Source organism: Pezoporus occidentalis, unplaced genomic scaffold (assembly GCF_034315485.1).
Source record: "Pezoporus occidentalis ecotype Australia unplaced genomic scaffold, CSIRO_AGI_Poc_V1 ctg28, whole genome shotgun sequence".
NCBI classification, from domain to species: domain Eukaryota; kingdom Metazoa; phylum Chordata; class Aves; order Psittaciformes; family Psittacidae; genus Pezoporus; species Pezoporus occidentalis.
In genome coordinates this window covers 303,497-375,076 of record NW_026914718.1, presented here as the reverse complement: position 1 = coordinate 375,076, position 71,580 = coordinate 303,497, and the positions used below count along the sequence as shown (strand labels likewise).

The following is a 71,580-nucleotide window of genomic DNA, read 5'->3' as shown; positions in this document are numbered from 1 at the left end:
CAAAGCCACGCATCAGATAGAGATTTAACAGACATGTGATAAATAAAACGCAAAGCACATTCAAATGAGGTGTACTGAACATCTCCAGTGACATCTTTATGCTGTCCCAATGGAAAGTACCCAAGTGGGATCCACGGCCCAAAATGAAACAACCAAAAAAAGATCTCTATATAAGAACATCATGTGAGTGAGGAAACCCCCATCTATTTATCTAGTTTAGGCATGATGACACAGCAATAAAAAAACCCACAGAAGTTTCAGGGGAATCACAGTGGTAGAAACAAGAAGCTAAACTATAAAACCACCGTGAGGAACAGGGTGGAAGGAGAAGCATTTCCAAAGTAAAGCACAAAGATAGAAAGTGAGGCTGTGGGAACAAGGGAACTGAGTGTGGGAAAAAGACACTTTCATGGGTGACCATAAGTATAACTGAAATGCTACTCTTGGGCTTGTTAAACAAAGCTAACTTCATTTCTGCAGAAATACTCTGTAATGACTATGCAACCAGTGCAAGAGCTGATGCTACTGTCTTGTTACTATTAAACCTTGAAAAGTTCTTCAAATCAGTTTAACATCTAAGGCAGTTTCATCCTATCCATCTGAATACATAGGGCCAGAAGAGACTGCTACACAGGAGTCAAAGAGCTAGAAGTACATTCTTGTCATATGCAATGAGAGAGCTAAATTTAGGACACTCTGTGTTGTAGTTTCATCCTGCAGGTCCAAATTTCTGCCTATAGCTCAAGTCAAACAATAGAAGGAGAACTCAGTACAACTGGAATCTGACCTTTAACACTTGCATCTTCATACCTAAAGTAACACTCCAACATCCATTCAGGAATAATCACTGACAAAATACTATTAGAGCAAACTAGACTCTTCATCCTTCCTCCCTTAACCCCAGATGTGGTTCCCTCACTCCCAGTCTGAGCTCTATAGCTTCCATCCATCCCAGCCACCCAACGCTCCCTCTGGCACTGCTGCAGTTATTCTGCCTAGGGTGGTGCTGACCTCTGAGAGGCAGCACCTCCCTAAAGCACTCTATTAAATGCATCTATTTACTGGACAGTGGCACTTCTTCATGCCTTAGGATCCTTCTGCAGTAGATCTCCAATACACTGGGTCCCTGGCAGTCATCATGGGGTAGTGAAGACACTTAGAAGATTCACAGGGATGTGTAAATCCCATTTGGAATAGTAATGGGAGATGTACAGACACTATGTCACCTATAGACATACACCAAGCCAGTTGTATGTAACGCTAGCTGCAGTGCCTCTGACAAGAAACAAGGAATTAAAGACACACCTTTATAATGAAAATCAAAAAGCTGTTAGAACTGACAGAATTCCATCTCCTAAGGAAACGTTTACACAAACAGATTTCTGTGTACACTTGTATCTCTTCACATGTGACCCAACGTACTAATACCTACCATACTGCATCTTTGCACACTGTGTATATGAAACCTAGAAAGGATGATCCTGGCTGAACTCTACAGTGGAGTAGTCTGCTGAAGTCAGTGTGGGTTCCCCTTCATGAAGCAAGAAGGTGAGGCTGTGATTCAGCTGGATGGTGGGATCAAAGGGGGAGAGAGAGAGGCTCCCAAGCTGTACTTGAAACCTAGATCATTAATGTCCTGAAAGAAAAAAACACCTGATCGTACACCTGTATTTTTTGAAGCAATGCTTTTTCTAATCCCTTTTAATTAGAATCTCACTGTCCCCCAAAGGGAAGGGAAAATGTGAACTATGAAAGATAGACAGCATCTATAATCACTAGGGGAAAGCATCACCCTGCAGCTCAACCTGGCTATCTCAACAAAACGGCACCAGAATGCAGCACACAAATGCTGTTGTAGAGTGTTTTCTGAAATATAACTCTAATCTTGAGTGCAATACATAGATCAGATGCAGCCACATCATAGAATCATAAAATTGTTTGGGTTAGAAAGGACCTTAAGATCATCCAGTTCTAACCTCCTGCCACAGGCAGTGACACCTCCCACTAGAGCCGGTTGCTCCAAGCCCCGTCCAGCCTGGCCTTGAACACTGCCAGGGATGGGGCAACCACAGCTTCACTGGCCACCCTGTGCCAGCACCTCAGCACCCTCACAGGGAGGAACTTCTTCCTTAGATCTAACCTGAACTTCCCCTGTTTCAGTTCAAACCCATCACCCCTTGTCCTATCACTACAGTCCCTGATGAAGAGTCCCTCTCCAGCACCCTTGCAGCCCCACTCAGATACTGGAAGCTGCTCTGAGGTCTCCACGCAGCTTCTCTTCTCCAGGCTGAACAGCCCCAGCCTTCTCAGCCTGGCTTCATATGGGAGGTGCTCCAGCCCCTGTTCATCCCCGTGGCCTCCTCTGGACTTGCTCCAACAGCTCCATGTCCTTCTTATGTTGAGGAAATCAGAGCTGCACACAGTGCTGCAAGTGAGGTCTCACGAGAGCAGAGCAGAGGGGCAGGATCATCTCCCTTGACCTGCTGCTCTCCCTGCTTTTGATGCAGCCCAGCACACAGGGGGTTTCTGGGCTCAAGCGCACACTGAAGCCACTCATGTTCAACAACCAACAACCCCAAGTCCTTCTCCTCAGGCTGCTCTGAATCACTTCTCTGCCCAATCTGTAGCTGTGCCTGGGATTGCCTGACCCAAGTGTAGGACCTCACACTTCGCATTGTTGAACATCATGAGGTTGTCATTGGCCACCTCTCAAGCATGTCACAGTTTCTCTGGATGGCATCCCTTCCCTCCAGTGTATCAACCAAACCACACAATATCACCACCAGGCAGGCAGAATCACAGAAGTATGAGTCCTCCTACCTCCCCTGCCAGAGTAAATGTGACCTTTGGTCAAACTCTGAGGTTACCCTTTCAAAATGAATTGGAAGTTTGCTGTTAATTGCAGGAGCCAGACTTTCACTCTGACCTCAGCCCATGGGATTAAGTGAACATGGGCCTAGAGGCAGCCTCCACAGCCCAGCAAAGCATGGAATTATTCACATGCAGGCTGATTTCCTTCACTTAACTATACAACAGGAAAACAAACACCAACACCTACTCCAGTTCAGAATTTCTTGAGCTAATTTGTAACTCATCATCAGTAGCATTCACCCCACTTCCCCCTAAAACTGGGCTCTATAGCTGCAGTCAAAGCATACTTTTTATTGTAGGAAAGGAAAAAGGGACCAGCTCATTCAGCTTGGGTACCACCCTCTGAACAGTGAATGTCCAACAAACTCCTCACGGCAAATACTGCAGAGAAACCTGCAAACACAACAGTGCTACAGCTGCGGCCAGTGGTAGAGTTTGGTCTGGATCCCTCTGTTATAAACAGAAAGGGTGCTGGCAGCTGCATCTTCTCAGTCAAGACCCCAGAGTCTGGAATGCATTCCTTTCCCTTGGTTCAAAATAGCCTCAATTTGATGTACTTCCAGGCGTGCTGCAAAAGCTATTTGTTTGCTGAAGTGGGGGTCTGGAGGCAAGAAGCTCTTCTGGAATGTTTCTCTTTCTCATGCCAGCTGGCTGTGGGAAGCTCCTATGTCCATGTCCACTGGAGGCTCCTGGCTGGCAAAGTAATTCGTCTGTAGCAAATTCGTCTTCAGAACAAATCTCAGGACACACAGAGGTCTGGCACAGATCTCTTTTCAAGGCAAAGATGGAGAAATAAATCCATCCATTTTGCAAAAAAATTAAATATTATAACTAAAATTTTGCCAGCAATTGACTATTTTATTGTGTCAAAAAAAAAAGGTAAAGATAAGAACTGATGCTGTGGTGGTCTGAAAGAGAACTGAGAAGGGAGAAGGATGACAAGGACCTCCTCCAACCCATTGCAGTGCTTAGCAGGCCCATGGTTTGCTTTCCTGTGCCCTGGAATTTGATCTTTGAGGCCTGAAATCCCACATGTGCTACTGGGCAGGCGGATGTAGACAGAGCTCCACAGTCTTGAGACTGTACAAAGAAAGACCAGGCACTTACGCCAGGGGAAAAGTCAAGGTTTTGGGTAAGGAGAGACAATAACTTGGGCTAAATTGAACTAACTATGCTTCTCTGCTCCATCTCCTAGCATTTCACTAGCAGAGGGTTCTCTGTGTGGAAAAGCAGCTGATCAGTCATTCCATAGTTAGCTGTGCCAGCTAACGCTGTACAGTAAAATACATAAGCAAAAACAGTGAGCACAGTAGCACTTTGATCATTTTTGCTTTCCAGAACCAGAGGGGTGTGACCTTGGTTCTATTCCTGTTCAGAACATAAACACCCCTGTCATACAGAGAAGATGGCACAGAGACTAGAACAGAAACTGCTGTTAGTGTATAGAATGTTCGGCACTGGTCCCCAAAAGCTGGGGGTCTGTCCAGTTTCAGAGCACCCATTTTTCTAGTTTTCCTGGGGATTCTCAATTAATCTTGCTGTATCTTCCATGAAGAAGTGTACGCCATCCTGCTACTGTGCTTTAACTGAGCAAAAGGGGACATGAAATCCTCCTTTATTACCAAGACACAATAGAAGAAGGAAACTCTGAAACAGATGTAGCGTTAATCTGGTTTGGAAAATAGGAGTAGTCAATATGGGGAAATGGTATTACCTTAAGTGGTACCATCTTAAAGTTAACCAAAAACCAACCAAACAAAAATCCCAAAGGACACCCCCACAAAATATCAAAGCACTGGCTTCCCATCACTTTATACCAAAATAGTTGGATCTTTCTATTTGTTTTTTCCAAGTTCCTCAGGATTTTTCCTACAGCCCTACAGAACACAAACATACTTGTTTTTCAGAGTTAGCAAAAGGTTCACCTAAATCCTACCAAGAGTTTCAAAGAATCACTAGCAATCATGGTATTAACATGATGGGATCAAGCAAAATCACAGTCAAAAGAGCAGGGTCATGAAAAACAGTTCTGTGAGTAACTTCAACTCCGTGAATTAATGGAAATAGGACAGATTTTAGTAACAATGGGTGCAATGATAAGAAAGGATTACTATTTCTATTTACAACAAGATATTAACAGAGAACAGGTTTCTACCTGAAACATTATGTGGATGACAGTATCAGTTGTCTTACTGGTAACAGAATTGTCCTTTTTGAACATCTGGAAGTTCCCAATTATGGTTTTACTGTTCATATTATTTTTATTAACATGAAAGCTGTGGAAGCCATGCAAAGCCAGTTTGGTACTCAAGTTGCACGTAAGGCCTATCATAAAAACACTATTCTGAGGGACTTCTGCAAAGAGGGACCCAGTATTAAAATCTCTTTAGTTGCAGCTGGAAAACCTGCACTTTCAAAGACTTACTAATTTATGGCTTTATAAAATGGCTTGCTTGAAATAAGTCATGCCTCCCGCTGACCTCTTTTCATGGCTTTAATAAGGCATCACAGCAAGGTAAGAATTATCCCTATTAGCTTGCTTCAGAAGAAATTGTTCAATTTCAGATAATACGTCAACCTTAGCACAAAACCCAATGGGAAGCAGCCATGTAGGTACCTGCAATCTGAGTGCCACATCCAATATATGTATTTATAATAATATAGTACATGTAAGTACTTGCAATTATTACATGTAAGCTATGATTTTGTCCCCAAATTAAGTGGAAGCTGAGACAGTGGATGAATAAACCACCCAGGGGATAAGAGCTGCACCAAAGCAAAATGCTAGTTCCTGCAACAGAAGGGCACAAAGGCCTCAGGAGGCTACCTTAGAGCCCTGGTGCCCACTGCAATTTGAGGCTCCTTCTGAAAAGTACAGTTGAACTTCGAAAAGTAACTAAAAAGGCAGTGAGATTTCATGTCTGTGACTGGAATGGTGACATTATCCTGCATATGCACAGCTTGCAACTGAAGAACTGTTCTTCCCAGTGCCAAGCCTTGTAAATCCAGCCTGAAGTCAAGAGCCAAAGTTGTGTTCATTCATTCTCATGCATCACTAAGTAGAGAGAATTTTCTTTCGCAGACTATGTCCCATGAAAGTAAGACTGCATTTCAGTTGCTCTGGATTTACACGTGTTAACTAGCCACAGCAACTGCAGTGAGGAAAACAGTCCAGTGGAGGACACGAACCATATCATAGACCATAAAAAGCCCCACAGACCATAAGACTGCACCATGAAGTCTACTATAAGCAGTGACACAAATAGCTAGTGTGATCTGCATTTACCACTGCTTGGGGTTTGAACAGATGTCACAACTTCACAGAGGAACTCTTGCCTTGGGCTATTACATAGATGTGGCCACTTTAACGTCCAGTTCAGATTAAGAGGAGATGGAAACCTCATTTGTGAAAAACAAGCAATAGTTTGTGTACTTTTCATAAAGGCACTAGTAAGCTAAACATGTTTCCCCTTTAAATAAAGTGGCACCAGAGGTTTCTAATTCCATAGAGAAGTTTGCAGCTCAGTTACGTACATGCCATAGTATGTGTTGTCTGCCATTTACAAAAGGGCCACAGAGGTATGTAGACATTTACCAAGTTCATCTTAAAATGTACCGGTTACACCACGACACAGGAACTGGCTCCCAAGTATCCTTAATGATTAAACTCAGAGTCCTGTTCTGTGCTCTTGTGGTGCCTGAGCATATATATTTGATTGACTAGTGAAACACTGTGGATACATTCCCTAAATTATGGCCAGGCAGCCTGAAGGTGACATTTGTTGGGCTGACATCAAATGACTCCATTCAGAGCAGTGACAAACAAGGGGGGCAGTCTGAGGCTCCCCATGTAATCAGCATTATTCATGCTCTAGCTGATTACTGATATTAAACAGATTTGCTAACTACAATGTCCACCTAGAGAAAACATTAAGAGCTGAACTGGGAGCTTAGTCCCATGGGCATAGATTGGAGGAATCCTCATGTTTGGGAAGTTAGATACTGCATTTCAGAGTGCCAGCATTTGAACTCAGCATGTCTAAAGCACAACTGATGCCACTGGAGTTTGCTACATAGTTTATTTAGTTTAAATCCCAATAGGTACCTAAAAACCTTTATGAATGTGGCCACCTGGTGCAAAGGATGCTTATTTTCCTCTGATGTCTTTGTACTGAACACAGTACAGTCTGTTGCTCACTCAGGAAGTGTGGTAAAACAAATGTGAATACCATAGCATACCACCTAAGAAGGAACAGCCTGCCACAGTGCACACTCTGTCCCTGAAAAGAGCTTGCCTGACATGATTTACAAGGCACAGATACATAGATCAGCAGTTGTATGCAATTGTACTGCTTGCATTTTTTTATTTCAGACTCTAATTTGGATATCTGCTTAAAAATAAAAGTGCCTTCTCTTACAAAGAAGAGAGTGGGCAAAATACGTAAAAGCAGTCAGAGAAAACAAAGCTTGCATTTATAATTGGAGAAAAGCATGGCGTAGAATTAAAAAGAACTATTCTTTGCAAATTTGATCCTCCTAAATTCAATATAATGTGTATTTTTACGACTGTGCTTATTATTTCAAATTCCTGTTGTAGCAAAATACAAAACAAAGTGCTGAGGATGAGAAACTTGCTCGGCAAAGGAATGTTAAACATACTAGTGCTGCCAGAGGGTTTAGGGCACTCTGAGAGAACTCACACATTCTGGCTTCTTAGAAAAGCAAACAAGGATGTACTAGAGCATGTGAAAAAAAAATCTAACATCCCTAGAAAACTACAGAAAACTTTCAGTGGGGTTAAATTTAAGACCTTTTCCTGAAGGTATTCAGTGTGGCAAAGCTGCACTACCCCTAAAACTATGAGTATTGCATAACAGACTATAAATACATGGTTTTGACATTCTTTCTTGAGCTACATGAGTGACACTATTAAACTCTAAACACCTATGAAGACTAAAGTGCTGAAGAGGAAATGGGAATCCAGATTTCTCTGTATGAATGGCATTTAAAGAAGAGAGAAAATGCACAAAATAAATTGATACTACTTTCAGGGGTACTTCAGAAAGAAATTCCACTGCCTTTTCTGTTTTCTGGCAGAGAGTGAAGGATCAAGGTTTTTCTTTATTTCCTACTCTAATTTTAAGTGACTTGGATTTATGCAGGGAGAGAAACTTGGCCTCCCACTCTCTCCAGCAAGTTTTGAGGTAAGAGACCTTCAGTGCCTGAGTGTTCAGAGCCCACACACACAGGCTGCTGTCTCATGAGTCCAGTACTCATCCAGATGGTGGAGGGCTGGATGTGCAGGTCGTGACTGCACGGAGCTAGACTCCAGCAGGCTAGAGGTGGATGAAAGGCTCATTGGCGCATCCCTCAGCCTCCACCCTTCATGCTTTGATGTCATCAAGTACATGAAACAATTAAGTTCATGGTCAGGCATTCTGAATTCAGATTGCAAAAAACAATCATTCAAGATAAGTAGGCTTCCTGCCTTCTCCAAAGGATGCATTCATTGTAGATTTGGATTAGATATTAGGAAAAAATACTTCTCTGTGAGGGTGTTGAGGCGCTGGCACAGGGTGCCCAGAGAAGCTGTGGCTGCTCCATCCCTGGCAGTGTTCAAGGCCAGGTTGGACACAGGGGCTTGGAGCAACCTAGTCTAGTGGAAGGTGTCCCTGCCCGTGGCAGGAGGCTGGAACTGGAGGAGCTTTAAGGTCCCTTCCAACACAAACCAGTCTGGGTTCTATGACTCTGTGTATCCATGAACCAGAAAAAGCTGTATCTCGTGGGGTGTTTCTGCACAGCAGCTGAAACTCTAGCAGAAAAGACAGCACAAATAAACTGCACATGAAGAACTGCTCTGTAGAAATACATAACACAACGAGAGGTGGAATGTGGAGACCTCATAGCAGCCTTCCAGTATCTGAATGGGGCCTATAGGGATGCTGGAGAGGGACTCTTCATTAGGGACTGTAGTGACAGGACAAGGGGTAACGGGTTAAAACTTAAACAGGGGAAGTTTAGGTTGGATATAAGAAGGAAATTCTTTACTGTAAGGGTGGTGAGGCACTGGAATGGGTTGCCCAGGAAGCTTGTGAATGCTCCATCCCTGGCAGTGTTCAAGACCAGGTTGGACGAGGCCTTGGGTCATATGATTTAGCATAAGGTGTCCCTGCCCATGGCAGGGGGGTTGGAACTGGATGATCTAAAGGTCCTTTCCAACCCTAACGATTCTATGAAAGGCCAGCACTGTGCAAAGCCCCACTGAGAACTCACCTGTACCAGTAGGGACGCTTCTCATTACTCAGGCTCAAGAAAGGTAAATTTCATCCAGGACAAAGGCAATGACTGAGCAGTAGATTATGGGCATGAAGGGCCTATAGAAGAAGAGAACTAGAAGGAGCAAGACAAAGGTTGAGAGGGCTGCCATCACTTTCAAGAAAGATATCATCGGTAAAGGACAAAGAAGGAAAAGAGCTCCTGAAATACAAGGAAAAATATGGTCAAGAACACACAACAATTCAGTACTTCTTTCCAAGAAGAAGACTTCACTGTAAGCAGTGTAGTAACAAATGTCACCCTATGTCTCTGCAAAGTTCTTGCAGAGGGAATCAAACTCCTTTATTTCACCTTTGGCATCCTCCTAACTAAATGAATGTATATGCTATAAAGGCCCTTATTTACATAGTCTGAATGTATATATGAATTTTAGCATAAACATATAAAAATAACTAGAATAGTATCTTCCTTATTCTTTCGGTATTTAAAATCACAATTCCTAAAGGTAAAAGAGACTTAACCAGTTTTTTCTATAAGATCTAAACATCCTACCACAAAGTGAGCTAGGCAAATAACTCTCAGAAAGGTTCAAGTCCCATGAACTGTAAAAGACTGACCCTAGGGCTGATGTATCCCATATAAACACAGCCAATGGGTGAGTTTAACAGAGAAGTTGTGCAGCTTGGTTTCAGTGGGAAAAGGCAATGTGATGGTGTTGTGGTTTAAACCCAGCCAGCAACTAAGTGAGTGGAGGAGAACCAAAAGGATGTAAAACCTGTGGGTTAAGAACAGTTACCAGTTATTACCCTTGCACAGATACCCAGTCCACCACTAAATCATGTCCCTAAGCACCACATCTACATGTCTTTTAAATACCTCCAGGGATGGTGACTCAATCCCTTCCCTGGCAACCTGTTCCAGTGCTTGACAGCCCTTTCATGAATGCTAAGTTTAGGCTCCACATACAGCTATATGAAAAGTCGGTCCATATAAGTAGTCATTTCCAGCACCAGCAACAACTGTGTACACAGCTAACATGCATAGTTTAGCTCGTGCAAAAATACCCAAACCAGGAAAGATTCTCTGCAACAAACATACACTATCAGTTTTCTAACACCTTCAAGTATTAATTCTGAGGTCTTTTGCTTGTTTATTTATATAAAAGGCATTTTGCATGTACTGTACTCTATTACTTGTAATGCAGTAATTTCAGAGAGTCTTCTTGGGGCCCAGTAGTGAGACAGACATGTTAGAGAGCACTTGACACATCTGGCAGAGCTCAGCAGATGTGGATGTTGCACATGAGTCCAGGACTCCTGGGATTTAAGCTTGCAGTGAGACAGAAAATGTAGGTGCAAGGCACTTTTGAGTTTGAAATGCTGAAAGATTCTAGTCCCAACATCTACTTGGAAATTCCTTCACTGAGGCTATCAAACTGCCTCATTTCCCCATCATCACCAGGGTATACTGCCTGCCTGCTCCCCACAAGGTTGATTCTTTAGGACTAGTGCCCACACAGTTCTCACCTTCTGTTCAATGACTGATCTGCATGGTACTTAAAGTTGTATTTTGCGTATTTATTGAAAGGAGCTAAAGTAAGTATTGAAAAAGAGCTAAAGTAAGGAGAAGGTATTTAATCTGCACTGTCCATCTTTATTGAAGAGATGGAGACAGAGGGATTTCAAGCGACACCTCTGTCATTTTATAAATCAAGATGTATTAACAGACATAAGAAGCCAAACAAATGTAAACCAAGTAATTCCCACAGGTGTATTGGAAAGAACTAAGGAGCATGGAAGGACATATATACTTTGTATAGTATTATATGATACAACTCCCTATACTTGTCATATCAATAGCACTGATGGTATTTATATTCTTTTCTCATAGAATGGTTTGGGCCAGAAGCAACATTAAACATCATCCAGTTCCTTATATATCAACAACTACTCTTTGGTTCCATTTTTATTCTGCTCCCACTAAGGGAGCTGGAACTCCTGGCTTTCAGCATTGCACCTATCCAAATCTAGTTTCCTTTCTAACAGCTGATTTTCAAAGCTCCTTAGAGGTGAAAACACTGAAATCATTGGCCTTGGTGTGGGATCAGTAGGACTGGCACCCACCTTCCATGGCCCCCTCGAGCTTCATCTTTGCAATAGCATGCTCATGCCAGGTCTCAGCATGCAGAACATGACAGGGAGAGCTGAGGGATATTTAGGAGAGCTGGAGCTTTAGCATATCAGAGGATGCGTCTTTCAAATCCAAACAGGAGGAAGTTTTCAGGCAAAAGTAATTTAGTTAAAGGACTAACATGCCAAAGCCTTAATCTCGCTGTCATCCTATGTTCTAGTTTGCATGGGCCCTGAGTTTATTTTAAGATCATGCCATCATTAGTTAATTGCACAGATTATGTTTGTCCCTTCAGGTGAGTAAAGATGACTCAAAATTTAGAATGCAAAAGGAAATAAAGATTCTATGACTCGCAGTCATATACAACACATATCATTAACTTCATGCTACATGGCATTTTACTTCGCCTAACTTTCTGACATAGATGACATCACTAAGACTGTCTACACATATTTAGCCACATGCTGTTGACAGTTTGAAAGTATATATTAAGGATCAAATCTGATTTAGCCCTTTAAAGAGACAGGTTACGTAAATGTACACATACTTTGAAGCAGATCTTCCACCATTCCTTAGACAAAGGGGAAACAAGTCGGTGTGATGAAGCTGCATCTTTCTTAACAGGCAGCTGTGGCTGCAGGGAGTCAGAGCCCCACAATGCTTAAGGGACTTGGCTATTAAACCAGACTGCCACAAAGACTGAGACCTCAGAGTGCCACTGGCTCCACCTTTTGGACAAAGTATGAGTGTGTCGTTCTACCTCTAAACGTAGCATCAATTAACATACTTAATAGTATACTAATAATTAGTATACCAATTGATAATATATATTAAGACAATAATCAGCACACAGTAGTATTTATATAGCATAACTAAATCCAGTGCATAGAAACTAATACAGAAAGGAGTGCTATACTTTTTCTTCCCCTCCTGGAAAGTGGCCAGATTTTGTATTAGATCCTTCCAATCCCAGTTAAAGTACTGGGATTGGCTACACACAATGGATTGCCATGCTCACTGCATGTAAACACTTCAGAATATGCATAGCTGTACTGCTATGATGTTTGATCAAAATTCTTCCCTGTGGGGGCGCTGAGGCACTGGCACAGGGTGCCCAGAGAAGCTGTGGCTGCCCCATCCCTGGCAGTGTTCAAGGCCAGGCTGGACAAGGTTTGGAGCAACCTGCTCTAGTGGAAGGTGTCCCTGCCCATGCCAGGGGTTGGAACTGGATGAGCTTTAAGGTCCCTTCCCACCCAAACCATTCTGTGGTTCCATGATTCTATGATGGTAAAATTAATGCAGGCTTTGTGCATTAAAATATATCAATTGATTTAAATCTTGATATTGCATTGTATATCTCTAACACTACTTTTTCCATTGCCTGTTAAAAGTACTGGGCTAAATTTTAATTAAAAAACAACTGTAAGAGGTTCTCTGGTTCTATAGTTTAACCTTAATTATAGGTGAACAGAACAGCAGGCATTGTTCTTAGCTCTTTCCCATGCCTCCTGTCTCTGAAGGCAAGCCCAACAGCTATTCATTTAGGATGGCATGTGCACTGAGGCTTGCCCTCCCTGCTGCAGAGGAGACACAATGTTCTGGATGCTGTTGATGCTGCCAGGCTGGAGCATAAGCTCAACAAGAGTTCAGCAGTTTTACTGTTCCGAGCTACTGCTTTTGCTGTGGACAGGACACCTCTTTATCCAAATCATCTTTGCTCCTCTGTGCATCATCCATTAACCTGGGCTGTCAATAAGTACAATCCCAGCACACTGCTCTTGCCAGTGGAAGAAGCTATATGCTTCTAAGGAGCACACCCCTTGCTAGGGCTCTTCAAAGAAAGGCCCCGCAGGCTCTAGTGTGCAGTGCCATGGGCCCCCAACAGGAAAGCACTGTCCCTGGACACCTGAAGGAGCATGATAGCAAATGCTTAAACATCCCAAATTGCCCTAGGTATTTACTGGTGTTAACCACAGCCAGGAGCTGCATGAGGAGCCTGAGAAGGGCACAGGATACAGAAGGAGCCTAACTGCAAGCATAGAAACTCCAGCCCTTCAGTATCAGTGTTGCTTTAATACTGAAAAGGGGGATTTCCAGCCATCTTCTGGAAGCCAGGAGTCCCAGGAACACAAGACATTTACGACTGGGCAAAGTCACAGTAAGGCAATGAGTTCAAGGGTAAGCACAGCCTGTTGAGCAAGACTGCGTCTTGCTGAGCAGTAACCCGGTCAGTGCATTGGAAATGAGAGGGATTTGAACTATCCCATTTCAGACTCCTCTCATACATAAACAAAAAAGATGACTGGTCTGCGCTATGCAGCTGCTGATGGATTGCAGGGAACTTGGGAGACAGGAACACTGGCTGGTTAGAGAAAAACCATCAATCTCTTAAGATGAACCTTAGGTTTCTGGAAAGGCTGCCTGCAGAGGTCCTCACTAGGGGTGAAGGGATGGCCTCAATTATACTAGGGCCCCTGTCCACACATCTCTGCCTGGGCTCACCCATAAATAAATGGATAAATAAATGAGGCAGCTGCTAGAAAACTTACAGCTGCCATTTAAATAGATGGAGGATGCTTCTGACAGGCTGAAAACTTCCACGTAATGCCCCATCATTTAAACAGATTTCTGTAAAGCAAACAGTGGATTATAACCATGATATTTCATCTATAAGCATTATGATGAATGATTGTATTTAAACTATCTGCATTCTTGCCAGGAGAGAGTTTGGCAAGTTGAATTTTGCACTAATGTTTTAACTTCCAAAATTATAGTTAAAATAAGGAGTTATATGCAACTCTCTCCTGTGGTTCAGTATGAATACTGTAAACATATTTCATCTATGAAAAAGCACACTGTAAAAATGTTGCTACTGAGCCAGAATTTGTTTTGCTTTTAAACACAAAATATCTATCTTAGAACTGTACCAGTACTTGCTGTGATTTAAGAAGATATTTTATTGGTTGCATTCCTGGAGCCAAACACTCAAAGGTTGGTCTGTATCCACGTGTGATAAAAGCTTTCCTTGTTTTCACTGGCAAAGACAAATGGGCCCAGGTTGGCTTGGCCCAGATCTAGCACCCCAGCGCTGTCTGAGAGGATTCATTTGTGAATGAGACATGGTCCTTAACACAGTTTTCTCCTTATAAAGCAAAAATGGAGAGGAAATAAGAGAATCACTGTTACACACAGTTCATCTACCTGCATGAATTATGTTCTTGTAAGAGGCAGAGTGTAGTGGAAAGGTACTTTTCTTGCTCTCTCTTAGCAATGTACCAGCTTTATGGGCCACTGCTGTTCTGTAGCAGATCCAGTTCTACTACATAGTCCTAATACAACTTTATTTCATTGCTAGCATCTTTCTGTGAGACAAAATCCCTACTTTAGAATCCCCTGCTCTTTTGCTCTGTGACTACATGTAAAGGCAGCACTTTCAAATAAAGGGGGAAGGGTTGGGATACTCAATAATTAAAAATATCTGCGTAAGGAAATGCATGGTTGAAACTAGCCGAGTTCTCCTTCCATTCCCTTCCCTACTTCTCTCATCTTGGTTCCTGTGAACCCTACTTGCTCTATGAAATAATGATTGCATTTCCCTAGCATCATGCTTCGCATAGAATACTTAATTGACTGCTCATGAGATAGCCATGGAAAAGAGCAAGATAAGCATGCATTTCCCATCATGACTGGAATGCATGTCTGCAGTGCAGTCTGTCATAAGGAGAGTGCCTTGGGAACAGCTTTACATGTCCTGTTTTAGAGACCTGACCCACAGTCAGCCTGCTACAGACTACTTGTTTGGGCTTTCTAACCCTTGTTCTCCTTCCCTGTTTCCCTGCTAGCCCCATAACTTGGCTATCAGATCACTGATCTTTCTCACAGCCACCCAAATGTCCAGGAGTTCTCTCTACTGGCAGATCAGACAGGAGCAGAATACGAAGTGACTCCCTCCTTTAATGTGAAGTGAGACCTTTTTTTCACAAACATAGATTAGAAAGTAAAGAGAGGTTTTTAAGGGGAAGACAGGCATGTTGTCACACAGTGCTATTAAGTTTCCAAGCTGTTTCAAGAGCGGTCAGTGTTGTGAAACAGGGCACAGGATTGCTGCAGCAGGCACGAACAACAGGGTATCTATTACCATTGCATGCAGCAGAAAGTACATCTTTGGCAGTAAGGTAGTGTTATTTCAAAGGCAGATTTGGCTAGATACATTGCCATGTACGGATACTCTCCAGCTGCAAATCATGGAATGTAGATCAGACTTTGGGATGGTGGGAAGAATACACTAACACAGAGAAATACACCAGAAGTCTCATTACCCAATGTCCAGGTTCAAAACCTCCCTTTCCCTTCAGTCCCTGTGATGGAGAAGTAAAGGTCATTTTGACATGTGTCAGGAGGAAGTATTACACAAAATGCGATGCGATGTGCAGAGGGCATAACAGACATTTCTGCATTAAATTACCGAGACAGTGTGACCGGAAAGTAATCAAACAACCTGAGAAGCCAAGGAAAATTGTGGAGAGAAAATAGTAGATGAAAGTAGAAAAATATTCACCTCTAAAAAGAAATGCATGTATGCATATGATTCTTTATCAGTGAGCTATTTAGAACACAGAGTTAAACAGACATGCTTGTGGTACACCAACACCAGCACTGGTTTGTTCCATGCAACGCTCAAAAGCAGTTTGGCTTCGAAACTTGCATTCCCACACCATTTATCTGAATATACTGCTTTCCTGCAGTACATCAGCTGTGGGGCAGTGTTCCACCCAGTTAAACCACTTGAAACATTTCTTACCTTTAGAATGGAAAATATCATGGTGTAGTCTAATACCCCACCATGGTAACCTATTATTGGTTGTATTAATGTGGCTGTTTGGGACCTCCGCCAGAAAGCAGAACTCCTTTGTTTGCTTATTCTCAAAGGAGTGCAGTGCAGCTGTGCCCTGCGAGTTCCCTCTTCCCTTTCCCTAGTTCAAGTGCTCTGTCATACTGCAAAATAAAATTGATGCAAAAGACCACTGTGAAACGCACATGTGCTTGATTTTATGCTTGTAAATCTCATTGGTGCGTTACTGCATCTTCCCAGCACACTCTATTAACTGACAGCTATTTATAAATATAGAACAGGGCAACTACAGCACAAAAATAATAAATAATCCTTAAAGAGAACAGGTAAAGGGTTTGCAGGTAGAATCAGTATCATAGAATGGTTTGGGTTGGAAAGGACCTTAAGATCAGTCAGTACCAACCTGCTGCCATGGGCTGGGATGCCTCACACTAGACCATGCTGCCCAAAGCTCTGTCCATCGTGGCCTTGAACATTGCCAGGGACGGGGCATTTACCACTTCTCTGGGCACCCTGTGCCAGCGCCTCAGCACCCTCACAGGGAAGAACTTCTTCCTTAGATCTAACCTGAACTTTCTGTTTTAGTTTAAACCCATCACCCCTTGTCCTATCACTACAGTAAAAAAATCATTACTCCTGGCAGTGCTATAACCCAGACTGGTTTGCAGGAATAGCGCATTCACAGAATGAGATGCAGATTGCTGTGAGCAACTTTTGTTATTTTTTGAACATGTTGATTCAACTAAAGGAAAAAAAAAAAAAAAACACAACAACAAACCAAACCTTTTTTTTGTTAGCAGCAAAACAAAGCAGCCTTTGTAGCTGAGTCCAAGACTGGTTTTGCTCCCTTTTTCTTGGGGCAAGCTGCAGTACAGTGTCCTCACCTGGAAGCAAATACTCAGCAGTACATTAAATGTCAGCTTCATTACACCTCAGATACAACCCACAAGGCAGGTCTTTCATAGAACAAAATGTTATTCTCAGATGCACTATTAGCTGGAGGGAAACTGCAGCAGTTCCACATGTATTTCAGGAGGTCCAAGTGAACTGGATTCTTGCATCACTTTGACAATACAAATAAATATGTACATGCTAATATACATTCCCTTTGAATTCATACTAGTTTTATCTGCACGATAATAATAGCTGGTTAAATAACTCTTTTCATGTAGCTCATAAAAAGAGGAAAAGTAAAGTTTCAGAGTTTGGGCTTCAGAATCTCAACTTCTTTCCCTTTGGGTCATCTGCCTTCCACATCCCTTAAAACTTCTGAAAACACTAAACTAAGACCCTGTGTTGAAGCTGATATAACCGCCAGGCTCCCTGGGCTCCTTCAGTCCATCAAATGTGACAAGCTCAGCAAAGCATAGGGACCTTGAGATTAAAAGTGTCCCTCCCTATTTGCTGTGAAACGCAGCAGAAGCTGGGCCAATTCACTATCATTCTGCACTCAGGTAGTCATTTTGTATGCAAGCTTATTGAATTTCACCATACTTCCAGCAGAGACTAACCTACACAGCTTGTGCAAGTGGCTCATGGCAACAGTGAGGGAAGGAGCAGGGCCTGTCAGCAAGCACTTTAGTAATTAACAGACCCCAGGAGAGGAGCTTTTCTTTGCTCCTGCTGCTGATTGCTGTGAGCAGCCCTGACAGCTTCTCCAGTTACGCTGGCTCCAGCCAATTCTCTGCCCTGTGGTCGAGCTGGAGTTGGGGGGAAGACAGATCTTTTCTGCAGTGCCCCCAGTCCATCTCCATGGGAAACAAACATGTCAGGGGGGAAAAAACCCAAGATGAAGAAACAAACACCGGTGAAGCCAGCTGAACATTCAGGCACTTTTAAAGGCTCAGAACCTGGAGGGTCTAAGAGGCTAATCACAACCTTTGTAATTTTTTGCAGTGCAAGAAGACACACATTTAAGGGTATCATTACAATTCTCCCCCTCCTTCAGAGAGGGCTGACATTCATATTCTTAAAATTGAGCACTTAGACAATATTCGTATTTCTCAATAGCATAAGCTTTCTGGCATGCCCCATGATACTTCTTAGTTAATGCTGGAGAGGTGACTAATTTTGCTATTCTATAGGAGTCAGCATGTGACCCGGAATTTAAATTTGAGCGTTTTTTGCAGATTTTTGTCTTTAGTCTTCTCTACAGAGAGATAAATGGAAAACAGAAAATAGCTTCTATCTCTTTTCCCCAGAGTGATCTGCCAAATTACAAGATGTATCAATCTGCATATACTGAGAGCATCCAATCCTAAATTCCACATACTGTAAATTACATGGTTAATTCTAATCCTATGTACTTTAGACAAGGCACCACCTATTAGTGGAAACATTCAAGCAAACTAACAACACCTATTAGCTCAAGGCCCAGCACTTCCAAATATTATGCCTTACAGGTCCTATGTAATAATCAAAGACATGGAAAGCAAAGGGAGGTGGTTCAATGATTTACCATTTCCAACACTCAGGCATGGATTCCCCTGTCTACTATGGTATGTGTAGAAGATAAATGCACACAGTGACACTGATGAAAAAAGAGACTAGTGAATTTACATTCTGAATCTGTCAATAAAAATCAACACTTATGTTACACCTTACGATGCTGTGACATTCCAAAGGAGTAGGTGGAAAAAGCTTCATGTGCACACTTTATTGTTTCAAGGCAGTTTAAGGGACCAGCCTTGCTCCAACAACAGCTTGGCATTCCATACTCTTTTTTTCTCATGATTCCTTAGCACACAAACTCAACTCTTAAAAAAAAAAGACCTGTTTTAACCACTGCTCTTGTCTCCCTTTTGACTGAGGCTGTGCAATGCTTTTGGAATTAACGTTCTGCAGGATCAGCATTTCCCTTATTTATACTGGAGTTTCTCAATGGAATTGCTTAAATCTAAATGAAGAAAGGCTTTGACCTTGTGAATGAAATGCAAGAGCTGTATCTTGGTGCCACACAAGAAGCTCCAGCAAATTCTGCCATAACTGCTATGGCTCTGAAGGGTAAAAACACACACAACGTTTTTGCTGCTAACTGCAAATATGCCATGAGGCTGGCAGTGTAAGAAAACAGGATTACTCTGTAGAGCTGTTTCAAAGCAGAGCCGCCTTCTTTAAACCTGTGGGTCCAGAATCACACCTGGTTTTACTTACTGTCCTGAAGTTAATTCAGCCATGCCAGTAACATTAACTGCAATGAAGCTGCAACGCAGAAAAGCGCAAGATACAATACAAGAAAACAAAGCTACTGTATATTACAAAATATTTGATCCTAAAGAGAGGAAAAGGTTCCAAGTAGGAATTAACTTGTTCTTTGCACTTGCCTTTAGAGCCTCCTCAGAGCTCTGGAGAACCCTGCCATCTCACTGCTGCACCAGTCACCAGGGTGTCTGCCCTGTTCTGTCTGGCTCTTCTCCTGCCACTGCTGAGCCAGGACAGAGGATGATGACAACATGCAGACCTTTCCCTGGCACTCCCCCACCATGTCACCCCTGTTTTGGAAGTTGAATAGTGATGATGGACTGTGTACTCAGGGTACCTTTTCACAAAGAAAACATCCTGCTTTGTCCCTTCCACTCGACTCTGCAATTTGCAGTGGTTTGGGGTTGGGTTTTTAGAACAAACACTCAGTGAAAAGGGAAGGATGTTATTCCAGGGATAATCCACTGACAACCCAGCAGTGCTTGTATTAACCCCTGAAGCTTTTCAGGGAAAACTGTTCTCTTACATGCTCTGTATGCCTATTTCATTTTACCTCCATGGGTATTCCCATAAAAACACTTGCTCTGGTTCAGTTTAGCTGCCTCACTCCTTGATGCTGCCCTCCAGGCCTGCCACACCCCACAGCTCTGCCACTGCGCAGTGGTGACGACAGATTATGTCAAACAAGGCTCTGAAGCACAGTAATAGGAATCCTTGTACCTTAGTGAGCATCCCTGAAGACCCCCTGCTTTGGTTTCCTATCCAAACCACTCTGCAGACGTCAGATCTATCTGCTCCTAGGTAGGAAAGGCAACTCCTGGGAAAGCCTCAGTGTGCACTGAACCCAGCGATGAATCCAGCAGAGCAGTTTAAGCTCCATCCACGGTAAGAAAGGAAGCCCAGGATCAAGTGGTTTGGAAGCTGGGGAGAAGTACAGCTTCTCTACTGCTACCTCTGAATAAAGACAAGAATGTAAAATGAAACAGAGTTTCACTATTTCCTGAGAGCATATGGGTCTTGTGCTAGCTTTTCCTTGCTTTCTCTCTCTGGTATCATTTTCATCATTTCTTGTCCTGAAAAACTATATAATTGCTTCACCCCAGGGTATAAAGAACACTGAAACCAACGCATCTCTAAAACCAATATTATCAAATTTCCTTTCATGGTACTTTACCAGCTTTAGTACCTCCTTTCTGCATTGCAGGGAACTTGAAAATGCTCTTATACACAGCCTTTCACCTTTTGATTGTTCGCTCATGTTCTGCCCAGGATTTAAGTTGCAAAATATGACTAGTTTAGTTGTGTCATTTCAGATAACATCATGTACAAGGCGCAGACAGAAGCTGTTACCAACTAGAATTGATGCTGCCAAACAGAACTGCTGCATTACTGTGTGGTGGGTCTTTCTACCTGCTCCAGCATTAGAGAGATAACAGAGATAGGAGACATTCCACTTGACCTCCCCATCAGCTAGCTGGATCATTGTGTGCAGAAGATACCAGCCCAAACCTTTTCCTGACTAGTCTAGTCTTGGGCTCTGAAGCATGGGTTGCTTTGTGAGTTTTTCTCACCAAGCTCAACTGTTTCTCATCTTTCCCATGCTCATGGAACTGGGAGGGATCAGGTCTCCCAGAAGGGGACTCATTCTCTTTGCCAGTTCATCCCATCATTGTTGTCTACACACCAGGCCTGAGGGAAAAACTTGCTTTTAGTTCCCTGACAAGAGCTCCAAGCTCCACACTGCACACTCCACCGTGATCGTGGCTCTGCCACGGTATGTACCATGAGGCACTCGTTCAAGAGTAAGCATGCACGGATGCTATTTGGGATGTTACAATAAAGAACGATAAGGCATATAGTTTGGAAATATTATTCAGGAACCATTATTCCTGCAATAAAGAGCCAGTTTTCACTTGCTCCCTTCAATTCTGCTCTCTTTCCAGCAGGGACACTGGGTGAAAAACAATATATGAGCACAAATGAAAAAATAGTCTTATTAAAAAAAAATTAAAAATCACCCATACTGTTTGCCAAATCTCCCCCCTACTGGTTTAAAGCCATTCCCCCTTGTCCTATCCCTACATGTTCTTGCAAAAACTCCCTTTCTGACTTTCTTGTAGCCCCTTTAGGCACTGGAAGCTGCTCTAAGGTCTCCCTGGAGCCTTCTCCTGGCTGAACAACCCCAACTCACTCAGGCTTCATCGGGGACTTAAAAGAGAAAAAGAGAGCAAGTAGATGTAAAAGCAAAGAACCATCTCTGACTCCTACTGATTTCTGAACTCTGGCATTTCCCCCCTCCCACCCATCCCACCCCCCCACCCCCCATCCTCAAGTCTACAACTTTGCATTCTTTTGCTGAAGTGAATAGATTTGGGTCAAAGAAGAATACTAGATCCTACTATTACAATCAGTGCCTCAAAGTAACACAGTTCTTCAGACCTTGCTGGTTGAGGTAAGGGACTAAAAGCAGAAGCAAAGAGCCACATCTCAGCCCCTCCAAGGCAGCTCAGCAGCCAGTGGAAAGGTACAGTTTCTCCACCCTAGAGTAGTGGTCAATCAGGACTCAGGATGATCAACTCTCACCCAGGATTCCTGGCTACTTTGCAAAATGGTGTCATGCATGCTCTGCTCTGTCACAAAACCACTTCTCTGCGCACAAAACTGTAATGACCAACACCCGGGCTTCACAAAACAGGCAGCAACTTTCACAGGCTATATGGAAGCCAGATGCCTGTTTAAACCCTCCTCCCCCAGCCAGAAGCTGCAAAAAGAGCAAGGAAAGTATTTTTTCTCTGTCCTCTATGGATATGGTTACCAAACAAGCCCTGCAGAGAAAGTAATGCTTACTTTTACCACTCTCTTGTAAATATCTCATTGTAAGGCATCATCTCTAGAGAAAACGTAGACCAGCCATGCTTTCAAACTGTACTTGAAGTAGTCAAAGCTGTAAAGTTATTTGATGCTTTCACAGTCAAACACTCCATGAGAAAACTAGGTTTTGGTGCCCTTGCGATTTAACCTCTACAAATACATATGCTTTGAGACACATGCTCTCCAAGTAAGCCCTTTGGGCATTCCAGGCAGTGCACCAGCACCTCAGAAAGTCTGCTATACGCATGCAGACCACTAGAAACGGGTAACAGCCAGTGGGACTTACTAGACTGGGAAGCACCTCAGCAACATGTCGGATCCAAGCTCCTAGCAGGCAGCACGAAGCACACCTCCAGCCAACAGATGGGTTCCTCTGCACCTTTCAAAGCAAAGCCTCCTACTGCTATCACTCGCTACCTCTCCTTGGAAGCACTGCTCGCTCTCACTGGTCACCATCTTCTTTACTGGTGGGGCAATTGGCTGTTCTGTTGTGGCAGGTGTTGCCTCGTTAGCCCCCTGCAGAAGCGGTTCTGGGTGGGGTTGTCAGGCTTTGGAGGAAGCCCCTGGCATTTATTTGTTTTCTCCTCCTTTTGCTGTTTTGGGGGTCTTTTTTAGAGTTTTGAGAGGGACAAACGTCCTCTCTCCTTTCCGTGTGTTCCAGGGGCACATTTGTGTCCTCTGCACCGTGGCCTGCAGGTCCCCCACAGCCTGGGCTTGGAGCCAGCAGCCCCGCTCCCTCTCAGCCACCTTGACGTCCCTCAGGCCTTTGCTGGCCTCCCGCACCTCAGCCCTCAGCAGCAGTGGATCCTCCGCCGAGGCTCACCGCCGGTCCTCAGCTCGTCCCTCTCTCCTCACGGGCGATACGAGGATGTTTTGTACCCGCTGCGGCCGCCCCTCAGCCTGGCCCGCGGCCTCGCTCTGAGGTAAACCCTCCCGTTCCCGCCCGAACCGCCGCGCTCCGCCTTACCCTCCTGGCACCGCCCACCATGAGGGAGCTGCCGCGGGCTCCGGGCCGAGGCCCGGCGGGGTTCTGTGGGGTCTTCGTGGCTCTTGGCCTCCTGAGCGTGAGGTTAGGGCAGTGCCCAGCTCAGAGCGTCCTTCGGACTTGCCCCGCAGATGTGGCGGTCAGACCGCATGGAGGATTGCTGCTGAGAGCTTGAGATCCTGCTGTTAGCCTCAGTGCTGCATGCTGCTGAAGGACCAACAACAGGGTGCCCAGAGGAGTGGTAAATGCCCCATCCCTGGCAGTGTTCAAGGCCAGGTTGGACACAGGGGCTTGGAGCAACCTGCTCTAGTGGAAGGTGTCCCTGCCCATGGCAGGTGGTTGGAACTGCATCATCTTAAGGTCCTTTCCAACCCAAACCATCCTATGGTTCTATGATACAACACAAGAATTAAAGTTGTATCAGGCTTTTTCCCCTTTTCAGAATACTTCAATGCCTCTCTATATATAATTTATATACATAAGGGGGCCTGTGCTACGTTTTCACACCTTGAGTAGCTGCAAGCGTTCATCTTGTTTTCCTGCAGCACGTGAAGAGTGGTGACTGCAAAACCCAATCTGCCCCCCTTTACTGCCCACTCTTGGACTGGCTTCAGCAGGGTGCCAAAGACCAAATGCCACTTGTGACCAAAGCACACGTCGTCTTGCTTAGCTTCATCCCGAAGGAATCCAGTTGATGTGCTCCAAGGGCACTCCACCATGTGAACTGAAGTAGTGTAAAAGCAGCCTACCAGGAGGTTCACATCAAGAGCAGCTTCCTGATCCAAACAAGCTGACTTGGTTTTTCTGTGTAATCAATCACAGATGTTCAGAGCATCGCAGCACTCCCTTGGCGTTTTGTTAGGTCAGGAGCCATAACTGCAGCAGTAACACTTCTGGAAAGGGCTTTGCTTTAAGACAAAAAATTATTTCCCAGCATTAGTAGCAAAAAATGTAATAAGGCTCCTTCCTAAATATCACTGTGGTTTTAGAGGGATTTATTTTATAAACACTATGAGAGTATTTTTCTGTAACACCAAAATACACATGATGCATAGATTTACTTTTTGTTTGTCTGCTTCGTAAAACAGATAACCTATCATCTAATCCCATCTGGTTACGATGGAGCAGCGTATTGCTGACTGATGCTCTACAGCACAAACACGGAGTTTTATGACACTGATTTGTGTGCACATGTGCTAAGATTCAAAGCCTGTATTACTGCAGGCTGTAGGTAAAACACTGTAGGCTGGGTGCAAAGCCCCTGGTGGAGTGCTGGAAAACACAGAGGCCAAAAAGTCAAGTCTAAACTAGGTAATAGGCTCCCTCATTACCTCTTAAGATCAAAATGTGAGTTTTACTTCAGACTTAGCAGAGGATATCATTACCACCAGACCTGGTTATTGGTACCATTCAAGACTGACCAAAGGTCACATATTGAAAGCATCAGAATCAGCTCCTGCAGCACCTTCAATTTTTATTGGAATTCACCCAACCAGTCCTAGGGAAGGTTTAACATTGTTGGGATATGAGATCATTATAGCCCAAGCTGGTGTGACAAGAGACCGTAACAGTGATGTTTCTGAAAAGGTGGATAGGGAAGCGGAGATTTATATTCCAAATAAGTCAGTGATAAAGGAGCTTGTTCTTATTCTTCTTAATAAGAAGCACAGAATTTCCTGTACTAAACCAAATTAGTAAAGAGGCTTCCATCTGGGAAACGGTGCTGTGCTTTATCAACATTGTTCTAACAACAGTCAAATCAAGTATTTAAAGTCAGAAACTTGTTTGAAGACTATCCGCAAAGCAAATGACACTTTTTATGTGCAACAGGACATAGTGTCCCTCAGGGCACAGTGTGTTGCAATAGTACTTCTGCCTCTTGGAGCATTTTTGCTACTGTCATGTATAGACAAGTTGCTATTTTTCTTATGAGACAGAATAAAAACACGTGATGCTGCCAAAAGAAATTTAAGATACTTCTTCTTAATGTGCCTTTGCTGACACTGAGAGCCACAAAAACATTTCTGCATCTCTGGATAGCATTCCTCCTGTGTACCCTCATAATTTTAGTTCTCAGCTCTTCTTTGCCTGTAAATAGTTTTGAAAGAGGGCTTCTGACATACAGATCTATTACTACTCACTTCAGGAATACAGTGCAGCAAAACTTACCATCCCTGACAGTAGTAAACATCTTGTGGATTGTCCCTGTGGAAAGAGGCATATGCCATTTACTAGTTAGTCAGTCTGGATGGAGGTTAAGCTATAAGAAAGCTGGGACAGTGTGCCTCTACCATCACTTGTTCTGCAGGAGGAAACAGTGACTGCCTTCTCTGATGATTTCTAGGAAGCAGAATTTCAGCCTCCAAAATGAGCAATGTCAACCTCCTACCACAAGGACTAAATCAACACCAAGGAGCAGGCTGTATAAAGGAGTTAAGTGTTGCGGTCTTAAGTGATACCACAGCTGTAGATGGGTGCAGATGGGCACTGGCATACACCTTAAAGGAATCTCTCCTAAATAAGCTTTGTCATACAAAGAGCAAAGCTGTTAGCAATTGCAGTGTCTCTCAAAGTGTGGAGGGTATCATATAGCTCATCTCTTGTCCTAATGTTTACTACATCTGTAAAGGGGGATATTATTACACTGTTAAAAAAGAAATTGGGTATTCCTGAAAGACTCCTTAATAAAAGGGGGGGGGAAAAAGCTTTTAAATCAACTGGCAAAAGTAAACCTGGTGCTTACTCCCTTTCAGACCCTGAAAGTTTGCTGAAAGAGGGATGGGATTTCTGTTTCATAAATGTATTAATAGAATACTTCTGTATTCTCGCATGTCCATGGACTGGATGTGGCTTTCTCTGAATTTGGCCCCAAATTTAACAGAATCCATGCATTTGTGGAGTTTATTACCCAGCATGGAGAGTTTGTTCTCTGTCTTCAGGGGTTGTTAGGTTGACAATCCCTTTCGGGAAGAGCCAATAATCTTTTAATCTCTTTGTGTACTTCAGCCCCAAACACCAACTCCAGTGCACACCCAGCTTTGGAAGATGAAGTCACCATTGGCATCTGGAGGTCTCATTCTGCTGGCAAGAGCTGGTGTGCAGCAACAGCTTTGCCCTTTGTGTCAACAAAGTCTTGGGGTACCTTCGTCAACAGCATTTGTACTTCAGACAAAAAGCAGCTGTTCAAGATCATCATGGTGACAAGTAACATAAGCTGCTCCCCTTATTTCTTTGTTTTTTAAGAGTTCTGTGGCCTTCCTTAACTCAGGGCCCCCATTAATAATTTAACACAGTTGGGAAGTTGCAAGTGAAACAACAGACAAATGAGGAATATTTTCACAGAATCTGTGTCTGTGAGCAAATCTCAGCAAGGGCTGAGGAGCTGATACATGCAGTAAAGTCAGGGAGACACACACCGATTACAGCAGGCTTTGTATCAGCCCCTTAATGCTTACCAGTATTGAAACAGTTACTCAAGAATGGATTTAAGGTACACGACTAAGTGCTACACAGAACAATTTTAACAACATTCACACACATCTGGAAGGAAGTAACATGTGCTTTGTGTTGCTTCAGGCCTGAGATGCTGCAAGCAAAAGCAGTCTGTCTTAAATACAAAAAAAAACCCCAAACCCAAAAACCCACCCCAAGCTTTTTCTCTGCAGTCTGAGCAAATGGTGTCCGTCAGCTTCTCAGTAACAGAAACCAGATGCAGAATGGCCATCCAACCCTCTGAGTTTGCCCCCAGTTTAGGCTGCCGAAATTACATTAAAAGAAACGTGTGGAATTGTTCAGAAATGATGTAATAGGCATCCAAACACAGATTGTAACTCTCTGTTACTGTTCTACCTGCTAATGCAATCATTCTTGGGTGGCTGTGGGGATGCATCAGACATAATAAAACACAGTAGAAATAGCTGTTTGCCTGAAATACTTCAGCAGCTGTTACAAACTTAGTGTCTTGAACTAAACAGTTAGATCATGTAAATAACAGAAACTGACTTTCTTGGCCTTTCTAGGGCTTTACGTCTTTGAAGAGAGCCTGACCCACTCCAGCAACAGCATGTAGCAGATAGAGCATTTGCTTTGGGTAGGAATGGTAACCAAAATTGTTACAAATACTTTAAGCCTAATAGGCAACATTGAGGTTTTCCCTTAAAATATATATAATAAACTTCTATTAAAAACAAGGTTTAAACTTTTAATCTTGATAGACTGGACTTTTGGGGGACCTGCCCTTTGAGCAAATGTCTGACTGCCTCTACCAACTCCATTAGAATGAATGCTGCCTCATGATCAGGAAGCTACAGTCAGTTCTCATTAAACATGTGAGATACAACAGCTTAAACAGAGCATCAGAAGCCAGTGAGGACAGGAAAACACCACTGTCCCAGTGAAAGGCAGAGCAGAGCTCTTTTATTAACGGGTTGTGATTCCCCATGGCCAAGGACATGTGGCCTTTGTCTAAGAGACAAATGAAGACAGAGAGGATGCCAAAATCAGCCCCAAAATGATTTCTTAGTGGTGGGTAGGCAACTGCTGTGTGAAAGACTAAGCAAAAAAGGAAAAAAACATTACTTACTGCAGTTATACAGCTCACAAGCTACTATCATTTGGATACTTTTGAGCCATCCATCCCTTTGTTCTCTTGGAAGTAGAGGACATGTATGACACAAAGACCTTTGGCTTGTTTTCTGCACAGAGAAGGTGCTGTGATTTTAAGGCACTTACACACTGCTGTCTCTGCCTGGGAAGACCTTAGTGTAACTAAGAACCACTACCTGTTGATTCTGCAACAAAAAAACCCTGAAGCCTGAGATGAAAGAAGCGCACCTATAAAATCTTTTGATCATCCAGTCCCATTTCTTCAGGGATAAGTAATGACCCTAATCTCATCTTTCTTTCATTGAAGAGGACGCATGGGAACAGTGTAGAATGCTTATCACTTCATGCTTCTAATACATTTGTGTGCAATTAGGTTTTATATATAAATTGAATTTTACTACCATAAAGTATTCAGTATTAATCATCTTTTTGTTGATGGCATCAGAGTGGGTTTGTTAAAATGTGGAAACAATCAACACATTGAGATAATCATACAGTTTTTGAAGCAGGTGGTCATTCTGCTGCAGAACACTGTACATTTTAAGGAGAGGAGAATAAACTTACAGCAACTTGGATTCAGTCTTGGCTCTTTCCATTGGGCTGCACATCACTGCTTCTCTGTGGTAACTGTGTTTATGAAATCCCAGCCAGCTCCCACTAACCTCCCGCCATCCACCTCCACTGCTCATTTAGCATTTATACATATCATGCATTTCTGTAATGAAAATAAATGAATTAAGATAGATTGAATTACCCTCTAGAAACAGGATCTACTTAAAAAGTAAACAAAAGATTATCATCAATTTCATGTTTGTAGTATAAACGCTCCAATGCAGTTAGCCAGACATGAAAAAGACTCAGTCCTACCATCCATTCTAAAGCTCCTTAATCACTATACCATATAAAAAAGGTAATTTTCTCAGGTTTGGGATATATCTGGACATTTCCCATAGGCTTTAATAGAACTAGACCTACATGAACATGAACTAAATCCTGTCTCCCTTCTGTGTCTTTAGTGAATCTAGGTACTTTCTGCTTATTGTATGTTATTAGTATTTTATAAACATTGAGGTTTAATGCCTTCTAGCTTTCATTGCTCTAAATACTTAAGACTGATTCTTTCCAAGAGATCTGCATAGCTTGAACACAGTGTGGGCTGGCATGAAAAATCACTTGATGAGCCTCTAGAGCCTGTGTTTAACTGCAGGTCTGACTGGCCAACTGTTAACAGCCTCACAGGGCCTGGAAAAGCTGCAAATGTGGACAAAGTCTACAAAGGAATCTCACTGATAGCTGTTTTCTGGCTTTTCTGCAGCAAAACTTGAACTCCTTTTATCATTGTAGTTTAACTTCATATTACTCGATTCATGAAGGGTCACAGATGCTGCTCTAAGCAGGTGATTTTATAGTGTGGCAGGGGAAAGGATATAGATCTGACTTAATGGGAGGTGATGAAGATTAAAATGGGCTTCAAAGGGGGAGTAAATGGAACAACCAGTGATCACAACTACTGGGCAAAAATGAAAGGCAGGCAGCAGGAAGTTACAGGGACAGCCTTCACAGGCTGCAGAGGCTCCTGAAATACATGCACATTTGCAGTTTTGATCCCACATTTCCCCACAGTTGTCTGTTCAACCTCTACTAAGGTACTCAAGGCAACAAAGCACCTTGCGATCTTAACTGCTGAAGGCATTTACCTCCCAAAAGCTTCTGCCTGAGAGAAAATACTTAAATGTCAAATTGCCAACAAGCAGCACTAAAGAAAAGCACTGGAGGTAGAAGGAGCCTTTTTTTACTTTTTCAGGAATATTGTTTTTCCAGTTTGAAATTCTGAATTTTTCAGTTTGGAAAAGAAGTTGCTGTGAATACCTCCCCCCATAATACCCACTAAATAACCTGAGTCTGCTTCTCCCCTAGAATTTCTGAGTGTGCCCTTATTCAGTAATGAGGCTGAGCCTGTTTCCCTGCTTCTCAGAAGTACTGCAGAGCGCAATGTTCATCTGTTCATTACACATCTTGGAGAAGCTTACACTTCTGGACTGCTGGTTGCACCAGTAATAATGCCTTATTGTGGCGAGAGTTCACTGTAAATGTCTATTAAGCGAGACATCTATTTAAGAGGACCAGAGTGCACGTCTCATGCCAGGGTGGGAGTTAAAATATAAAAGCTATTTGGCTACATTAATCGGGTTACAAGATCTATCAAGTCCTGATTTTGTCTCCATTTTGAAGAACCTTCATGACATGGCAGGCAAACATACCAGGTAAATGTAATGTGGCATCTGGTCTTCTGTCAAGGCAGGCAGGAGTGAGGGTTTTAGGCTTTGACATGTTGACCAGGCATGAAGAAAATGAGAAACTCTCTTGCTGCCCTGATTGAGTAACTTTGCCCATTCCTCATTTCAATTTATCAATGCAGAGAGAAGAGAGAAGCAGAGACAGTTCTGCTGCAGCTTTCCTATTCTTCATTCCTCTCAGATGAGATCTTCCATGCTTGGTCCCTCACCTGCAGAAATACAGTAATTGCCATGTACCTCAGAAGACCTCTGCCCTAGTCCTCTAGACTTAAATAAGCTTCTTCCCCAGCAATGTCATTGCCTCCTGACCTACAACCTGGAAACTTACACCCCAATACCATCTGGTTATTGAGAACCCCTTTTGTCAACACAGTAACGAAGGCCTCAGTACTGCCTGCTCTGCAGACATCCCTGGTTTGCCATATGCCAGGTTCAGGGGCTGTGAGATGAAACAGGGTTCTTCAGCATCTTAAAATAAGCTTGGAAGATCTGGCAAGACAAAGAACCAAACAAAGTCAAGGTCTCATCTCAAGTTGTGTTCTCTCCAAGTAGTTTATCCCAAGGGAAAGATGACTTATAGAGCTGTCCTGGCACCATGTCCTGTGCTTAGTCTTCTAGTTATCAGTAGCTCATTTTCATTATGTTTATTTTTTCCATGAAGTCATTGTCTGTATCTAAATAAAGTGGGTTTAGATTATATAAGGAAATTCCAATGTCTTCACTTCTCTCACACAAAGCTCAACATAACAATCCCATGTCTATTCCTGTAAACCTTAACAGAAGATACTGAAACATAATACCACACGAGATAATTCCTACTAATAAACCATGTCTCTGTCTATGGGATTACCTCTCAAGGCTCCAGTTTCTAAGTGTAACTGACTGTATTTAAGAACTTTCTGCTGCAGCAGCAGATAGTTAAGGAAATTCCTCTGTTTCACTACTTTAAAACTTAAAATATCTGTATTTCAGTTTTACACACACAAGTATTTTTGAACTAATTGTTCAGTACAGAGAAGGCTGAAAATCCAGATTTAGGCAGGACAATACAAAAGGTCTGTAATACAAACAAGCACAGGTTCATCATCAACCAAACCAAAATCTGTAAGGTGCAGAGAATTCCACTTTAAGAACACAAACTGAGAAGTGTTCATTAGCTCTCATTCAGGTCAGTGGACTTCCTAAGGATATGCTTGAAGTGGGATGGAAAAGAGAACACATTGAAATCCTCGGGAAAAGCAACACCCTACAGACCCAAATGGCCCCCCTATATATTGTACAGATGTTTTGAGTTTGAGTACATAGCAGATCTCTAGGGAGGCAGATCCTCTAGTTCAAGCCTACAGTGGTGGTGATCCCATGGAGCACCCTGTCTGCACGTGATGAGATTTTCATGCCACCCATGCAAGCAGGCAAACAGAAGCTCATTTGTCAATTAGTCTAGTTTGTATAAAAGAAAACTCCAGAATCATAGGGTCTCTGCAGCCTCCACTCTGTGAATACATTCACCTCCTGCAACTCACAGGCTAACACAAAATGAAGGAAATAAGGTTTTGTGGTCCTATCATTAAAATATTGGCAACTGTAGCCACAGATAGCATACTTGAGGGAATTAATCACTCATTCCCCCCTCCAAGGGGCCTAGTCAAATAGCTACCATCAGTGTCATAGAAGCCAAGCCAAATCAAAACAAACCCCTGTGCCAGTGGCATGTCAGTGTTTGGATCCTCATCAGGAACGCCAGTGCCTTCTGGAAATACAAACGTCATGACTCGAATCTGTGATTTATTTTCAGCTTCCAGAAGAAATGTAATAACTGAGATCTATGCAGAAGGTTCCTGCGCTACCTCCCTGCTCCAAACCACTGAAAGCTTCACAAAGCCATATCTTTCAGCTGGCATCAACTGGTGTAGCTACCGATTTCAAATGCACTAAGCTGATTTATGCCAGCTGTGAGGTGGCCCCTATAAATTAACAGATACCTATGAGCTGATCAGAAGTCTAATACCTGTGTACAGATTATGCCATACTATTTCACAATATTAGAGGTAATTCCTTGAGTTGCTAGTTTGCTTCTAAGTTCTTTGAGGAGTGATTAATTCACCCAAGTGACCATGGTAAGTAAAGTTTTCTAGCAGATAGCAACACTGACAGTTCCTTTGAGTAAAACAAAGGCTAAAGTTGTTCCCAGTTTTTGCTGCAAATTACACAAGTGACAGCAAATGAGTGGACATCACTTAAAATGCTTGAAGATCTGAGAGTGATTTACCTTTTGCTTGTATTACATAACACATAAATGTCTGTTTTCACTTTTGGAAAAGACTTCTGACATTTGACTGAGTACATTTAGGACCCCACAGTTCCCACTGCTGGAGGTCTCTGATTCTTGAATACCAGAATACATTACTTTGAGCTCCAGCTTGGCATCTTCCATAGGTAGATGACATTACAGTAACCCTGTAAGCTCAGAGAATATGGCCTTTAAATCTGGTAAGTGGAAGAAAAATCAACTAATCTGTCAATGCCTTGGTACAAAGAGTGGGGAAGTCCAGCATTCCTTTGCTACAAGAAATTGTGCTTCAGATTGTCACCAACAGTACATCACAAAGTGAGATTAAGTAATTATGAACTGACTAGGACTTGAACACATGCCCTCTCACCTAAGGAAAGGATAACAAAACATTTATAGCACCAGCCCATGCACATGAATAAAGATATCCCTGAGTAAGTACCTATGAAGTGATTTAGCCTCTGTCAGAGAAGCCAAATGCCCAGGAAATCCTTCACGCATTTATTTGCCATATTGCACCCAGCTGTTAGTACAGGTTCTTGTATTACAAATGAAGCACAGAGAGGCTTAAGTCCAGATTCTGTAAGCTATTTAGTCACCTTATCTCAGTTCAGTTGCATCTCTCAGGGTCTGCCTACATGATTTCACTGGGTTATTCATCATGCTTGCTCTAGAAACAGTGTTTCTGTCATAGCTGACAAAATCTAAACAATTCCAGTCTTACATTTAGTCACTGGCCACCTGCCCATCTGAGAAATGGCATTTATAGAAGACTATAACAAAAATCACACCCTCTTACAAATGTTAACTGAGGGCCACTGCTTGCTCCTAACTTCACTTTGCTTTGGAAAGCAGAGGAAAGCATTTTCCTACAGCTCTACAGCACCCTCTATTGTTTTCTTTTTCTAATCAAAATTTGCATTGCTGTGGCACTAAAAAAAGAATACATGCAGTCTTTTCCTAAAGCAGCATAAAAATAAGGATCAGTAATATAGTACGGTGCAACCAGAAGGCAGGGAAAGCAAAAGGTTATAGGTAAGTTTCTATATCAGTTCACTGATCACACAAAAATGCTTCCTTGAAGGCAGAGAGATTTTAGCTACTCGCTTCAGCAAAGAGTTGAGCCTAACAATGCAGAAGCTTTGTCTAGTAAGACCTGAGTGGTGGCTACAGAATTTAACCTTATAAACGTAAACTGGAAACCATAATACACATTATACTAGGGCAACTATAAACAATGTGAAATAGGTCTGAAGGTTCATTAAGTGTTCTCAGATGATGAATTTGTAAGATGTGGTTTGGGTAGTTACACAAGGTGCCAAATGGATTCAGTCTGTCAGTTATTCAGCCACTACACGGCTACACATTATTATCACTTGTTATAAACTTCAAGTGGTGGTGGTGAACCAAAAAGCCTAACACACAAAACACACACTCAAAGCAAGATTTAACTTTGAGTTGGACAGAGTCCATTTGCATGTGAAGAAATACAATTGATCTGAAGATCTTCTAGGAATTCTTTGTTCCCTGAAACTACTTAAGAACAATTTCCATGACTGCCTCTTGAAATGCTTGTTTCAGCTGAACTCACAAACTTGTTCTCTGAATTAACTCTTCTTGCCTCCTAAGTGATGAATATAACCCAGTACTGAAGTGGCATGCGTAAATTTGCATAGGTCAAATGCAGAGCTTCGTAAAGTTTCATAGAAGATACAGAGAGTCAAAAATCAAATCCAAGAGTCATGGAGGGCCTGAACTCTTTAACAACTGCTGTGGCTCAATACAAAGATATAAAAATTGTTCAGAGCCAGGCAGAGTTAAATGTGGCGGTGAATTTAGAAACAAGTACATCTGAAAAACCAGGAGCAAGTCAAAAGCCATGTAACACATATCTAACTTCCTCCTGGGTTTTCTCAACAGGGCAGAAGACTTGCCAGGGACTTGCTTGTGTAAGGCTTATGCCAGAACAAGACAGATGGGATTGGATGTGAGGGATGGAGAGCATCTTCTGGTCCCTGGGACAGATGGTTGGTCAGGGCCAACATCTTGTCTATATCCCCTATCTTATAGTTAGAATTCACCCTTCGACATTTCAAGTTTCTTTTCTTGTTATCTAGACCTGACAGAATCTTGGGTGTTCCAAATCAGAGGAAATCTGATTAAATGGAAGTACCGCTAAATGTGAGACCGCAGCAGATACTGCAGCATTGGAACTTAAAAGTCAGTTACACCAGGAGTAAGATAACATGTGAAATGTCCAAAGAAATAACCTGCTGTGTTAACCCCGTGGTGCCAGAATGAAACAACCAGTAAAGAAAGTTATTATTTTTCATTACTAACTCAGCAGCTGGTGGTTGGTTCAGGGAATTCTATGCTCTCAGCCCCTTCCAAGCTCCTCTAAGACATACTTTAAAAACAGGATGAAAGGAATACAAGATAGCAGAGGTTGGTAGTATGTAAAAATGGGCAATTAACAATTACATGTAAAGATTCCTTGAAAACCAAAGCCCTAAGAAGGAAATCAATACGGTGTCTGACACAAAATGGATAGGATATCTTAGGCAATATGTAATGAGTAGTGAAGGATTTTCACTAGCTTTCAGAAGATCAACAGATCAATATTACAAGCTTCTGTAAAAACCTGGCTTTGTGCTCCATAAGTAACTTTGTTTGCACTGCACCCAGATTAACTATTTCAATGAATGTTTCTGGAAAATACTGTGATTTAAATATACATCAATGGCAATCACACTGCCCTGAAATCAATCCAAAGAATTAAAGTCAACCCAGCAAATCTACTGCAAAAAAAAGAAGCAAAACTATCACTTTCAGCAATATAAGCTGAATATAACTTCAGCATTTCTTCTATTTGCCTCCTGTTTGGAGTGTTAACTTCCTGTGTGATGCTTTACGGTGTCCAAGTGCTTTTTTATTTTACTTACAAGCCAGCACTTCCATGCAAAATGGATGAAGAGGACAGGAGAGCTAAAATGCTATAAAAGAACTGATTGATCAGAAGGACCAGAATTACATGCATGGATAACATGTGAACAGAACAACAGAAAAATGCAGCACTGTTCCCTTAGGAAGCGGAACCAAAATACACCAGTTCGATATAAGAAGTTGTCAGTTTAAAATGACTTACAAAGCAAAAGCTCTCAGCTGCATAGGTATTCATGTAACAGGTGTTGGATTAAAGTTAAGGCGCAAACTTCCAGTAAACATATAAAAAGTACACACACAACCTCGTGCGCTACATACTTATGTTCAGGAGCAACTAGTCCAAAAGTACGTATCAGCAAGAGGTCAGAAATATCACCTTCAGCAACAGAGTAAGTAGTCTTGTACTGTATCCTGCTCAGCAAAATTAAGGTAGCGCAGGCATACAAGTGGCTTCAATAAATAACAATCCAGGAACAAGGCTGTGCCCTGGCCCACCTACAACATAGTTTAAAAGAGTACAGGATACCACAACCCAAGCTGAAACAGCATCTGTGCGCCCATGGACAGGGTGGATAGGGGTCCCTGGTGAGGCTGCTTAGGGCCTCCAAGACCCCATACTGCTCTCAGGACTCTTCACAGTTGGATTCACAGATGCCAGCACATTTAGAACTCAGTATTATTTTCCATCTGATCAGCATGTACACATCAACAGGACTGCAGGGCTGAGCTGCATCCTTGTGTGTTAGGTGGGAAGGGTAAGAAAGCCCTGGGGCTGGAGAGATTTCACCTCTGTTGGTGTGTTTAGTGTCCTCCCCTCCAGAACATCAAATGGATCTTTCACTGCATACTCCTGACCTGTACCAGCATTACTGCCCCTTGTGGTGTTTGTTTGGGATTCTGGGGGGTTTTGGGTTGTTTTTGTTGTTTTTTTTTGTTTTTTTAATAAAAGATAAATGTTCTCACAATTATAACTTTTATATTATAAGGAGATACCAATCTGTCACTGTCCTGCTCCACAGAAATATGACAGTTTAACTTGGAGCTGTATTGCTGGATACACTCAGCAGCAGCTCCAGAGGCTAAGTCTTCATGCTTGTGAAAGTATCCCCCTACATCTCAAAGCATCCCAGAAGCACATGCAACTTTCAGCTTTGCTGCCCATAACGCTCAGATATGACAGTTCCCCAATGCTGTATCTTTCATAGCAAGTAACTCTTCACAGAAATGGCCTTCTGGATGAGATGTTTTGAATAATTTCATAAATAAGGAAATTATGTCCACCTAATGGCTGTATCTAACAGCATATCACATGAGAGTACTCCAGCAGCTCATGAAAGTTTTCAGACTTGAAGGAAAAGGCCTCAGGTTGGAAAATTACCGAGATTCCAAACTATTCAGGTAAGTGCTGGAATGAAATACTGAAGCGAAACATCCTCATGAAGCAAGATGAAGTGGACAATTCTTTTACTTACAATATCTGTAAAGAGAAAAAGCCACCACAAATCCAGTTTAAAGCAGGAAAAATATGTTATGTCTTCTACACAATGCCATCATCAGAATACAATGCTTTACCACTTCCGATAGCAGGATGACAAGACATATCATCCTGTAATATTTAAGTCCTCAAGGGTCTACAAAGCATTACCAAAGAGTCTATGAAAGTTGATACCAAAAAGGAAATACGTAATGTATAGGCCTATAATGCTACACCCATGACTTACAGCTTCCTCAGGAAGTTCTCAGTATCTGCATTAAAGCATAACTCACAGATGTTCTCAGGAAAAGCATGCAAAGTTATCAAAATCAAATACAAAACCTTGCTAGAAACTGGGGGCTTTAAGAAACATTAGAAGTCCTCAGGTATAGTAAAACCAGTCAAGTTTCAAACAGACAAAACAGAAGATCTGCTGTTCTGCTGAGACAAATACAGCAAACATCCGTCCTTTACTGGAGTTACCAAGCAGAGCTGCTGAACTTACTGCACAATGCTTTTGTGGGGTTGACCTGCTGTCCAGCAAGCAGCTGCTGCAGCTTCCTGATGTCTATGCGAGCCTCAGCCATGCTTTCTGGATCTCTGTCTTGAGAACTTTGACATCCATCCTCTAATGCTAAAAGCATAAGAACACAACACTTGGTCATAACATCAGGAGTTGCAAAACATACAGGAACACACCTGATAATAACTGAACAGCTGGTACCCAAAGGGGCTGTTTTCAGAAACAGCAGTACAAGGAAGAGAAAGCCCAGTTTTCCTACAAAGTTGTCAAGGATACCAGAATTCTCTCACTAACATGAACTAGCCATTAGCCACATTTTAAGGTTTCATTTGAAAAAAATCTCAATATATTTGATGCTATTTTGTAAGGACTATCAGAAGGTAAGTACCATTATCAGCATCACACTGAAATCAGACAGCCACAAGAGGCAACAAAACTGGAAACTTACCCCAGGAAGGATTTCCCAAGTCTTTAAAATGTGTTGTTACACAAACTAAGTCAGTTTCTATTTTCAAGTTCATTTCTCCACTCAAGTTTGCTTCAATCATCTGCAATACAATCAATCTCAGTTTTAGGCAAGCCTCTTTCACACTGAAGAATTACAGAAGAATAAAGCACAGCTTTGTTCAAGTACAAGCTGCCAGACACATTTCAGTGCCTTCACAGCTCAACCCTACTTTCTGAAGATGAACACTGGAAAGTTCAGGTACAAAAAGCATTTCTCATCACTCCTGTGAGATGAATCCTAGATCAACCTCCCTGAAATTATGAAAAGAAAGAAATGCCACTGCTCTCCAGTACCTCTAGAACAAGCACTAGTTTTGGGAAGCTGATGTGTTGATGTGTTTAGAAATAAGAGACAGAAGCTAGAGAAATGCAAGGTTTCCTGCATTTGCACCAGCACTCCATAAAGCCAGGGTGGACTGGAAAGCCACCATATCAGAGTTTGGAGTACAGGCTGACAACCAGGAGCGCTCCATAGCATTTCCTTTAAATCCTACCTCAAGTCTACCTTAATTCCAGCCACAAGACTCACTTAATGGGCATTTCTTTCATGAAATCACTTCAGAAGTCTCTAGGTGGCTTCCTCAACAACCACAATTTCCTACTAGCTATGAAGAGTGGCTTGTAGCAACACAATTCTTTCAAGGATTCAGTTTAAAGAGGGAAAGCTTCCAGGAAGCCCAGGACAAGCTCTTCAGTGCTAATCCTAAAACAAATCCCACGATTCTCTTCAACCCCTACAGAGTCTTCAGATGCCTTTAGTGCAATGTCTTATCCCAAAATAAGATGTAACATGGGGGACCAGTTTGGGCAACAGGGAAACATGCTATGTCCAGGAAAAAATAAGGTCTGTAGGACACACATCTCAAGTGCTTTAACTTACAACGTAATTGCTGAGATTCCTCATTCTCTCCACAACACTCTTCATTATTTTCAGCACTGGTAGGTAAATACTGACCTAAAAAGATGTAAGAACTGCATTGGCTCAAGTATTTCATGTGTAACTGGGATGTGATGCATTTATTTCTCCCTTCAATCCTATCTTATTTTGGGATCTGTTGTCTACTGAGTGCGGGAAGCACAATATTTAACTGAAATCAGCAAAGGTCTCAGGAACAGAGGAACTCTGTCCCATTATACCAACAGGCCACTGCTCTGGCAATCGCTTCAGACATACAATCCCATCTGTGTTCAAAATAAATGAGAAACGGGTTTTTGCAGATCAGATTCTCACTTGAACCCACATCTGTGTTACTGAGCAGTGAAATAGTTACTATAGCCAAAAGGGGAAGAACACAGTCCCCATGGTACTGTAAATCATTTCTGGAACTGCATCAGTGGAAAGCTGAAATAACAGAACAAAACACATCAAGTTTCTACTAAATCTTATGTCTTCAGAATTTAAATGCTCTCAACTATAGAAGTAACACATTCATAATCTCAAACAGGAGCACATCTGCACAAAGTCCTTTCCTTGAAAGTATGCTAAAAGTCAAAAAGGATATTAAAAGATATATAAAAATCAGGAGGAAACACATATAGATCTAACTCTGCCAGGTAGGCCATGAATTTCAGAAAGAACAGATTATTTAGGCCACCTGGTACCTAAACAGCCAAAATGGTCAAAACCTGTGTGCTTTGGAAGTGCTCCTACCTAAAGCAATGCAAGTCCTCTGCTCCTCCCTTCCTTCACCCTGAGTATCACAGCAATGACTGGTAATGATCTGCTCTGTTTCTACAGGTTCTGGAGACTCCCTTGTCAAGATGGAACCCATGTCCCACCACTCTCCAAACCTCTAGCTTCCAGCCTTCACTCTTTCCTTTCACCTTCTCTCCAAACCTCACTGGTAGTATAGACCACAGCAACAGCATTCCACTTGCAACCTCCCCTTTCCATAGGGAATATAAAACAAGATGCTTACATCAAAGTCTGGCACACTGGGCTCTCTGAAGTCATTCCATAATCTTCTGGGAATAACCCCCACAGGAATGTCATGTGTCACAATCCTACTGCTGCTTGATAAGGATGGCTTGAGAGAAGAGAGAGGATGCTCTTGCAGTTAAAAACAAGACTGGAATTCTAAATTCAAACTTTTCAGAGCCACTCTGGGAAATACTATAACTGAGTGCAAAAGACATTCAGTTCCAGTTTTCCATAGGTTCCTATCAGTCTGCTATTAAGGACAATCAAAAGCAAAACAGAGCCAAAAACTACACCGAAACCTCCTTCACCTAATGGCTTCAGTGAGAAAGCAATAATCCACACATTTAGAGAATGAAGGAATGGGGGAAAGTAGACATTGGGAAAAGGTGTTTAAAGCACATATCTTTCATTCTTCTACCACCTCTTCCTTGCCTTTTGGACAACACAAACCTGGCTCCGTGTGCTACCACTCATGATGGCAGGAAAGGGTAATGGAAAATGGCGTTTTTCTTCCTTTATTTTTCTAGAATTACACAAAAGCTTCTATTTTATCTTAGGAAAAGCACTTAATTTCTAAAAGCTTTTTCTTAGTAATGAAGATAAAAGCATGGTTGCACTTACCAGCTCTACAGCAACTCTGAGACAGGGACAGTGTTTGTTAGTCAACTTCATCTTCACTGCCTTAGCATTGTGGGCAGTTTTCAATGCTCTTGACAGGTTCTCAGGCATCAGCTCTAAATAGATCTCATTGTGCTCTGCAGCCACTCCTTCCATCTGAAATTCATCGAAGAAATTCCCCTACAGGTTTTTAAGTTGGGAAATAAAACACAGCAAATGAAAATATGACAGACGGGTAAGTTTTAGCTATCAGAACTCAAGTTTAGTATGGCGTGTGTACAACAGGAAGCTCTCCTGTGCCTGGCATCACCTGCAAGAGTCAAGACAGGCTGCACAGGCACAAAAGCCCCTTGCTTCAGGCTAAATGTATTGGTTTCAGATCCTCCCTTAACAACTACCAGCCCTCAAAACCAGGGGCGTAAGAGGTGAGTTACAGTCTCCTGTTGCCAGCTTTGGCCCTTGTGGGCCAGCCCACACCAAAGCTTTACAAGAAGTGACAACCAAAGGGGATGTCCAGCCAGAAACATGAGGTCTGTGTAACCAAAAGGCACTCCTGCAAGGCAGAACGCCTTCAGTGAACAAGGCCACCCAGGACTGAGGCCTGGCGCATCTCAGGTGAGGGCTGCACATACAATAAACCACCGTGTACACCAGACATGACTGCCCGCTCTGGTCTTCAATGCTGTGTGACTGTTGAGCGTCCCGGGCTTACCTGGTTCAGCTCACACCACATACCAACACCTCCATTGGCTACTTTATCAGAGAGGATGAAGTACAGCTTGCTGACAGTCAGGCGCAGGGTGCAGGTCTTGGCTAACTTGGCGATTGTGTTAATTACACCTGGCGGAGGAAGGGGAATGTTACAGCGGGAACCGCTCCCCACTCATCCCAGGGAGAGCTCGGTCTCCACAAACGCAGCTGCGGAAGCTCTTAAAATACTTCAGGGCGAAGAGAACCTGCGGCTGCCTCATGGCAGTGCTCAAGGCCAGGCTGGAGCAACCTGCTCTAGTGGAAGGTGTCCCTGCCCACGGCAGGGGGTTGGAACTGGATGAGCTTTAAGGTCCTTTCCAACCCAAACCAGCCTGGGACTCCATGAAAAGCGCCCCACGCTGCCTCCCCCTCACAGCCGGTGAAGGTGCCTGGGCCTCACGGCGCGGGCTGGGGCTACCCCGCGTACCGCGCTTCCCTTTCCTCGGTACAGAAGGTCCCGCCCGCCCGCCCTGCCGTCCCCCTGCCCGGGCGCACTCACGGCTGAAGTGGTTGAGGCAGGCGAGATCCACGATCTTAGCACGGAAGCGCATGGCGGCCCCCAGCCCTCCGCGCAGCACCGCCCGCCGCCGGCGCACGGCCGAGGGCGGAGTCTGTCAGGAAAAGGGCGGGCAGGGCCAGGCCCAGCCCCGCAGCCCGGCGGGGTAACGGGCCCAAAAGGGAGCGTTGGGCAGGGGAGAAGCAGCAATCGTGTGAGAAAGGAGGGAGAGCAGAGCTCTGGAACACGCGTTTCCTCTTTCCCATCCCAGCAGAGCAATCAAAACACCTGAAGTGCGTTGAGAAAGGACCTGCCCTGCAGGCAGGCTGCCTTTGCCCTGTGCTGTTTCAGTGCCTGGTACGCAGGGCTCTGCGGAGACAGGGATCGCCTACAAAGGAAAACCTTGCTTTACCTGTCCTCTCCATGTGCTGGGTAACTTTCCGACAAGAGACTTGGTCCCTTGCCTCTGTGGTGCTCTTAAGGACTGCAAGGAGCTAAATACTTTTGTCCTCTTGGGTTCCTCAGCGTGCTTTTGTCACACTGCCTTGCCTTTGATGTTTAAACACTCTAGGGATGCTGCTCACAGTGCCGATGCTGCGTGTTGACACAGTCATTACGAAGGAAATTAAAGAACAAAAGAAACAACAGTGTGTCTACATACCACCACACAGAGGGATAGGGCTGGAGAGGTTATCCTCTAGCTGCGCTGCTCCCAGGCCCTAGGCACATCGCAGACAGCAGCTGAAGACTGGCATAGAGAAACCACTCCAGTGTCATGGGCAGCTCATTCAGTGAAATGAGCTCACAGGTACCTTCCTCCTGCCCCTAAAACAGTATGTTTATAATCCAGAAACAGGAGTTCGTTCTGGGCAGTTTAAAAAGGCCAACGGGAACACAATGGTGTTTGCTTCTTTTATTACGAAAGGTACAAAACCACAGGGTGTAGTGAAGCGATCGTTAGAAATGTGAACTTTTGTTGAGCCAACTTTCTATTTACATACACAAAATTCCCCAAGTGGAACAATATCAAATGTGAGACACATTATCAGAATACCATATATACAGGTTCAGAGATTTAGTATCTCTGTTACTCTATACATGATTGTTACACAACAAGTCAATTCCTATCTTTCTTACACAAGTATTTTAAATTAAGCTTATGAGGCTACTCAAGCAAAACAAAGCAGAATCTGGGCAAAGTTCTGCTATCAGTTACTTTATAAATATAATACAAAATGACAGAGCCAGGTTTTCAGCCAGGCTCAATCTTCTGTTGCGTCAAATATCCCATGCTCCAAACTGATGGAAATAAAATAGTAAACTATTAGTAATCGTTATTGATATCAAACCAGATGTATCTCAGGAGCGGGAGACACACTGGTTCTCAGATTACTGATCAGTTATTAGGAAAAGCAAGTGTTTTTACCTATTTTTTTGTACACCCCTCAAACAGAAAACCCAAATAAAATACTTGAGTTTGCTTTGTGTGATCAGACATTCTGTTAAAACAATCATAATAAGAAAGGACCACAGCACATATTGTTTTTAACTGGGACCAACTACTTAGTAAAATAAGGCACTTCTTCCTTTAATTCAGTCCGCTTCCCTAGACTTTAGTTTAGCTCCATTTTACACAGAGAAGTGATTTTAGCTATGCTACTCGTGACAGCAAAAGGGATGTTGTTAAGAACTGTTGCTCTCCAAGCGTGGATGGCCTCAACAATACCTTCTGGGTTGCTTGAAGCCAAGTCACACAGTGAATATATGGCTGCCAGCTGCACACCCCAGGGAACACCTGCAAAAAGTTAACACAAATGAAGTTTATAGAAACTTTGATATGCAATTAATGTTCCTGGGAAACGTGAACCTATAGATGAGTTCAAGAACTGGAATTAAAACACATCAACAATTGGGATGCTTAAATCCAGAAAGCAGCAAGATGACAACCTGCACACAAATTCCTTAACACCTCATTTCATACTAGCAATTTCCAGTTTTCTGAATTCAGCAGGTTTTCAGTATTCAAAGGGCATAACAGATGCTCACATCTAGTGATTTTACTCTAGTTAAGGGTGATCAACTTTTATGAAAAGTCAGATTTACACAGTGTGAAACAGACATTTACCACTTGGAAGAACCTGAGATTGCAAAGAAGAAAAGCTATACAAGTGGTTCAAAACAACTCCCTAACATCAACCACTGCTTCACTGCAAAATGTGCTTAACCTCTGGAATAATTTAGCAATATAGATCTCTGCTGCCCTAATTGCCCTGCTTTGTCTCACTCAGGAATTCTGACTCTCTTGTTATCATCTCTCAACACAACAATCTTGCTAAGAGCAAGCTTCTGCATGAGCTGCTCAGGTAACAAATTTGATAACTCTTCAAGTTCTCTGAGGCAGTTTATATGCTGTTACATGAAGCAGTGTAATTCCAAGGTGGTTGAAACTATGTCAGATTTGTTCATGGTGTTAAACAAAAGGCAACATGTTTCATTATGAGCATACATGTTTCATTAACTTCAGAAGAGAAAGGGATTCAAACTGAGAGCTGTTTGTCCTGTTACGCACTAACATACAACTGCACAAGCAAGCTGCTTTGGCATTCGTGTCTCAATCTCTGTGTGTCCTTGTTTACACTGGCAAAGCTTCACACTGCAGATGTTACACTGAAGTTCTGCTAAATAAACATTACCTTCCTCTTTTGCCTGCTGTACAAACAGTCCAATTACAGAACTAATATTCTTCACTGCAGCAAGATATCCTTCCTTCAAACCTATCTGGCCCAATCGACCTGAAAGAAAAAAGAAAGGTTACTATGTGCCTGATATTCAGTCAACCTCCTAATTTTTAGATTGATGGATTGTTGAAGTATCAACAGAAAATTCAAATTTCAATGACAAAAATTATTCACTCCTGTTACCATGGTGTCTTGGGAACAACAGCTGTCCTGTTCCTTTTGTGACTAAAGACCCCAAGGCATTTTCCATCAGCTTGAACTCCTACAGGTTTACAATTTGTAAGTGTAAAACTCAAGGAATGCAGTTTCTCTTTGACAAACAATATTATATAGCCTATATACAGCAAACACCTATTGCAGCCCAAAGTTTATCTATTTACCTGAATGCCATCTAGATCCCAAATAAATGAATCTTACAATTGCAAGAAGACATATTATGTTGCAAACAAACCCTTATTTTATACACTTTGCTATAAAGCATATGTAGTTACAATTTCATTTTAAAAACATAGAACATATTGGTATTTGTTATTTTGTAGTGAAAGTAACATCAGAGAAACTTAAGTACCTGCTTTGCACAGGCTGACAAACAGAAAATATCTGCATGGGATTGTAAACTGTTTTTAAGGTGAAAATTGTTGAAAAATGTGAAAAAAAAAATTAAAATCAAGATAAAAAAAAAAGTCCAAATACTTCAATTCACTTTTGAGGCAGGCTGACACTTGCAAAAGACATACTTGCACAAAGCAAATGTGCAACCAAGAATTTAGATTACTTACCAATTAGCCTGAGGATCAGTGCTGTAACACTGTCAGAAATGGACTGAGCGGTTTCAGGCCCCTTTCTCTTCTTTATCCATTTATCCATAGAAGGCCAAAGCACTTTGCTGTGAAAGGTAAGTGAATCTGGTAATCTGACACTGCATGAAGGGGCAGCACAATATTCATAGAATTATAGAATAGTTAGGGTTGGAAAGGACCTTAAGATCACCTAGTTCCAACCCCCCTGCCATGGGCAGGGACACCTCACGCTAAATCATGTCACCCTAGGCCTCGTCCAACCTGGTCTTGAACACTGCCAGGGATAGAGCATTCACAACCTCCCTGGGCAACCCATTCCAGTGCCTCACCACCCTAACAGGAAAGAATTTCCTCCTTATATCCAATCTAAACTTCCCCTGTTTAAGTTTGAACCCATTACCCCTTGTCCTATCACTACAGTCCCTAATGAAGAGTCCCTCCCCAGCATCCCTATATTCATACAATAATGAATGCAAATGGTTCTTCTGTTTACCATCTATTTCCAAAGCTCCAGTTGCATTTTTAATTCATATTCTTGGGGAATTCAAAATGTTCCAAGTATCCACAAATATGAGTTATTTAAAGGTTTTAAACCCAAAGAATCAAAGCTAACTTTCTGAGGGAATCATTCCTGTACTGAATTGCATTCCTGTTCATCTTGTATTCATTTCCCTGCAACACTTGCATCACTACCTCAAGTCAAGAACTTACTCTATTGACTTCATATATGTATCTGAAGTTGCGTTACTTTCAATCGTTATGCTAAGATCTCATGCGAGCTTTCTGTAGGACTGAAAATTCACAGTTCGCATGTTACAGGTAGGATCTGATGCTTGTTTTTAAACCTGAAAGGACCTGAGAGAAGGCTTTTCTAATCCTCCAAATGATGCTAATAGACCTAGTTACCTATTACCAGCCCAGCTCCACACAATCAACTCTGTATGGCTTTAGTTAAACTGCAATACCTTTCACTGAAGCGAATTTGTATTCATTTTAAAAGTCTCTCAGTAAAAATAACTTCTTTACTACTTGAAAGCATAGAACGTGTATAAAAAACTTGATGATTGTGAGCTATTTACATTTCCTTTAAACTCAGTGATTATATTATGCTATAATTAAACAAATGCCGTATCTCTGGAGATTCTGCTGGGTTGTGGAACCTTTACATGGAAAACAAGGGGCTGTCAGATCAGTGTAGGTATAAAAATGAAGTGTTTCAAACCAAGTTAAGTATGGTGGCAGTCCATGCACTGCATTACAGGATTCAAAGAATATTGAAGACATTGAATCTAAGCATGACAAGGATTTTAGAATTAAAATGAGACTGAAATCAGGATAGTATGCTAATGGCTATGGTTACATTTCATGTAACACATGCAAAGTTCCACCCTCATTTTCTTGGGGGGGGGGGGGGGGGGGGGGAAGAGAATTCAACCATTAAGTTCAGAGGAAGACAGTCAATCATTTTATTTCGTTGACAAAAAAATCCACCTCAGAATCTTTCCCAATTGTCCACTGGTAGCTATTTTAGAAACAATTCTTAATATTCAAATGGTTCAAACAGGGTTAATTTCTTGTACCAATACCATTTCTTCATTGATCACTCGTTCCATTTTAAAACAAGGAACACAAACAGAGGAGTCTAGGTTTCATCAGGTTAAACCACGCTCATTTTTAAATACCTATGCAATATTATGTGAAAAGCTAAGTCAATGTCTCAAATTTGGGGGGAAAAAAAAGCCCACCACCAAGCCAACCACAAAAATCCTACACAGGAAAACATCCGAAAGAGCTGCTTGCCACAATACCTTATAACATTGTCATGTGTCCAGTCCCACTTCAAGTGAGAGCAAAGTAGATCAACAGCAAATATGTACTGCCAAGCATCTTCACTCAGATCTTCTCCATATTGCTCACTTGGTTGAAATTCTACTTTTGGACATGACTGCATTTCTAAAAGCAGGTTTGAGACCATAATCCCAGCATCTAAAGAGGAACTCTGGAATTTTAGAAGGTGATTATCTTAATGCATGAAAAGTCACCAACCCAGAACCAAACTCTTTACATAGATTTGATTCTAACTGTCCACAGCATCTTTATACCATAAATTCAACTTTGGGTTTGACTTAACACAAACAAAACCAGTGCATAAACCAAAATCAAGTAACTGGTATTTTTTTTGATGCTTTTTCTAAAAGGAGAGTTTAAGGGGAATAAAAACCCAGACAACAAAACCCCAAAACCCTACACACTCACTCTCTTCACTCCTCCTTCAATTTGGGGATGTTTTAAAATGATTTGCTGATGCTGGGATTTGTTACTGTTTATTGTTCATTAAGAGCTAATTTCCAAGCACCAATATTCAGTAGTTAAGGTAGTAATAACTACTAAAACATGCCATGTGAATCAGTTCTAATTCAGTAGATAACACAAGCAAGAAAATTTAAAACCAAGCATCTTCTGAGTATCTGAATTAGTAAGGAAAAAGTCTTATGTTTATCACATAAACATGCTCAGTACAAAAGCTCATAGCATTGGCAAGTTCTGCAGCACTGCAAGTCACTAAAATGGCATACTTAGACCAAGAAACGAATACCCATTCCACATGAGCTTTACTTTCCTAAGTAGAATAACCTTTTCATGAAATTATGTGTATAACAAATCGCCGATCACAATCCACTTGAAATTTGTCCCTTATTTCCACCTAAGTAAAAAAATACTACAGATAGCATGATGTCATCTGCTATCATCAATATAGGGATTCCTGAGGAACTTCTCCCCAGATATTGCTGCTTTCATATTTCATAGAGATTCATAAAGGCAGGGAGTGCAAATACACCGAATTAGGTTTTTCAGGAACATCTACTGAGAGATACTTGTGTGCATCTTTATTGGCATGACAGCGAAAGCTGCAACCTAATAGAACGGAGAATACACATTCTTTGCTAAACAGGGACTACAGTACAGCATAACTCTGAATAGCAGAGCTTAACGCTACACCGCAGCTGTAATTTAATCAAAAAGGAAACATACACAAGTTCATGCCCCACTGTAAACCTGCACCAAGTCAGGAGGTTTACAGGGGCTGTAATTCCAGTGGTACCAGATTAAATCCAGGGCTGGTTTTAGATCTAAAAAAAAACCCCAAATCATCATGCTTTTTCCAGTGGGTACACCGCCTAAAAGCTGTGCTGACAGCAGTAAGCCTAACTGCCATACCCAGGGCAGTTGTGGAGCAGCATGTTATGATAGGGAATAGATGAGCTATCAGTCAAGATTATTTTGTTCACTTGATACTTACAGAACTACAGCACTTCCACAAAGCAAGCTTGGCATTAATAGGAGGTTTTCAAAACTACTGGGGCCCTGGCCTTCAAGCAAAGAAGCCTGTTACACAAACTCTTCCTCCAGACACAAAGTACCTCTGGCTAGAGCACCTCTGCATGATAGAAATTTGCTTCTACTGATACCAAATGTGTTGCGATTTTTCCTCTTTGCAACACCCCTTCCAGGATGGCAATATGTGCCTGATGAAAACTGACCAATTGCATTATTTGGCAACAGGCTCAGAGACTTGAAGCCAAATCTCAGAAGTCCTTTGGTCCTTGACATTACTCATCCTTCTTTCGCCATCACTACAGTTTTGTACTGATCATGCCAACTACTTATAAAATTTGTTGGGTGATTTTGTCTGGTGATAAATGGGTATTTAGTCTTTTCTCTACAGAAGGATCATAAGTAAAAAGAGATAGGCTCATTGTGAAATTAGCTGTGATAAATAATTACCTATTACACAGAGAACAAGGAAAGAGAGACAAGCCAGATACATACTAAAAAAACCATCCAACAAAACAAAGAAAACCACCTCAAGGAATATCAAAGCCACAGTTCAGAGTGACAGAATTCCCTAGACCAAGAACACTCTGGTCAAAGTTTAAAAACAATCTTTACTTTTAATGTTTAATAGAGAAATTAGTATTTAATATGGAGAACGAGAACAAGTATTGTGTTCTAGTAGGGTGTAGACAACCACAGGAAAAGCCCTGAAGCAACATCAGCTGTGCAGTTGTACAGACTCCATGGCAGATTCACAGGGTACCTTCATACCCTTCATCAGAAGTAAGCTGCTTGAGTGGATTAAAGTACAACCAATGCAGACAGATACTGACAGTGAAAGCAGATGTTACCTGTTCCCAGCTGAGATAAGCACTCAAGCAGGTCAGCATCTCCTCGCTTGCCCTCCGCCTGAGAACTAATTGCATAGCTTTGCTAATTGCACTTTGGAAGATGAATATGTCAGACCATACATTTGTGATAAATAAAATCAATTTCTCTGAGTCTGGAAAGTCTAAGGGGAAATAAAAAGAGAGAACAAAGTAAGTTGTTAGCATTTAAAAACAAAACCCTATTATACTCAGGCATTAAAAGTTATTACACCCTTTAGGAAGTTAACCAGGAAAAGAGGCACAGAAGGCATGTAACAACTGCAGTTCAGGGAAGGGGAGTCATACTGGTACATCTCAGTCTGAGATTAAATAAGGAAAGAATACCCAAGAAAAAAAATCCTCCCCTTAAGCCATCCTCCCCTTGTAATTTCACTCTTTTTTAGGGGGAAAAAACCTGGAGAACAGATCAAAAAAACGATAGACAAGGAGTCAAGAGAAGAGATGATGCAAGTCTTAATGAGGTAGTACTGGCTGTTTATAGTCAACTTGGCAACTGTGTAGCTGGCACATAGCTCACACTTGTGTTGCTGTAGTTCTGATGGGAATTAATATGTGAAACTACATGAAAGAGAAAACCCCAAAATGAATACATTGTAATCAAATCAAACAAAACAAATCAACCCTTGAGATGTGTTTACAGCTGTTCACACTCAAAAAATACAGATGAAACTGGATGAGCTTTAAGGCTCCTTCCAACCCAACCCATTCTATGGTAGCAACACTAAAACCGTAGAACCACCGCTACAGGAATTTAGTCAATTCAAAGTATACAACAGAAAATCATTCAACAGAAATCTGCAGGTAGCTACTGAAGTTTGGATGTTACCCAGAAGAACAGAAGACCATACAAAGACACACAGCATATGGAAGATACAAGAGCACTGTGTCATACTATACCTTCTTTAAGCAGGCTATAGCAGAAAAGGCGAGCTCTTTCCAGGTCTCCCAACTGTCGACAAATTGCTGTATAGACTCGACACAGAGCCTGATTGAAACTGTAATTTGTGGCATTCTTCTGAGCCTTGAGTTTATTGAGAATAGCATGCAGCAAGGACTCTGCTAACTGCTGTAAGGCACAAAAAAGATTGTTTGACTGTTATATACTTGAGAATATTTGATACCATTACAGTGGTATGACAAGTAAAAAGAAGTACTATCTTACTTGCAAGAACACTGTTTGCATACATATAAGAAAGCAGAAAAGTACATCAGATGTGACCAGCAGAAGAAAAAAGACTGAGGAGCAACTTCGCAGAATAAGCATGCCTTAAACAGATGCAGAATGGGACTACTACTGTTTAAATTGTTTAGTTATGTGACTAAAAGCTATCTTCCTTAAACAAAAAGTGAGGAGAGAAATAATGAGAGGTAGAGGAACCCCAACAACCTAATGAAGCACCGTGACTTGGCTACTCCCAGAGAACATTGTCCAGATGTGAGACTTAGTATTTAATCAACAGCAGAGTCTCTTCCCAGATCCCTTACACATCCCTTACACACTGCAGGAGGTGGAGAAGGGGTGTTATTGTTGTGGAACTCAGTGCAAGATGTAAGGAAGGAGAATACTGGGATTGTGCAAGACTTACTATAGGACTTTTAGTGGGGCAGCTAGAACTGGGGAGCAGAACGAGAGGCTCAGGGGCCAGGTGCTGGAGAGGCCACAGGTTTGCAGTGGGTAGCTGCAGACACCAGGCAGTCTGAGTGTTGGCTTCCTGAGGAACCAGAAGGTCCAAGCCAGCTACCTGAAAGACCAGGGGTCTGAGGGTCAGATGCAGGCAAGACTGTATGTCTGGACCAGCTACTGAAGGGATGTGTGTGTACTTCTGGGTCTGTAAGTCTGTCAGATCATGAGATAAGAGGGGAGAACAGAAGTCACCTACCGGGTATACCGAGTGTCTAACTGTTAGCTACTGGAGGGATCCATACTGTCTGTATGTGTGTATGTGTGTACATATATATATATATGTGTGTATGTATATGTGCGCATTTTCCACTAACAGGTTTTCAGTCCTGATCAACCAGAGAAGGGAACAAGATTAGGCACACATAGTGTCCACGTGTGCCTATTAGGAATACGTACTCAGCCTTGCTACAGGCTGGACCTGGAAACATAAAGCTGTTGCAGCCTTGCTTCTATGAAGTTACCAGATCGGGCAACTCCTAACAAAGATGACCTGAGAAGTTGGTAGCAGCTTCTGTGGAGAACTTAATTACATTCAAGAATTGAAACAGGGCAGAACGCTGCCAAGCATCACTTGGTGAATTGCTCTGGTGCAGAGCACAAATTATCTATGAGAGATGGCATTTAAAGTGAATTTTTTTAAACACTGATGCTAAGCAAGTTCTGAGACACAAACCAATGAAAGGTTTTTCCACTGAAATTCATTTGAGCACTGTGATGTAGAATAATAAAGATGGAATGAAAGCGTGCCACTATTGTATATACACTGCAGTATATAGGTAATTGAAGCTCACACTTCTAGAGGAACTCCTTTTACAATTGTTAATGCTATCCACTACAAAAAATACTGCAAAAACAAAGTGGTTTATGTAAGCATCAGAAGAGCAAATGTATTTACAAATGCAGTTTTGCACCTTGGACACCTCTGAACAGTAATTTCTTGTGAAGTTGTATGTTTTCTTAAGTTTTACAAGTTTAGATGTCTGGTAACCTTTCAGGACTACACTTTGCCCCTGCAGATTGCCTGAAAATTGAGAATTCAAGTATTACATGCTTATAACCTTTTCATCTGCACAGAAATCATTATTAAAACACAAGAACCATGCTACTTACCTTGTTTTTTACACCAAATTCATAGACTATTTCTTTCTCTTCATCTCTCATTACTGGAATCTTTGAGATATTGCCAACATACACATGACCTTTAATAACTGGTAACAAGTCAAAACAGGACTCGGCAATTCTCTTCAATGCCAAAGAAACTTTCTGACAGTCAGTATCAACAGCTTTCTTTAGTGGTAGTGATGCTTCTGAGCTGGAACCATGCACTGAGTCACTGGTTTCAGAGTTTTTCTCATGGAAAGCCTCCTGCGTTCCAGAGGTTGTCTCTTTAGTGTTTCCTATAGCAGCAATATCATCGGGCTCCAGCTTTGGTGGTTCACTGTCCAGCCTCAGTCTCTTTGCGCTTCTTGGCATAGATACTGGCAATAGGGTCCGTTTTCCAAGATGATTTGATGAGCTTAAGAACAGCTGCTGATTTTGCCCATCTTTCTCTTGGTCTTTGCTACTACTGAACTTCAAATTGCCCCCAGTTTTAACAAAAGCAGTTGATGTAGATGCAATTGCTTTGAACCCACCAATTTGAGCCACAGGTCCCGGCAAACTTTGGCTGTCTGAAAAAGCACATCGGTTAAGGTGTATGTTGCCTTTGAGGATGTTTAGTGTCCTTGCCCTTGCAGACAGCTCTGGGTACATGGTGTCCAGTATTTTCACTGAGTTCTCCTGAGGGGGAGCTGGAGCAGCACCATCAGCTGCCAACAGAGGAAACCTTCCTGGGACTGGAAGCGCATGCTTTGGAATGGAAGTACAGAATTTCAGGGGTGAGGAGCGAATCCTTCTGCCTAATGCCATTTCTGAGGGTGAGGGAGGAGAAAACAAAAGAGCAGATTTTACTGGTGGCGTATCTGTTAACGGAGACATGAGAGGAGGAATGGGAGTTTCACGCAACGGCGATATCAGGTCATCAAGAGGGGAAAGCAAAGAGGATCGACCAGTAGAAGACATTGCTGGGGACACAGTACAAGTGGCTTTTGGAGGAGTATCCATCAAAGGCAGGAGCAAGGGGGGCAGAGGAGGACCTATCTCTTGCCTGATTTTATTTATAGTCTCAGGTGAGCATTTTTTTGGCATAGAAGTATCAGCATTTGCAAGAACTGCCTGAGTGACTTTGAGAGTCTTTGTTTTCCTTTTACCTTGAGACAGCCTCTTTGATACCTTGGCACACATGGCTTGGGCAGCTGCCTTGGTTGAAGCAGTCAAGACTTCAGATGGTTCTTGCTCTTTACAACACTTCAACCTGTTTCTCTTTTTGAGAGCATCACCCACACCAGATTCTGACTTTAGCATACATGGCTTCTCAAATACCGGGTTTTGTGGCTCAGAAGGCTGCCTAACTTTGTGACAATTGCACTCTACATCACACAGGGCTGGATCTGGAAGAGACTTGACAAATGTATTTCTTCTACTGCTACCATTTAGGATAACATCAGTGTTGTTTTCTCCTGTGCTGCAAGAACTGGAAGTCTGACTACGATTATATTCTTCAGACACTGAGACCCCCATATCAACACTGTGTAGTAGATTTTGCTCTACCTTTGGCTGACATTTTTCAGCATCATTTTCTTCCAAGAAATTGCCAAGTGCTAACATTCTTGTATTTAATCCACTGGTTTTTACCATTTCTGAGAATCTGCTTAACGCCTGAGATACTGGTAATCCATTTTGTGAAGCATTTGGCATCACAGGGCTTTCTTTCGATGTCCCAGTTTTTAACAGGCCTCCCTCACTGTCACTGATGCATTCAGCTCTGTTAGAGTCTACCACACATTCACTGGCACCCTCAGCACTGTCAAAGGTTACCAATACAGACTCTTTTGTCCAGAAGGCTAAGTCTTTAGGATTACCCTCCCCAGCCACAATTGACAACTCATTTGAGGTATCTGGAGAGCTGTTTGTTTCACAGTGTGTATCCATATCCACCACAGTGTCTGCTTTTAGCTCTCCAACTGTCACAGGGCTTCCTGGGTGCATTGCTGAATGAAGTTCAGATCCTTGGCAGTCGGTGTCAACAGTCTCATCACTGGTTTCCAGAGCACACCCTGCAAGCCTCCTGGAAGCTCTGGGTTCCTCTCTGACCATGGGAACACATTCAGAACATTTCACATCTCTGTGTTTCTGTACAGAACAGTCTTTCTCTTCAGATTCATTGCTCTGTTCTGGCCCATCAAAATCAGGTTTAGACATTTTTATGTCATTTTCCCCACATGCCTCAAAACTATTCAGTTCTTTGCTTTCCCCTCGCGCTGTTACTGAACCAGCTCTAGAAGGATCTGTTGTAACCTCCTGTGTAGAAGTCCTGCATCCTGATTCTTGACAATCAAACTTCTGAGGAGGAAAAGTAGTCTTATCAGAAGAGTCTGCGTGCAGGAGCTGCGATTTAACAGGGGCAGGAGGTTCTTTATCAACTGTCTGTTCCTTCTCATCTGGTATTTTCATTTCATTTTGGTGTATGTATACCCTCTCAAGGCAGCCCAGTTCTTTGCACATGATGTCTTTTTCAGCAGATAGGATCTCTGCGCTCTCTTCCAAGCTCTCTGAAGAACACCTACACGCACTGTCCATAACACGATTTTTCTCTCCTCTGTTTTCCCATGTATGGGAAGAAGCAGCAGCCATTTCTGTCACATTAGTTTCAACAAAACTCTCAACTTGCTGAAGATTGAAATTGAGATCAAGAGGCACTGTGGATCCCAAGCCAGCTCCCACTTGCACAGGAGCATCTGTTTCTTCAGCATTTATACAGCCCACCTCAGCAGACAAAGCCAAGCCACTATTAAAGTCCATTTCTGAAGCAGGCTGGCAGATGATCTCTGAAACATTATTTGTCTTCACAACATTCCCTTCCCAGTTAAATGAACTGGAAGACACCAGCTCCTTGCTTTGTTTGTTTATTTCCCCTTTGATGTCATCACATTTAACATTTTCAGTTCCCAAGAACCGATTCAGAGGTTTTGCAAACTGTGCCTCAGAAGGAAGATTACTTTTTGCTAAAACAGATTCAGTGGTATCCACTCCTTCTAACAGCTCACTGCTTCCCTCTCCAAAATCTTCTAGACTAACTTTGACTTCAGTGTCTTGAGATTCAAACACTCCAGAGTTTTGCGTTTTGGACAACCCGTGTTCTAATGCACTACACAGGTTTTCAGGTTGGTTTATTTCACCTTGTATTTCTGGAAAATCTAACACAGAGGATTCATGCTTGGCTACACTGCTTTCAGCACCAGTAACACATGCTGTGCTTGACAGTGCAAGTGTACTTCCCAACTCTGACTTCCCTTCTGATAAATTCCTACCATCATCTTCTTGGTGTGGTTTGCCTTTTAAATATCCCCCCTCCTTCATATCCACTGATTTCCCATTTTCTGCTCTGTGGAGTAGCTCTGATGATTCAGCTGTTTCTGGAATGCTTTCTCTGTTAGATTCCATGGCTAGTGCAGTAGTCTCAGGTCTGGTTCTATTCCTGTCTTCAGTTTTGAGCTGCTCATCTTTTGGAAAGGCTGACAAAGCAGTCCCCTCCATACCTACATGTTTGTCTGTGTCATCCATAGACAATACATTTCCAATTCCTTCAACAGGAGATACAGGTAAGTAACATCCGGAGACTTTAAGAGTCTCTGGATCACATTCTCTGTCTGCTTCATCTTTTACTGCTTGTACACACTGTCTCTCCAGTATCTCTTCACTGTCGCGTTTTATTTCAGAGCACTCAAAGTGTACAGAGATCTCATCAGCTCCAGTGTCTGCCTCAGTCTCTATAATTATTCCCTCCCCATCACGCTGTATCATCAGGTCTTTAGGACACTCTGCTGCACAGAAGGATTTTGAACTACTGGAATCAAACACTACATTTTCAGAGAGCTCTGTCTCACTATTTGCCTCTGCACAGGGTCCTTTCATCTGTATTGCAGCTGGTACTTCTGCTCCATTTTTCACTTCTTCTGTATTTTCCCCTACATCACTTGCCATATTAGTTACTTTGATTACATTTTTTGATTCATTTTCCACCACTTCATTCTGTATCAACACATCAGATTTCTCCTCAGAATCTTCTCTTTGAAGCACAATGCACTCCTCAGATGGCACATGAGGCACATTTTGGGGAACACATACTGCCCTGGGAGCTCCTTTCTCTCCTGATAATCCATCTCTTTCTCCTTTCATTAATTCACCAGGCTCTTCACATGCACCCTCATCATCAACAGCTCTGATTAAGGTTACATTCTCCTCTGTTTGCTCTACCTCACTACATTTTTCCATCTTATTCTGAGGCTTGAAACTCTGTAACATAAAACCAGCTGAAGAACCTTGCTCTTCACAGTGCATGTCCTCACTATCTCCTTTCTGTTCTCTGATGGCTTCCAGTTCATGTGCTGTTACTTCAGTTAGTTCTCTCTTTTCAGCTTCCATGTTCTCAGATTTCTCCTCCAAACAATCATCGTTAGTTTTCATGTTTGTAATTAAAGTAGCACCTTCAGCTTGCTTTGTTTCAGCATCCCCCTCCTCTCTGCATGACATCTTTGGACTGATATGAACATTATTTTCATTCCAACTCAGGTTTTGGGAGACTTCTGCATCAGGACCATGCTCACATGATTTGCTCTGACTGTTACACTCCTCATTGAAGCTCAATGCATTACAACTCTGAGGATGAACTCGATCTTCTTGTAAAATATCCTCCGCTGCAGAAGCACTGCAATCAACTTCGTCATCACTGGAACCTGTGTCTTCTCCAAACAATGCATCCTTTAATAAAAAAACCAAAGTTAATATTCCAAAGCCTGGTACCAGCTTTAAGATCTGCTTTTCTAAACAAATACACTGGTGGCCCTGCCATGCAGTGATTTTGAGAGATTAAAGCTGATCAACAGAACTACATCCTTCTCCATCACCATTCTTCATATCAAATGGGCAGTACCACACCAAAAAGTCAGAGACTTCTTTACCTACCTACTTGCATTCTAAGATTACTGGAAAACAACAGCTGAACAGGTTCCCCTTGACTTTCAAGCTATGGAATTTTGCCATGGAAACCACACTTACACCCAACAGGAGTTGGGACTGTAAGTCTGCAACACTGGAAATGACAGCAGTTGAGACAAGTGTGACTTTGTTTTACATGTACTTCTGAAAAGTATGGTTTATCCCCTTCCACATGCAGTATGCTAGAAGGTAAGAACTATCCATATGGATCTAAACACTCATAGAGAGGCTCTTTCAGTGCATGAGTAACTAATACTGATACTCAAAAAATAAAAAAGCCCAGGAATATCAAATCATTTTTGCAGTAATTACACAACCAAGTTAGTTCCAAGTAAGACACATCCTGAAACTCACCTCTGTTGGTGGTGGTGAAAACTGTACTGGAGAAAGCAGAGCAGGGAGAGGCCTGACCCAATCCAATATATCCATCAAATTTCCACCTGGGCCCTTTTGCTCCTGATCAGAGAAGTCTGAACTGCTGTGTGCCCCATCTGTCTGTATCATCACATCTTCAGTTTTACCCTCACCACTGTGCAGACATTCTTCAGTAGTCCTGTTCTCAATGCAGTCACCTCCAAAAGGCTCAGTACTCACTTGAAGGTTCATGGCTGTTACAGGAGTTTGCTTGCCAGGGCTTTCCAGTGAAGAACACCAAGACAGCATTTTCCCATCACATTTCCTGATCTTTTGGTGGATTTGCACAGTTTCTAAGACACAAGAAGATTGTTAAGAATTTTTTCCCCTCCCACTTTTCTCTATAGAGATAATACATGATAGTAATAAGAATGCATTAGCATCTTTTCAAGTGATGTTCCCATAGATCAGTAATAAGAAGCACTTAATGTCACTTTCAGAAATACTTTCCCTACAGAATTCAGATGCTGTTATCCACAACCAGTTCTTTCTTCATGAGAAAGCTGTATGTATGTGCAAAGAGCTCCCTCCTAAACTAACTTCTGACTTGGATCATTAAGATGATTCTTCCCAATTTTTCTTATCAGGAAGAACCATACTGGACAGGACTGAAGGGCCATACTGCTCAATGGTTTATTTCCGTTTTAGCCCAGTAACTGATGTTCAGGAAAAGCAGGACAAGCATTCGGTGACATTCCCTGCTCAGGCTGCAATTCTCAGCTTAAAGTAACCTGCAGCTTCGAGCCAGCTTGCAGGCCAGTTACAATTATACCCTGCCACAAACACAGTTAGGGAATTCTTAGCTATATTCCTAGTTTTATGATGCAATATGCATAGGCTTTTGAAGTGTTTGTTCTTTAAATTTCAATACTGAGTCTAATCATACAAGATTTTGTCTTTAATGATGTGACTTAAAGCTGTACTCCTACAAACCCCACAACACATCTATGCACAAAGGAGTTTGAACCACTAAGACAAAGCAAGATAATGTCAACTATACCAGTTTTACAGCTATTCTAGAAGAAAGATTCCACTGCAACACAGTCTGAAACTAGATTCATCGGGATCTGTACTAGTAGACTTAACAGGGTGGGGAGACAGGATAACAGTTCACCCTCAAAGCTCTTACTAAGGCAGGATACTTATCCCAGACAGTATCTCTACAGCCTGAATTACAGAAAAACAAAGTGGTAGAGAAAATAAAAGAAAAATGAAAGCATCATAACCATATAAGAAGGAAAATGACACCATTATGTGAAGTTAAAGCATTTCACATTTGCTGTGAACATGCATATGGATAACTACTCACATTATTGTTTTATTATTACACTGTTACAAAATGAAAGCTATCACCAAATAATACGTTTTCTTTCTCTGTATCACAAATATGAAAACTAATGCATTGTCATCTATTACTATTCAGGCAGATTTGAATTAAGAAAATGGCTGTAACAGCTTCTTACATTTTCCAATCCAACTATGTTACCTTGTGTTTCAGATTGGAAAGAGTACTTGCAGCCCATAACTCCCATTATATACTGCAGAGTTGATAGTGATGTATTAATTAAGGAATAAACATGAGAGGTGAGTTTTGACTGCTTAGAAACAGTCAAAGCAGGTGACAGTAAAAGAATCTGATTTCTCAATTGCAAAAGCAGATCACAACAGAACATTCCACTTTACTTGGCTGTTCAAAGTCGTATTTGCAATTACTTCCCAATATTCTAATCACACTTGACCAGGCAAACACCAAGTATTTAAGCCTGTCAAAAAGTGTTACGCAGACACCACCCAGCCTGATGATATCCCAGTAAGACTACATTAAGGCACTTGCGCATTGATAAATTCATTTACTGGAACCCACCTTCTGTACCAGTTAGCCTCCTTTTTTCAGGCCATACCTTATCCTGAATAGAAGCTGAAAGAATGTATCAATTTTTGGTCAGAAAATGAGACAACTTCAAGAAGGTTTCAAGATTTTGCATGCCATCTCACCCAAGACAGGGCCATTTTCCTGCGTCCTTCTTTTTCCTGTTGCACTGTCAATGCACCGCCAGAGTTCTTCTAACAAGAGCTTTATTTTTTCTGTTGAAATACATATGTTTATAAATTGAGGACACCGAGCTCAGAATTTGTGCTTATTTTCACACAGACATGCCTACAGCAAAATACCCACAACAAAAATGAAGATAAAGGACATAGGGGCATTTTGGCTTCAGGAAAGAGGAATGCTAGATGCCACTGAGGGAATGGGTCCTGTACTGACCATAGCCATGCAGTGGACTGAAGGAACAGTTGCAGAAGGCTTTAGCTTTTCCTTCCTATAGTAAGGGTGGCAAAAAAGTTGTAGCAGTCCCCAGAGTAAAATGTAAAAGCAGACTTGAATGTAGCATTAGTGAAATTAAACAGCTTTCTAAAACAACCCAGGTGACATGAACATAAATGGGGACGCAGATCTTTCAGGAAGAAAGTATTTATATCACATTCTTTATGCCCACTCAGTAACTCATCTTAATCTTACCATGGAGTAACAACACATTAAATGTAGCTGAATTAATTATTAGGCCACAACGTCATCTGGAGTCCTAACAGAACCATTGCTGGGTGATGCCAAACCACCTTGTTCCAGAACCAGAAGGGCAGGTGAAGAGCGAGAACCGGATCAAAACCTCAACAAAATACTCACGCACCTCACCTACTTATGCCAAAACTATCATCAGATCCAGCAATCAGGAACTGAGACTACCAGGTTTGTGCCAATTCCGTAAGTCAAAAGCCACAGCAAACTGCTACTACTTCGTAAAGAGATGTATTAAAATAACCTCAGCACATCAGAGGGAAACTTGCCAAGTTCTGCATGACAGCTATGAACACTAACAAGTCCTCATTACTCATAAAGCCTTGCTGCTATTTCAAGCTCATATTAGAGCTCAGACCTTAATTTTAGCATTTTGTAATCATTAAAAATTAAAGGATGAGATTGGGTACCAGTTCAGTAGAATCCAAAAGGCAGGAAGAGTATGCCAAGACACCCAAGAACTGACAAGATGTACCTTTTTCAGAGAAGTCTAATTTTGGCAAGAAATTTTATATGCAAATACTGCAAAGCAAGAAATAGAACAGGGAAGTTCTTCTTTTACCTGAAAATTGTGTTCAGAATCTTTAAACAATTATTTTAAATACTGAAATATTAAAACCAAGTATTTTAGAAGACTGCAAAAAAAATGCAACAAATAAATTTGCTTTAAGTTTGGCCTCTGTACTTTGGAGCGAGTTTAGAAGGAGCTTGCTCCATTACAGTTAGATCCAGATAATCTGTAGCAAATATTTTAGATCACTAGGGGAAAAAGCCAATAGGATAAGAAACAGCTATACATCCTGGATTGCTATTTGATTTACAGAGCCTCACACAGAAATTTTAGTGTCTTTTGCTTTGCATCCTTCCTTTCTGATTTCAATAAGCTCCAAAGACAATGGAATTGCTTGTATTTTTCTCAGTGTTTGGATTCTGGTTTATAATTACATATCAACTGACTTTACAGATACAAGAAACAGACTAGCCATTTTAGTGAATCAAGTATTTTCCTTACTGCAGAACTGAAAATAGTCACCTATTACATCAATCCTCCATCAGTGTTAAATGCTTGTATCAACCACATCTGCTCTCTACATCTACATTCACTCCCTACAACTGCCTGGCAGGAAGTTGTAGTGAGGTGGGGTCGGTCTCTGCTCCCAAGGAACAAGGGACAGGACAACAGGAAACGGCCTCAAGCTGCACCAGGGCAGGTTTAGATGGAGCTGAGGAACAATTCCTTCCCCAGAGGGTGCTCAGGCATTGGAACAGGCTGCCCAGGGCAGGGCTGCAGTCACCATCCCTGCAAGTGTTCACACAGCATGGAGACGAGGCCTCAGTGCCATGGGTTAGTGGTGGCCTTGGCAGTGCTGGGGAACAGTTGGACTGGATGACCTTAAAGGGCTTTCCCAACCTGGCTGATTCTATGATTCTACAGCTTTTCTGTCAGTATCCTCTGTTCCCAAAACTGCAACTCCAGAAGAGCCGCGATAAATTCAGAACAGTTGGCTCACAACAGAGAACAGTCTTGCAAAACATCTTACCTTTGTCTATATCTTTTGTAAGACCTTCACTTGAACTCTGGGTCTCCGCATGCTTCACTGTTACAAAGAGGAGAGGGGGAAAAAAGGAAATGTTCAAATGGCACAATACGACACACAGATCTGAAGGCAGTCAAAGGCAAACACTTACCTTTTCTGCACTTCTCTTTAAGTACACCATCAAGTTTTCCCTGTTGAAATTAAAAAAAATTACTTTTCAGGCCACACATGGTTTTTAGAGCATCGACTCTTAATTAGCATGAAAGCTAAATCAACACTTTAAAGCTTCAGTTATCTCTTCAGGTGAATTGCTATGGTGAGTTACTCAATATCCCTAACAAATGTACTATTTCAGTATCTCTGTTACTAGTTGCTTCCTTCTTTCCTTCCAGCAATACTAAAAGCAGCTTCATCAAAAAGACCAGAAGAGTCTTACTTGTGCCTTCTTTAGCTCGTTTTCAAGCCTTTTCTTCTCAGTTTTCAGTTGTCTGAAGTCCTGGGTATGCTTTGTTGCAGCCTCTTCAAGAAAGAGGAACAAAATTTAAGTTAGAAACTACAAGAAAAGAGAGAAAAATTTAAGTAGTATTGGTCACCAGTTTGCAAATCAAATTATCAGGGAAAAAGTGTGAAATACAAACACTGAAGTTATATTTTGGCTCATTAAGACAAGAACTGATGCATACAACTATGTCACCTTCCACTGCACAATTAGTGCTCCAAACTGTTGAAATACATTCATTACTTTTCTCACTGACTTGCAAGCATGAAGAGTGGGTCATACTGTAATGATACTGTACTGTAGAATAATATACACCAAGTGAAAAAAGAGAGTAAAATTAAGAATGAGGCACAATGGGGTTTTCTGCGTGTTTTAGTCCCTTATTTAAAAGAGGGCTCTGGTTCAAAGATGCAAACATCCATAGCCAACTGCATAAGAAACATGTAGATAGCACTCAAGATCAATAAACAGAGAGCAGTACCTCATCTCAATGTATAATGACAAGCACCTGGTAAGACTGCAGATGAGTGGGAATAAAGAGGACAAGGGAGGTGAGAATTGAATGTGAGGTTCCTAGAGAAATCCTCAAGTAAGAGAGATACTTGAGAGAGCTCCTGAGAGATCAGAATCACAGAATCAACCAGGTTAGAGAAGACCTTTAAGATCATCAAATCCAACCTTCAACTCAGTCATCAGCTTGGCAATTTATACATGGACAGCAGAGAAAAGAGAGACAGAAGCTGCCTGCTGATCAGATCAGGTCACAGAACAAAGCATATCAAAAGAAAGAGCATTAAAAAGGTATCTCAGGTGGTAGGCTGATGAAAAAACAATCATGGGAAAATTTCAGACTGACTGACAAAAGATCCCAGGTTAAAATACAGGGTCTGGGATATTTAACAAACATGGAAATGAACAAAACAGATAAGCTAGTCACTCAAATTGGACCTAATGCAACCTATTTCACAGTGTTTTGTTCTAGCTCTGCCAAAATTTGAGGTTTTGGAGGCAAGAGGGTATAAAAACCTTGCTGTCACATAATGGATTTCCAAAATGCTCATCAAAACAAACACACAATGCCTGTACTTTACAGTGGGACCTGGGGGTTTTCTAACACTAAGATACAAGTCACTCAGCTTGTTGTACTTTAAATTGTGGTAAGCACAGCTGTAAATGTGCCATGAATGAATGTATTTGCCTTGCCAGCTAACAGTACAGCAAATTAAGTAGCAGAATGCTTTATGCATATCTACCCTCTGCTAACAAAACAAGAAAAACCCAGTGCCATGAGGCAAGTGCTTTATCTCTACTTAAAACCAAACCAACCAACCAAGAGCCAATTTCCAGAACATTTAAAAATCAGAAAACACATTAGGATCACCACATGCTTAAATATGATTATAAACATGACTAGAAGAATCCTGCCAAGGTTATTAGAATGCTGGAGCACATGCCCTATGAAAACAGGCTTGTTGAACTCGATTTAGTTAGCTTGAGAGGAAAAAACATCAAACAACTTAGAAGGGATCTCAGAACAGTTTTCCTACACCTACAAGGAGGTACCAAGAAGACAGAATGAGACTGTTCAGTGGTGCATGGTAGGAGAATAAGAGACATCAGTTATAAGTTGAAACACGAGAGTTTCCAACTGGCTACCAGGAAAAGCTTTTTCACCATGAAGACAGTCATGAAGTGAATCAGGTTGCCTGGACAGGCTGGGCAGACTCCATCCTTTGAGGTTTTCATGATCAGAAGTTTCCTTCCACCCAAGATACTCAACAGAAAACATTTTGCAGGAGGGCTGATATAATTCAGAGACTAAGCACCATCCACAGTACTAAACTGCCTTGCTGCTTGGGGCCTCAGTTAGAAAGTTGCAATTACTTCTTTGGGGAAAAAAAGGAATGAAGAAATGGAGTAGGACAACAACACAGTAACAGTGTAGAAAGTTACCTTCAAGTTTCTTCACTTTTGTTTCCAGTTTCTTTCTCCTGTAAAAAAGAAAGCATTAATACATTATTTTCACATAGAGTTACGTTGTATGAAAACCCAGGAAAACAAATAAATCTACCTATTTCAGAGAAAACACGCTTCCTACGCCCAGGACCTGTGAGACCAATGTGCCCCTGCAGTTGAAATCTTAAATCAGTGGCATGTTGCTGACCTTCTTACACAGCTGTGTCTGTTACAGAGGTAAAGTTTGGTCTTCAGAGTGTCTGTCCATTAATCCAGGCACATAAATACACCTTCAGCTACAACTGGGGGTTACAAACACAACTCAAGAAAACTGGCTTCTATGACATAATGCTTAGTTGTAGAGCTTAGTTTTACTCCTTAAAACAATTAAGCCTGGCTTACAATCAGTAAGACCTAAGCAATGAGGTATCACAGATAACCTGCCTCATCACTCACATCCCACAGCTTTTTGTTCTTAATATCCAGGTGTTTACTAAAGCCAAACCAAAACAATGATGCATCCTGAACAGTTTTGAGCTCAGCATTCCCAACCCTACTTTATACGTAAAACACACACAACCGGGAAATAATTGAAAGAAAAAAGTAAACACTTTATGCTGTCCTTCCGCTAAATCCCAATATCCCAGAAACACAAAGTGCCAGAAACTTTTGTGGTAAATAGAGAACTCTGTCCTGGTAAAGAGACGCTACCAGTGGTCAGTGAGCACTCATGAAGAATGTTCTCTCTATAAGCATAGAAATTTTAGCAGAATGTGAAGTATTACTAGGTAAGGTACAAGACCAAGCTCTGCAAGAAGTAAGAGGGGGAATGAAAGGTTGTGAAAATAAGCAGCATCACTCACACAGCATCACTGTTCACTATTTCTTCTTTAATTTTAACATATTCCAGTTGACTCTCACGATAAATCTTGAGAGAACTCTATGGAGAAAGAAAGTGCAGTTAAAATATGCCATCAAAAATAGATGGCAGAACTTTACCTATTCTAATGAATATAGTGCATAGCTAAAAAGGTGTATTCAATGAGAAAACAAGTAAGCTGCAACGTCAGGTTATTCTTCTTTAAAAGCATAAGTTATAACAAATAAATCTGTATCTATCTTTTGAATACGTACTTGCAAGACCTATCTGGATAAGAGCTCACAGCTGAAGTCAAGAGCACAACTATCATACACAACACACATAACCCTGCTTTTTCTGAAAAAGGGCCATAAGGACATCAGCTACTAATGCTTTTTTAGGGAACAGCATTCAAAAACCAGTTCTAACACTGAAGAAAAATTAGGCACAGTGATAAAACAGAGGTTAATATCCTACCTTGTACCAGCATGAAAGAACAAGGAAGAAGGTGGGGTATTTTTTGCAGAAATAATAGTTTATGTCTAGGAAATACATATTTTGAGGTGATTTGAACAGTCAAAATCTTTTATTATGCAGACTAGGTTTTAGATAAGAGACGGAAAAGAAATTAGGAATACACTCAAGTTACTAATAATGGAAAAATCATGTTCAAAATTGTAACAGAAGCAAAATCCTATTCTGCACAGACTCTTGGCACCTTTTTAGTAGTGCAAGTTATAGAGCTCAGTAATCTAAGATCAGAACAGAACATCAGATGAATATGAATGTATCTCCTTCCTTCCTAAATAAGGAAATAAAATGCAAATCATCTGATGAAAAATCATAGGAACTACAGAGCTTCTTGCCTATCTGAAACCTGATGTCATGTCATTCCTTTCACCTAAAGCCAGAACTGCCTGTCACAATGAGCTGGAAATAACAACTGGGTGCATTAAAGCCTGTTCCATTAAGATAAGCATTAAATATATGCATTTCTTTCAACACAGAAAGTACAAGTCACCTTTTTCTCTTCTAACTCAGCTTTCAAGGAACCCAACTCTTCCTGGCACTTTTCCAGAGGCAGAATTTTCTGTAGCATCTGCTCCACTTGGCAACGAAGAGCAGAGATCTCTCTGAAATGGAAAATGTAATTAGAACTGAAGTTACCAAAACCCATGGGTGCTTTCAAACTCAACGTTCTGACTCTTCAGGCAAGTGTGAGTATTTTGCCTTCCCCTAAGGAAAAATGCTGTGAGACACACCCAAAGGCTTTTAAGAGTCCAAGTGTTTTCATTTTTCCATCCAACGTTTTACATTCAAAGGCAACCCAAGATCCGATTTTAAAACATTAAACTAAGGCTAAATCTTGATGCAAGCAGATGGCATGTGCCACTGGAGTACTGCCCAGCTACCTACACTGAAGGGCCAGAACAAGTGCCCCTGTATAGGTAGCACTGTGAAATAAGAGCAGAGTCCAACTGTTGGATCTGGAGGCAAGACACAGTCCTTAAAGTTTATAGGCTGCATCTTCCTCTATAATCAAGTAAAGAGCATATAGCCACAACTCTAAGACAAAATGCTTCATACAAATACAGCCACCACAAATACACTTTCATTTAACCACCACCAAAAGATGAGCTCTGCATCTCCCCTTTGTGACTTTAGACCCTAATTTAACACAGGGCCAAGAAAGAATTTCACACAGGTACTGTAGGAGGACAGATTTCTCTCCTCATCAAGAGTATCTTTGCTAACTATGGCCTAAGAACCACGGTAAAAGAAAGAACTGTATTAAAATCTCAGCCTATACCTTGCTGTTACACGATATCAGACTCCTAAAACTGTCCAAGACACAGAGGACATATCATCTTTAGTAAATAGCTTAAATGAAACTTACCGTTCAGCAAACTGGAGCTGTAAGCTCTTGTTAAGGCAGACAATAAAAAACAGTTTATCAAACATCCCTAAATATATTTCAATCCAATTGCTTCTTGCAAGGAAGTATCCAATAAAGACTTCCACCAATAAAACACAGGACTTGCAGAACTCAGCAACACAGATTTACAATAGTTAATATCAAGTCTTATATTAGACAGAGGCAGATCTTAATTGGATAGATATAATCCCAAAGCCCCACTTTATTCACAAAGCCTATTCAGTCTGTTCTCTACTAGAAGCATCACCTCTTAAATTGAACCTTAAATAAAACACCTCAAGCCCTCTTGTAAGAAATGTTGATATACTAATTCTGTAAGAACACAAGAAGTAAAGGATATCAGTGCATTTCTGTTGATACTCTGTCAGCAAATGACTGCAAGGAAAAAGCAGCAGATATTAGTCATTTTCTCACTTGATTTTGACAATCATATTTTATGATACCTTACACCTTCTGTATTTATCTATAAAGCAAAAGGAAAGATTGACTTGCATTTTTGACAGTAGTCAATATAACTTTTCTGTTTCATTAAGCTATTCAAACCTGAAACCAGGCTGCTTTAAAATAGAAAGCAAAACCAGAAACCAACCAACTGCCAATTACATCAATTTGTAGCCATTAACTACCTGCAGCTTTAAAGAAAAACCCCAACAACCAAAAAAGCATTATCTAGGTAAAGAAACAAAATACATACAATCAAAAAATATACATAGACTCACAAAATAATATCCTAGTTCTCAAACTTATAGGATGTTTTCCTAGGAAATAACACATAAATGTAAGAAAATTAGTTCAAAAAACCCTAAAAAGCTTTAGTCTTTACACTACTCTCTTAGCAGCCATAAGAAGGTAGCCCTTGCTCTGATTCAAGGTGTACAGTGGGCCACAGGGCAGCACCAAGGAGAGTTATTCTCTCCTTCCCTCAAATGCTATGGGTTTAGAGAGAAGAAACACTGCGGAAGTTACCCGAGTACAGAGGGGGCTGCATTACTTTCTCTCACAGCAGCTGAGACTAACCAAGTAAGGCAAGAAAGAAAGGGGCCGAGCTGCAAGTAGTTAAAGGAGAGGTAATTCCCACAGGAAATGTATATGTACAATGGCAGAGAGAAGAGGGACACAAAGTTTGGAGGCAGCAAAAGGAATCTATGGACGAAGAATGAGGGTGCTTTGAAGAAAAGGGTCCCAGCTGCGACAGCAAGGGCTCTCTTAAATACTTTTTGGAAACCAGGATGCAGGACTGGGATTTAGATTCACTAAAGCCAGACTGGGGGAAGGGAACATGAGAAGTAAAATGTTACAATTAGGAGCTGTAACAAGGATATTAGACCATAGTATGGAGGCATACGTAACAGATCTCAGTGTATTATTCCATACAATCATGGTTATTCGGAAGAAGTGGAAGCAACCACAAGAGAGAGCAAACTATGAGAAGCATTTTAGAACCTTACTGTTCTGACTGATGCTTAGCCTCACTTTTCATAGTCATATTTAATCCCAACAGCATTTCACACTTTAATGCTCAGACTAAGTTCTGTTGAAATGTGCTTGACTTTTAGTTCTCATGCTATATCCCTCACAACAGATGAAACACATCTCTTGAAAGAGATGCTTCTGCCATTATACATAATCATACATAAGCTATTACAGCTTATAAATAGCCCTGTTTTACCACAATTACTCACATTTTAGAGCACAAATTAAAAAATACTTACAGTCTAGACTTAGGACCTCTTTGCAAAGAAGTTACTTTCATTTTGAGGAGGGCTTAGTTTCGTGCATTAACAAATATCTACATTCCACAAAACATACTTACTGAATTGCTTTAAGAACTTAAGAGCAACAAAAAGAAAACAAACTTGTGCAATTGTACTTACTCTCCATCAATCATTTTTTGCTTCAGTGCAATTAATGCGGATACATATTCGTTTATATTCTGTAAGGAAGAGTTTCAAGTTGGTAAAAAAGTTTCACCTCAAACCCCAGAACTATTTACATTGTAAATAATCTCCAAAGCCATTGCTAACGTCCTACACAACACAGTTATGCGCCTCTTCTTCAGTTCTCTTAGTGAAGAAGTTAACGCACAATAAATACATTCTAATACATACAGAGAACGCAGGCTCTGCAAGAAAACATGCAGACTTAGATGAGGCTTTACTATAAACACTCTTCAGACTTTGTAGTCATTGCATACTAAAGTCCCCATGACTTTTTCTCTCAAAATCAAATTAAGCTTCGCCAGAACATTACCAATAAACAGCACCCAGCTCATCTGAATCTGCCTATGTCCCAGATTCTCAGTCTATATTCATTCTGTCTCCTTCACCCTCTGAACTCTCAGCAAGGCCTTCCCCTCATTTAAACAGGAAACAAACATTGCCAAAGAGTTATACTATAAAATTGCATGGTTGCTTGGGAGCACTGAAGAAAGGAAGTGAATGATCATAGATCACACATGGTTTGTGTTGGAAGGACCTTAAAACTCATCCAGTTCCAACCCCCTGCCACAGGCAGGGACACCTTCCACTAGAGCAGGTTGCTCCAAGCTCCTGTGTCCAACCTGGCCTTGAACACTGCCAGGGATGGGGCAGCCACAGCTTCTCTGGGCATCCTGTGCCAGCGCCTCAGCACCCTCACAGGGAAGAACTTTCACTTAAGAGCTCATCTCAGTCTCCCCTCTGGCAGGTTAAAGCCATTCCCTTGTCCTGTCCTTATAGGCCCTTGTCCAAAGCCTCTCTCCAGGTTTCCTGTAGCCCCTTTAGGCACTGGAGCTGCTCTAAGGTTTCCCCTTAAGGACCTTCTCTTCTCCAGGCTGACCCAGCCCATCTCTCTCAGCCCGGCTCCAGAGCAGAGCTGCTCCAGCCCTCGCAGCATCTCCATGGCCTCCCCTGGGCTTGATCCAGCAGCTCCACGTCTCTCTTGTGCTGCTGCCGCAGAGCTGGATCAGGACTGCAGGGGGGGGTCTCCCCAGAGAGCAGCAGAGGGGGAAAATCCCCTCCCTTGACCACTGCTGCTCACGCTGCTTTAGACGGTAACACCCTCCCCCAGCATCGAAGCGCACTGAAGAGAATACACCGCGGGACTCACCCGCAGACCCCCTAAGGCACGCCGCAGACACCAGCCCCTTCCCTACATCTCGCCCAGCCAAAGCTCGCCCCTGCTGCTCCTCTCCCAGAGCCCAGTCACTGCGGCACTCGGCGCTCCCCACCCGCCCGTGGACACCAGCAGCCCGCCGCCCCCTCAGCGCCCGGGGCCCTCGGCCCGCCGGTACCTGCTGCAGCAGACCGCAGTTGGCGCAGGCCACAGCCGCTGCCGTCCCGCCCGCCGCCGGCGGGGTCTCCCCAGGCATCATCGTGAGCGGCCCCGCCGACAGCGGCACGGGGCGCGGCCCGGAGGCGTCACACGTCGCGCCACCGCCTCAGCAAGGACCCAGCTCCCTTGCGCCTTCCCGGGGGTGCAGACATCGCTGCCTGAGTAGCGGCGTCCGAAGGACAGAAGGAAGTGCCGAGCGCTGGAAGCGCCCCGTCTTGGCTCACTGCAGAGAGACAGGAACAGCTGCTCCCGCATGCACCGCCCCGCTCTACAGGTGCTTTGTTATCGGTTTGTTTGTGTTATGCACAGGCAATTCTGAGAGAGCTCCCGCAGCGGGCAAGGGCAGCCCTGCTCGCTTGCCGGGACAGACTGGGCGGGGCCGCTGCTGGGGCGGGGCGGCTGGGGGCGGGGCCTGCGAGCTGCGCTGCAGCGCCCCTCTCCTTGCGGCCCGGTCGCACCGGAGCTGAGCCGAGGTAACGGAACCGGCTCGTAAACTGGGAACGCTGCCGCTCAGCTGGGCCAGGCGGCAGCTTGTGGGAGCGTGGTGCTCATAGAGACATAGGGTTTGGTGGGAGGAACCTCAGAGCTCATCCAGCTCCAACCCCTGCCACGGGCAGGGACACCTCACACTAGCCCAGGTTGCTCCAAGCCCCTGTGTCCAACCTGCCCTTGAACACTGGCCAGGGATGGGGCAGCCACAGCTTCTCTGGGCACCCTGTGCCAGCGCCTCAGCACCCTCACAGGGAAGAGCTTCTGCCTAAGAGCTCATCTCAGTCTCCCCTCTGGCAGGTTAAAGCCATTCCCCTTGGCCTGTCCCTACAGGCCCTTGTCCAAAGCCCCTCTTCAGGTTTCCTGCAGCCCCTTCAGGCACTGGAGCTGCTCTAAGGTCTCCCCTTCAGGAGCCTTCTCTTCTCCAGGCTGAACCAGCCCAGCTCTCTCAGCCTGGCTCCAGAGCAGAGCTGCTCCAGCCCTCGCAGCATTTCCATGGCCTCCTCTGGACTCGCTTCAACAGCTCCATGTCCCTCGTGCTGTTGCCCCAGAGCTGGATCAGGGTGCAGGGGGGTCTCCCCAGAGCAAAGCAGAGAGGGAGAATGAATCTCTCTCTCTGGAGTGAGTAAATTTGTTGTGTGAAGTACACTCCCTAGGGAATGGAGCTCAGTGCAACTTGGTTTTGATTTGAGAGGTTGTGCCGGTGGTTAGGTCAGATAACAAGGCCCTTTATGGTGAGATAGTTAATGACAGGGTTCTGCAGAAAGAAACCATGTTCTATCAGTCATAAATGAGTAGATGTTTTCATAAGAGTTCAGTGTTTCATGTCACTGTTCATGCTTAAG

The 71,580-nt window shown here is 42.3% G+C and overlaps 2 protein-coding genes across 7 annotated transcripts; both read right to left on the bottom strand.

Annotated features, from left to right (window-relative positions):
- Positions 1-24,774: 24,774 nt before the first annotated feature.
- HUS1 (HUS1 checkpoint clamp component) lies at positions 24,775-41,761 on the bottom strand. Of its 2 annotated transcripts, XM_062625334.1 has the most exons (9): positions 41,614-41,761; positions 41,077-41,204; positions 40,368-40,544; positions 39,745-39,852; positions 38,706-38,780; positions 37,767-37,866; positions 37,301-37,429; positions 36,700-36,798; positions 24,775-30,577 (listed from the first exon to the last, which is right to left on the bottom strand). In XM_062625334.1, exons 1-8 carry the CDS (start codon positions 41,663-41,665, stop codon positions 36,716-36,718), a joined length of 852 nt encoding a protein of 283 aa, XP_062481318.1. In that variant the 5' UTR covers positions 41,666-41,761; the 3' UTR covers positions 24,775-30,577; positions 36,700-36,715. The 2 variants fall into 2 exon arrangements, with proteins under 2 accessions (XP_062481318.1, XP_062481319.1); XM_062625335.1 differs by lacking the exons at positions 24,775-30,577; positions 39,745-39,852 and having other exon boundaries at positions 36,435-36,798.
- A 747-nt stretch (positions 41,762-42,508) lies between these two features.
- On the bottom strand, positions 42,509-70,429 carry ICE1 (interactor of little elongation complex ELL subunit 1). Of its 5 annotated transcripts, none has more exons than XM_062625318.1 (20): positions 70,206-70,425; positions 68,809-68,867; positions 67,275-67,309; positions 66,896-66,914; positions 66,020-66,131; positions 65,003-65,079; positions 64,137-64,174; positions 62,121-62,203; positions 61,836-61,875; positions 61,688-61,744; positions 59,564-59,653; positions 59,433-59,486; positions 57,509-57,861; positions 52,169-56,917; positions 50,272-50,440; positions 49,336-49,496; positions 46,957-47,147; positions 45,128-45,234; positions 44,304-44,402; positions 42,509-43,405 (listed from the first exon to the last, which is right to left on the bottom strand). In XM_062625318.1, the coding sequence occupies exons 1-20, from the start codon at positions 70,284-70,286 to the stop codon at positions 43,224-43,226; spliced, it is 6,756 nt and encodes a 2,251-aa protein (XP_062481302.1). In that variant the 5' UTR covers positions 70,287-70,425; the 3' UTR covers positions 42,509-43,223. The 5 variants fall into 5 exon arrangements, with proteins under 5 accessions (XP_062481302.1, XP_062481305.1, XP_062481304.1 ...); XM_062625321.1 differs by having other exon boundaries at positions 50,272-50,437; XM_062625320.1 differs by lacking the exon at positions 66,896-66,914 and having other exon boundaries at positions 66,020-66,145; positions 67,270-67,309.
- Positions 70,430-71,580: the final 1,151 nt, after the last annotated feature.

What these genes read in the sequence shown, in the direction of transcription:
- ICE1 (XM_062625320.1), bottom strand. Translation starts at nt 70,286, where the DNA reads ATGATGCCTGGGGAGACCCCGCCGGCGGCGGGCGGGACGGCAGCGGCT. An exon ending in TACAAAAGATATAGACAAAG is followed by an intron (nt 59,654 to 61,687) that starts GTAAGATGTTTT and finishes GTATTTCAACAG; the next exon opens with AAAAAATAAAGCTCTTGTTA. An exon ending in TTTCACCACCACCAACAGAG is followed by an intron (nt 56,918 to 57,508) that starts GTGAGTTTCAGG and finishes TTTTTATTAAAG; the next exon opens with GATGCATTGTTTGGAGAAGA.
- HUS1 (XM_062625334.1), bottom strand. Translation starts at nt 41,665, where the DNA reads ATGCGCTTCCGTGCTAAGATCGTGGATCTCGCCTGCCTCAACCACTTC. An exon ending in TGTGGTGTGAGCTGAACCAG is followed by an intron (nt 40,545 to 41,076) that starts GTAAGCCCGGGA and finishes AAAAACCTGTAG; the next exon opens with GGGAATTTCTTCGATGAATT. An exon ending in GGAATCTCAGCAATTACGTT is followed by an intron (nt 37,867 to 38,705) that starts GTAAGTTAAAGC and finishes ATTGTATTGCAG; the next exon opens with ATGATTGAAGCAAACTTGAG.